Here is a 72,089-nt window from a genome sequence, read left to right on the forward strand (position 1 = left end):
ATTATTAGTAAGATACTTATAGATTATATAATAGAGGGTATTATTTATTATAGAATTATCTATAATAATAGCTCTAAGCTTTTATCTAATCCTATACTCCTTTAAAACTAAAAAAAGAGTATTTTATTATTTAGCTTTACTATAACTAAGTGCTGTATAAAGGGTAAAAAGAGTTTTTATTTGGTTTTCCTAGCTATTAATATAGTAGGCGCAGACTGTAAGAAGGAGGTAATTATTTAAGGACGTCTAGATATTAATAAAAAGATAAATACTTATTAACGCTAATTAAACTTATCTTTATATAATATCTTTCTATAACTAAAAGAAATAGGTAATTATTTAAGAAAATTTTATATACGTTATTATTATTAAATTAGATAATTTTAGGTTAAGAGCCTAATAGAAGATCCACGCCAACAGATAATTTCTTTTTTGCGGCTGAAAATTCTCAACTGACACCTTTATACTCTGGCGGGGTATAAGTAGAGGTCGCCGCCCGGCAAAAATTTCTCATCAAGATTTCAGTAATCATTCCTCGCATTGTTGTAAATATGAGTAACCAAGACGATGTCACGACCTTCTCCGGATTTGCGAGTTGGATGTCAATCCAGACACCAGCCACGGCAGCCCAGCGCAGTCTGATTCATGAGTTGCCTAGTGAAGACATCCCTCGAATTCCCGAATCATATCCGATTCATGAGCTGCCGGGTGAAGACGTAAATAGTTCCTATCCTCCAATACCATACCCAAAACCGCGTTATCCCGCCCCGAACCAAATACCTCCGCCAGGGCCGGATTCAGTTGTCGATTCAACCCTGTTCTCGCCCGATATCGATACAAAAGAGCCAGTTGTAATACCGGATTCTACTGTCACACTGGAATTAAGAGGCCTGCGAAAGCCAAATAACCCCAGTCTCTTCAAACTGGTCATCACGATGTCTTTATACAACACACTTTCTGAACTTTCGGATTTGATTACTCGACGAGGTAAGTCACTGAAAAAATGAGCTCCTATGGACTTGGGCCCTAGCTCTGTTCTATTAGAAGAGTACCTAAAGAAGGCTTTTGCAATTCTCTTTCATATGACCAGACAGAGGGCCAGATACTCTTTCAGTCGTCCCTTGGTCATCTGTCTAAGGTAGTAGATCTTGTTCTGACACATGAAAAAGGTTACCTTCCGCCAGTTGGGTTCCAATACAAAGAATTGTCCACTTCCTATTCTGCGAATGCGCTGCCAATTACAGTACCTGTAGCGGAATCGGAGGGGATACCTGAATGGCCTCTTCTTGTTGCGGATGGCCCATCATGCTACGACCCACAGAAAGGCCTTCGGATCAATCGAAAAGAGCCGTTCACCGCCTATCTATCACGACTACAAGTCCACGTTCAGTGCACTGACTCCCAATTAGTGATCAACGGTGGATTTCAGATAGGATTCTACAGAACCTTACGCGTCCCCGAGGATGGTAAGGTTCACAACCTGCCTGCTCAATTCGGCCTCTTCCATCTTCAGAATGTCGCCGCATACAGCGAAAAATTACACAAGTCCAACAACTCAAGCTTACTAGACATAGCAAAGAAGTCGGGCGTCTTCTTTCCAATGTACCAGCGAGAAGCTATGTGGATATCTTTCACACTGGCATCATGGTCTCCGATTCACGAATATGCCGTCCGAGTGTTCGTCGGTGGCATCAATGTCGTATCTGGCCGCAAGTGGGATCAGCCTGAATCCTCAGAGAAGACTCGCAAACAGGATTATGTAATCGTACCGCCACAAGAGCATCTGGATGGGATAGCTGTCAGCAGAGACACGGTGAGACAATTCATTGCAATGCCCATTGGCAGTGGCTATTCTATTGAGAAGCAAATGACTGGAAAGGAAGACGTTGGCGGATTACAGCTCGAGGTCATTCCCACAACGGCAAAACTGGTTATCCAATTCAATACTAGATGTGATGTGGGATACGAGTGGCTTCCAAACCCTTCTGTGGCAAGTGCGGCTTATTATAACCTTCAGTCTGGAATTGACATCTTCATTGTGCAAGATGGGAACGGAGATGTCGTTATGGGAGGTCACGTCCAAGAGCAAAGACGGGTTCTTCTTCGTGAGCTAATCGGGATTAGTCTCGATAAACAGATATACCCACTCGATGCGCTCTACAGAACGAAGCTGAAAATTACATTTAAATCACGATTTTCAAAACAAACGATGACCACTAGGGAATTCTCACCGTTTGACAAGGTCCAGAAAGTTCTCGATGTCATGAGCGAATCGGGCAAGGACAACTTTTCGCTCGACTTATCGTCCAGACCAAAGGTTTTGAATCCAAACTCTACTTTGATAGATGATGGCATTATTGGTTTCGAAGAGTCGATGTCCACGACCGTTACTCTCCCCGAACTTATAGCCGTGAAGTCCGATAGGAAAGCTAAGCCAGCAGCCCAGCAACCCATTGGCAACGTATATCGGCCCCCGAAAAACAGTTTTTCGATGTTCAGACGAAGAAAAGAGGCCTACCATCTTCCACAGTCTGCCGCTGCCGGAATGTATGGAGCACCATGTAGTGCGCCTGTACTGCAATCGTCTGGTAGCCCCCAAGCACCCCAGTACTCTTACGGGAGGCCACCCCCCCACCTACAACCGGTCGCATGTTATTCGCCGGTCGGTCTCCCAAACGCTTCTCTGTCTTACCCGCCACCTCCCACACAAAAATCGAGCGCACATTCTCCAATAGCTGTTCCGCCAGACGCTATAGCTCGATCACCCTCCACGCCGTCTCCAAAGCAGAAGCCATCTACCGAGGACGGCTGGACAATGGGCATCGCAGCCGGGGGCCGCCTGCGCCAGCAAATCCTACCAGACCGCGACATACACCGGTCTTCACGTTGGAACAAGTCAGCCATTGGCATGATCAGTGTGCAAGTGTTGAATTCAGTTGCATTCGAGGCCATTACAGGGATGGTGACGCCCCCGACACCTATTACTCTGCGAACATATCTCGAGGCAGGCATCCCATTCTTCAGCAGTTACAATGGCGGCCCAGCCGCACAAACGTCAGGCGCGGCAAACTTCCGGGTGATCAAGTCGGTCTCGGAGATGGACGCCTCACTAGGTGTGGACGAGGGCCTGTCCGTCGCGCATTCTCAGCGCGTTGCGTGTTCCAGCTGTAAGCAGAATCTTTGCGATTGTATATTGCGAACGTGCAACCATGCTTTCTGTTCGACGTGCGTGTATACTCGCATGAGTGAGTCTGCAAAGACGATTATCTGTTCCGAGTGCCACATTATTGCGTTGAGGGTAGTAGGGTTTTCGGCACCTATGGCGTTGCCAGGTGAGGAAGCAGTGGTAGCAAAGAAGGTGCCTGTTGTAATTCTGCCTGGTATTCAGGGGAAGTTTGGATTCATGGCTGAGCTGGCTGGATGATTACATAATTACAGCTAACTTATGATGACATGAAATATTTGCAAAATTGGTGCTAAACATTTGGCCTATTTTCTACATCTCTGCATTACAGTCAAACCTCCTTAGTACGATATGGGGTATATAACGATATCCTCTATATTACGATCTACAACCTTTAATTAAGCCTTTTTTGGTGTATTCTGTGTCCAGGTGCGCTGCCTCTTTGAGTTTAGCGGGGCCCCGACAACCGTTTTCGGGTATCGCTCTCTCGCTTAGTCGACCGCCGCTTTTAACGTCTATAAAATGCTTTATTACCTTTACCACCCTCTCTACCAGCTCTTTCTCTCTCGAATTCCGCTTCTGCCTTTATGATACCCCTGCTATAAGGCCCCACCTTCGGTGCCCCGCACCCGCTCCTTAACGCTGACCTTCTAATTACGACTAATACCGAGATACGCACCCTCTTAGCTAACTTCTAAATGTTTAACCGGCATTTCCGCTCCTAGGGCCTATATACTACCGTCGCACTAGATTTGGGGAGAGCGATATTATATATCCTCTAACCCTCTTTTTCTCCCTACCTTACTTCTTATTTATTCTCCTCTTTAGTATTATTTTTATAGCTATTTATATTCTTAGTCTTTACTTCTAATATCTATATAGCCCTATTTTGCCTATTTATTATTATCTTAGCTTTAATAGAAGATTATTTACCCTAGGGTTAAGATACTAACTTAAACCTTATATATTATACTAGAAATTGCTTTAGTACTAGCACTCTATTAATATTAGAGGCCAGTTTAACCCGAACGTATAATTATCTAATTAATAGTATAGAATAAGAGTTATAGGTAAGTAGAAGATAAGTTAAGGTAAAACGAGCTTTACGTAATAAAGGACAAATGCTTTCTAACCTCTTCTATTTAGAGACTAATTGCTAGTTCTTCTTTAGAGGAGAACTAGCTCCCTATATAATCCTTTTAAGACGCTAGTAAAACCCTTTACCCCTTATCTGTCTAATCGTGTCCTTTAGGACGTAGATAGAATATAGATAGAATATAGATAAAACCTTCTACTATTTTATCTAATATATACCTTCTAGGGGATTCTATTACAATTACCTCCCCTTTAAGGGTCTTAGTTCTCTAAGACTTTACCTCTACTAAGCTTTTATAGAGTTCCGGCTAAAACTACTAGGGAAATTTTTTAGTGGAAAGGTACTCTATAATACAGCTTATAGCCAGTTTTTTACTAGTATAAAACCTTACTTTGTCTTTAGTTCCTCCGCTCTTCTTCTACTATAGCTCTTTATAATACCTTTATAATAGAACTATAATAATAATAATAATAAAAATTAGATGGGATTTACCTTTTTTATTATAAGAGTTTGTTATAAGTTAATCTAGAGGTTGTCCTATATAACGCGTCTATTAGCCACTATCCCTATTTACCTAAAATAGGTTTTAATAATAATATTTTAATTTTAATTTTCTTCTAGTTTATAAGCTGTCGCCTCTTACGCGTCTTTTTATTAATAACACTATTTGTCTTATCTTTTAGTAGACTATTTTTACTATATCTTAGCTTTTAGCTTCCATATCTCTAGCTATTCTTTTATAATTACTCTATTCTCTTTTTATAATATACCTATAAGCAATAGGATCCCTATTTTATCTCTATTAATAATACTAACTTTCTATAACGTGTTTCACCAGTTAGTAAGCCACACTAGTTAGTTGATGAACTAGATCTGAGGATAAATAAATAAATATAAATCTATCGAATCTATCTACGACGAATATAGGCCTTTATATAGGCCTATACCTACGGAGTCATAAGTGGTTGCTTACGGACGTCGTCCAAAAAGGAACCAAAGGGAATCTGCTTATGTAAGCAGGCAACGAACGTGGAGGACTCTTCCAGCACCATCGTTACACCCCCTAGTACTCCACCAAAACAGAAGCAGATCCTTCCTAAATCAGTATTGAACTTAATAATATATAAAAGAAACACCTCGTAATCCTCTAAGTGTATTATAGGTCCTATTTAACCTCTCCCTAAGCTATAATCGATCACCCGTCTTAAGCTCTATATTGTTCTCATCCCCTATTTAAAAGTCGTTAGCGTGGGTTAGAATTATCAAATGGCGTACCCTCTGAGGTTTTGCCGACCTGTGTATGATTTCCTACTTAGGTTTAGTGTCTATATCACATTAAACAAGGCCTAGCTGCTTAACGAAGTTCTTAAACTAAGCCGTTGATAGTGGCTTTGTAAGACCGTCTGCCACCATGCTGCTTATAGGAACGTACTGTAGGTGAATTACGCCGCTTTAAACCTTGTCACAAATGTAGTACCAGTATAGCTCAAAGTGCTTAGTGCGCGCGTGGTAGTTATCACTTTTAGCAAGGCTAATGGCTGGTTAATTGTCGCTATATAAATGTATCGGTAGTAGATCCTTTTTAGTGTAGCCTAAGTTAGTAAGCAATTGACGGAGCCATAAGGCTTCCTTAGCCGCATACGTTATTGCTACGTACTCAGCCTCCGTAGTTAAGGTTATAAGAATTAACTACTTGCTTAATTTATGTGAAACTAGGCCACCTACTAGCTTATAGATATAGCCGGAAGTTAACTTCCTATCAACCGCATCTACGAACGCTACATCACTATAGCTATATAGCTGTAGGTCAGGTATATCACCTAGTAGGCTTCCGCTATACTCCCTATTGCAATTAGGGGTAGTATAGTCCGTAACTAATACCTCAGCAAAGGCTTTTGGAGGTAGTTATTGCCCTTAGGGGAAGCCGAACTCTATACCTAAGTCAATTATTCCTGCATAGTAGGCGAGTATCTACATTACGGCTTCTATATGTAGTTCGGCAGGGTTATATAGGAACTAACAGAGCTTTCCTACGGCCTAGGCTATATTAGGCCGAGTCCAATTATATAGATAAAGTAGAGAGCCTATTAGCGATTAATACCATTTTATTAGCTCCGGCGGAGCTTAATCCTCATATAGCTTAAAGTCTACCGTAGAGGGGTGAATTGGTATAAAGGCTGGTGCGTAATCGTCTATATAAAATATATATAGGATCTTCCTAATATAGGCGTCCTGTACTAGTCGAATTAAGCACGCCTATCGGTTCCTTATAATTTAAATACCTAGGTAGTACGCAATTAGGCCTAAGTCTCTTACTTTATACTTATTCCTAAGTGCTTCTTTAAGCAGTTCAATTGTCTATATATCTCGTCCAATTAAGATAAAATCATTAACGTAGATAATAATAATTTGGCCGCTTTGCTAGCTAATAAAGACGCATAAGTCAGCTGGAATTAGCATATATTTAAGGGTAATAAGGAAGCTCTTAAGCTCCTTATACTAAAGACGTAGCGCCTGCTTAAGACCGTAGAGAGCCTTAAGCAGTAGGCCTATAAGAGCAACGCCGTCCTTTTAATACTGGCGGTATCCTTCTGGCAGCTAAATATAGATGTTTTTACGGTCAAGCTTCCCATTAAGGAAGGCCATAATTACGTCCAAGTGTTCGCACTCTAGATCGTATGCAGTAATTAGGGCCATTAGTAGCTTAAATATACTAGGTTAAACAACGCCTGCGAACGTATCGCCATAGTCAATCCCTAGGCGCTACTTATTACCGCGTAATACCAGCCGTGCTTTCCATCTAAATAGGACGTTATTCTCATTAAATTTATACAAAAAGACCCATTTAATGGGTAAAGCCTTAGCTCCGGGTGGAAGTTCGACAATCTTAAATAAGTTATTAACTATTTAAGACTCCTATTCCTTATCCGCCGCAGCCTTCCACTCCCTCTCAAATATTAAATTTATGGCTTCCTTCCAGTTCCGTGGCTTTGGAGGTAGTCCTTTAGTTATCCTTATCTACTAAGGCTGTAATAGAGCACTTATAAATATATAGGCGAAGGATAGGGTAAGGTAGGTGGCCTTTATAGCCGGCTCCTTCCTTCCGGTTCTATAGAGTACGCTATAGTTAAGCCATAGCTTTAATCGCGTGCGCGTATTCACCATATCACATATATTAATCTTAACTTCTTCCTCCAAGTACTTAGTTAGAATCTATTCCAGATTCTCCTAGTAAATATCCCTTAGGGGAGTCGTTTCCTTATGGAGGTATCCTCCTAGATCAGGTAGCTCTTGCTGGTCAAGGCCTGCCTGTTTATCATTAGTAAGGGGAGGTCAATTAGGCTAGGGTGCGATATCGTAATCGTCAGAGGCACTTCCTAACTAAGAGTCACCCCCTAACTGCGAGGCCCGAGAGACCTAGTCTACCTCCTGCGGTAACTAAGAAGCCTCACTTCCTTCCTACAGTGACCGAGAAGCCTTACTTCTTTCCTGCGGTAACCGAGAGACCTCTAGTGCAGTGTCTTCGGTAGGAAGTTCCTTAAGTGGTATCTAGCAGATATTATTATCGCCACCTTCTTCCTCACTGATTAGTGTAGTAAGAAAGGTTCCTAATTCGTTAAAGGTGACGCTGCTTAATTAAACAACCCTATTTTTATAAAGTAGATAGACGCGATATATATATAAACCTTTATAGCCAACTAATTGTCCTTTCTAAGCTTTTGTAACAAACTTATTACCCTATTACCGCTAAGGGTCTTTTTTATTAATATAGACGTAGGCGGGACAGCCATAGATCTTCTAGTTAGCGTATGTAATTATAGAGTCGGTATTACCTAGGGCGTAAGCCATTGCTTAAGCGGGCGGAGCTTTATCCTTATTAACTAATATAGGTAATATATTAAGCCTATATATAGCTACCTTAGCAACTTTAGGCCAGAGCTTTAGTGGTAATTAAGTCTTAATTAACATCACCCTAACCCTTTCTTTGACTAGGTAGTTAGCCTTCTCTATTATTTTATTCTAGTGTATGGTATATAGGGTAGAGACCTTAGTAAGTATACCCTCGTCCTTAAAGAAATCAGTTAAGTCCTTACTAAACCACTTAGCAGCTCTATCTAATCGGAAGCAACCAATTATTATCCCTGTTTAAGTCTTAATTATATAGACGAACTGCTTTAAGGTAGAGGCCGCGGAGCCTCTATTTAATATATAGTAGATCCATTTAAAGCGTATTCGGTTATTAGTAAGTAGTACCTAGTACTTCTTACCGTAGAGACCTTCGTGTTTTAATGGCCCAACTACGTTAATATGCACCTTTTCAAATATGCAATTGCTGCGTCATTAAGGGCGTCTTAATATTTATTTCTTGGCCTTTCTAAGGTAACAGTCCTCGTAGTAAAATGGCTTATCCTTAATAACTATAATCCCCTTTATACTCCTAGTAAGGAGACGTATCTAGTTAGAAGAAAGGTGTTATAGTCTCTTATACCAAGTCTCTATAGTAGCTTTAGTAAGCACGCCTTTCTTATAGAGGCGCGATCGTGCGGTAGCTAGAGCTATTACAAAAGGAACCTCCACGGGGTTATCTACCAGTATAAATATATTAAGTCCGTTAATGCATAGGGTATAGGCTATTTCTACCCGATCTTTAATAAAGTTAATCATATTATAGAGACCATTAAAGAAGGCTCCCTTCCCTCGTAGAATGCTAAGCAAGACAATATTTATAAAGAAGTTAGGACAGTAATATACTTTAGTAAATGTAATTATATAGGTAGAGTGGTTAGTTTGGGTAACTATAAGCTCGACTAATCTAACGCCAATAGCCTTTATTAGGCCTCCTCCTGTCTGGATTTAAATAGGTTTAATTTCCTTATATTATACGAACCTCCTAATATCGTTACATATATAAATATTTAAGCAACTGTCGGCTATTTAGGAGTCCTTAATATTTGTTTCTAAAGCTATAGCTGCTGGCCCAATAACCTGTATAGCAAAGATTAATCTAGTTACCGAATTGGTAGCTTAAAATAGGCGATTGGATGTCCCCTTAGAGGCCTTATTTGTATTTAAGGCTGCTCTATTACCTAAGCGCTAAGGTCGCCTTTCTCTAGGTCTCCACCATTCGGGCCTTAAGTAGGCGTACTTCATCTAGCAGCCCTCCTCGCCACCTAGATAACCTTACTTACACCACCCATACCTATTTAAAGCATCCTTAGCAGAGCCTTAATTGCCTAATAAGGCACCGTAACTGGCTCCCCTACCTCCGCCGCGACTATTGCTATAACTATAACCGTTACCGCGTCCTTAACCGGACTACTTATTTGAACGTAAGTTACCTAGTGGCTTATTAACCGAGGTAAAGCTCTTAGGTAAGTCCTTCTGCCAGGCCTCGTCAGTGAGGTTAGTGATTAATTAGGGTAGTGAGATTATATAGCCGTCGCGAATCTTATTACGTTGGATTTAAGCCTATATAGGGAAGTGTTCGTTAACGGCGTTGATAAATTAATAGTTAATAATCTTGTTATCTAGGGCAAGCTTTACCTACTTAACTCCTTAAACCGCTTCTTAGTAATAGCTTAAGAAAGTAGTAACTGCTTAGTCTAATTAGAAGCGGAGCTTAACAAAAGTCTCCTATACGTTAGCCTTATAGATTAAGCCACAGGCCTTAAATGTCTGCTTAAGGTAATTAATATAGTCCTTTACCGTCTACTTATACTCTAAGGCAGTAAGAATCTTATTGTTAATTATACTAAGGATAACTAAATAAACTTTACCGTTGTCCTTATTGAACTATTTAAACTCCTTTTAGTACTCGTTGGAGAGTACTTTATTAGTTAAGCGGATTAAGTCATTAGTATCCGCAATAATTTAAGACCTCTTAAGGATCTTGTCTCGCTCCTCCTTACCGGCGTCCTTTGGTACTTAATCGATAGATATTGTAGGTTTTTCTTCCTAAAGCTTTGGGTAGAGTAGGGCCGTATCTTCTTAAATAATATGCAGAAGGCCCTTACCACGTAGGTACGTGCTGAGCTGTGTCCAATATTAATGCTAATTTAAACCATCTTTCTTAAGGCGTTGAATGCCTGGACAGTCTTTACCCATGGCGACGCGTAAATAAATAAATTTAACGCGTAAACAAAAGGATTTTTAACGCGTAAACTAACGATTTTAACGCGTAATTTTAATAATAAGGAATAACTTTATATGTAGGTGTAGTAACCCTTAATGCGGCCTATGGTAAGGCGTCAAATATAGAGCAGTAAGATATAACCTAGCATGGGTATAATAACCCTTTATGCAGCCTATAATAAGGTGTCAATCTTCTAACGTCGCAGCTTGGTAGCAATAAGTGCTTATAACCTAATAAACTAGATCTAAGGATAAATGAATAAATATAAATCTATCAAATCTATCTACGACGAATATAGGCCTTTATATAGGCCTATACCTATGGAGTTATAAGTAGTTGCTTACGGACGTCGTCCAAAAAGGAACTAAAGGGAATCTGCTTATATAAGCAGGCAACGAACGTAGAGGACTCTTCCAGCACCATCGTCATTAGTAAGCCACCCCACCAAAAAAAGACACGTCTTTAATTAAATCAATTATGGCATCATAACACAACATTTAGAAGCTTTAAAATGAAGGCAGAATGGCTCTTTCAATGCAGGCTATTTATAATTAGCAGGTTTTAAGCTACTAACAAGCCGGATATCTATATAACGTTAATTGATCGACTCTCTACCGACATGTTAACGGTATACTCCTCTAGGCGCTATCTAATGCTAAAAAAACGAAAGCTATAGCTATCTAAGGAGCAGTCACTTGTTTAGTGGATCCTAGAGCTTAACTAATACGGATTTCCCTTCTAGATTATTGTAACCGACTACCGATACTATACTGAGATATAAGATTACCGCTTGGAAGGCTCCAAGACAGCGTTAACGCCACCCTATATATTGATTGCAGATCAATATTACTTGCAGATCACTGTTCCCATTTTAGTTACCTATTACCATTTTATGTCTTATTACCTCCACCTTCTTCGTGTATATATAGAGGCTTTAGAGCTACATTCACAATCAAGTCGCTTATTCAATACCCACACACTGCAAAGCTTACAATTATTAATGTACGACAAATAGCAGACACATTACTCGCTACACGTGGCTAGAATCCTCCCCCTTAGCCAGTTAGCAAGAACTGGGTATTACGATTTATTAACGCTTAGCTAGAGCTTTAAATAAAGTGGAATCGTAAATTTTACTCGCAGCGCGCGAAATGCGAGGATCTAAAGATAATAGGCCCGTAGTTTAAGCTCGTAGAGGAGACGCGTTAGGCGTATAGCATACTTAATAAAGATACCTACAACTTTAACAAGACTGGATTTATAATGGGTATAGCTATAACTTTAAAGGTTGTTACTAGCTCTAATACTATAGGCTATATAATTACTGTTCAGCTAGGTAATTATAAGTAGGTAACAGCTATTAAAGCGGTTAACGCGACTAGGTGGTCCATACCACCCTTTATTATCCTAGTAGGAAAGCTCTACTAGGTAGGCTGGTATTAAGGCCTACCTACTAACTGGATACTTGCTATTAGTAATAACGGCTAGACTATAGATAAGCTAAGATATAAATGGATTTAGTATTTTAATAAGTGTACGCAGTCTTGTATAAAGGGAGTCTACTACCTTCTTATTCTTAATGGCCACTGTCACAGTACGTGCGGACTGTCAAGGTACGATGTACGAGGTGACTGTATATGATTGACAAACGATGTCGTGTGAGGATCTATGTAGGAGGTGAGGTGGTATATATACACGTCGCTCAGGGGTTAGGTCCGTGCTCGTGTTATAACAACACTAAATTATAATAACGTGTTAGGTCAGTGCCGTGATAGTATATCCCTCCCAATAAGGCGAGCTCCTGTGAGCTAAGTAACGGCAGTAAAAATACGGAAGTAAAAAAATAGACTATATATCCTCATCCTTTTAGTCCTTAAAGGTTCTCGTCCTTCTAGTCCTTAAAGGTCCTTGTCCTTATAGTCCTTAGACCCTCCTACCTATATCCCTACTATATTGCTCTCCGCTAGTACTTATCTTAAGTACTAAATAAAGCCGAAGGCGAAGGGGTAAAATAAAGGAGACGAAAAAAATTATAACCGCGGGGCGTATTGCGGATATTAACTCTTAAAAGGCTTAGGGTGCGGAGATTAAGGTTAAGACGTAGACTTAAAAGGCTTAGAGGTTACGGAGATTAAGGTTAAAGTATAGGCTTAAAAGGCTTGGGGTGCGGAGATCGAGGTTAAAACGTAGATTCTTATTACGGTAAACTTGTAGTATCTATGCGGATTTAAAGACGGAGATGGAGACAAGATCGTAACCTATAGTCTTATACTGTAATCAAGACACGAGGAATATAGCCTATAGGGTGTCTCCCTATAGCCGGCTTAGAAACTTAGGATGTGAAGTAGAAGTATGGCTAGATACGGAGACTTGGAGACTAAGAAGAGGAACTATAGCCCGTAGGGTATCTCTCTGCTGCTGGCCTAGGAAACTTAAAGACTAAGAAGAGAAACTATAGCCTGTAGGGTGTCTCCCTGCTACTAGCTTAGAAACTTAAAGAGGAGACTAGTTCAAATAGATTTAATATATAGAGATTGTTATAGAATAAGGGTAAAATTCCCGCCCGGGGTAGGGTTAAAGCTTTAGAACGTAGCTTTGGAACGGTGGAAATAAAGCCCTACCGGGGGCGTATAAGATGACACGATATACTGTCACAGTACGTGCGGACTGTCAAGGTACGATATACGAGGTGACTGTATATAATTGACAAACGATATCGTGTAAGGATCTATGTAGGAGGTGAGGTGGTATATATACACGTCGCTCAGGGGTCAGGTCCGTGCTCGTGTTATGACAACACTAAATCATAACAACGTGTCAGGTCAGTGCCGTGACAGCCACGGTAGCCACGTAACGCCTAAATTCGATTAATCCTGTACTGCTAATAAGATTATTATGCTTTATATGCCTACGTATACCTTATACCTTCTTTAGCCGCTTAATATAAGCTGCTATATTTCTCTTAAGTATGTATACGGAGAAGAGGTGCTTAGTCTTGCCTGTTAAGGAATCTACTATATTAATAAAGAAGAATTTCTATAGATATATAGAAAGGTACGGCTATCTGTCTTCTTAAATTAGAATATTAGAAGTGGATTTCTTGCTATAGGCCTATTACCGTACAATCCTTAACGCGTCTTATCGTCGCTTCTAATTCTAGAGATACCCTCTCCACTAGGTATAGCTAATGGCCTAGCACCTTAATGGACGTTAGAAACACTATATACTACTACTTAGCTAGAGTAGTAGGCAAGGCTTATATATAATCTCCTTTAGCGTTAGTTATAAAGCGCTAGTTAAGCAATTAATTAACTTATTAAAGGATAACGTATTTTACGAGCGAGCTAGTTAAACAGGCGAGCTGGTTAGTTTGCTAAGACCACGCATTAAAATATTTGACACTATAATGTCTCTACCTACGAATTTATAATCGACTTCTAAAGAAGCTTAAATATAGCTTGCTATCCAGGCTCTCGATACAAAGCAGATTTACGGCATTTAACGCGCTACACGCACTTTTAACGTCCCCCTCTCGAGCCTATAGACGCGACGCGCCGGAACTACCCCACGACGCGATACTAAGCCAAATTTAATAAAGCTTATAGTAACCGAAGAGGAGGCGATAAAACGGTATATACTTAAGCTGGATTTAAGAGGATTTGCCCCTTCGCTTAATGCTATTTAAGAGATGGCTAATAAACTATTAGCCGAGCGGTGGATGGACCTAGTGGGCATAAACTGGCTATATAGCTTTATTAAGCGTACCCTAGGGCTTAAAATAAGATATAGTTAGAAGCTAGACTACCAGCGTTATAAATAGGAAGAACTAATAATTATATAAGCCTGGTTTAACCTTATACGTAATATAAAAGCCAAGTATAGTATCTAGGATAAAGACTTATACAACTTTAACGAATCTGGCTTCTAGATAGGTATAATAACCTAGCAAAAAGTTATTATAGGCTTTAAAAAACGGCATCGACCAAAGGCTATATAACCAGGCAATTATAAGTAGGTTACGGTAATTTAGGGTATTAGCGCGTTAGGCTACGTGCTTCTATCCTTTATTATTTATAAAGGCAAAAACTACCTCTCTGTATGGTACTAGGAAGCTAATATACCATCTTAATAGGCATTTAGGGTCTCTAATAACGGCTAGACAATAAATAAGCTTAGTTTTAAGTGGTTAAAGCACTTTAATAGGCATATAAAGGAGCGTATTATTGGCGCGTATTATCTGCTGATTATTAATAGCCACGAGAGCTATAACTCGCTGCAATTTACCGAATATTGCGAGGAGAATAAGATAATTACTTTATGTATACTAGCACATTTATCGTATATCCTGTAGCTACTAGATATAGGTTGTTTCTTACCTTTAAAGATAGCGTACGGGCGCTAAGTTAAGAAGCTAATACGTAATTAGATTAACTATATTACTAAAATAGAGTTCTTACTAGCCTTTTAAGACGCGTTTAACGCCTCTATTACTAAGAGTAATATCTAAGGAAGCTTTTAAGGCGCTAGCCTAGTTCCTTTTAACCCAAATAAGGTAATATTAAAGCTTAACATTTAATTGCGCACGCCTACACCACCCACTACTAAAGACACCCTATAGCAGTTAAAAACCCCTAGTAACCACCTTAAATTTGGGTCGTAAATAGAGCTAATTAGCAATAAGTTGGGTAGCTTACCATCTTTATTAAAGAAAGGGTTTAATTAGCTTATTAAGGGCACCCTTTTAATAGCTTATTAGATAGTGTTACAGCGCGATTAAATTACTAAGCTTAAAGCAGCTAATAAGGCCGCAATCTAACGGAAATAGCGTAAAAGAAAGCGTATCTAGTAAGGAGGAGTCTTTACCTATAAGGCTAGATTGCAGCTAGTTACTAAAAACTCTCCTACCGCTGCCTTTAGTAGTAAGAAGAGTTGGAGTAAGGCTAGGGCAGATAGAGTTAAGCCAACTTAAAGGCGCTGTAGGAACTGCGGTGGGACTAGGCACAACGTTTAAACGTGCCAAAATATTAAAGAATCTACTGTAGAATTTAGTAGCGATAAGGAATCAGAGGTAGATTATAGTGAGGTGGAATAGTTTATTACATAGTTCGTTATATTTGGTGTGGTCTTGGCAAACTAACCAGCTCGCCTATTTGACTAGCTCGCCCGTGAAATACGTTATAAGATAATAATATATTTAGCTGCTCTACTTATAAAGGAGAATTTAAAGCTTTATATAGCAAATTAATGTTAAAATAGAAGTAACGGTAGCGCCGAAGGTATATTATATAGGGAGGAGCTTTATAGGCCTAAGAGGGCCAGCGCTTAATTAAGACGTTAGATAATGTACAGGTAGAGGAGACTTAGAGAGAGGCTACTTAGGTGCGCTAGCGCGCACTACTAATATACTTAAATTGCCATATATAAGGCCATAACAGGCGTTAATGTACTAGTAACTAGAGAAGCTATAGGCTAGATTTCAATTCATTTTATTTTATTATAGTGGAATAATCGTATAAAAACGTGTGTCGATTTTGGTGGGGTAGCTCACTAACTAGTGGAACACGTTAGTATTCTCTTATAATAGCTTATAGTTATACTGCGCGTCCCTAAACCGGCGGTAATATTATTTTAGTACTACCCTAAACCACCTCTGTTACTCCTACAGTAATTTCTCTAAAGTGCTACCGTTATTACGTTTACGTACTTATACTAAACCTATCCCACGCCTATAAAATACCTTACTCTAGCAAAAATAAATCTAAGTATTCCTATTACCGTAGTAGGAGAAAACCCTATATTCTGGTATTTTCCATTTTATCTTATTCTAAATTTTACTAATTATATTAAATCCCCACTATTTATATATATAAAACTTATAAGCTCTAGCGCGCTACTTAGAATCTCCACCTATATCTAAATAGTAATAAATAGGGATAGAAGATATCTTCCCTTACTTATAGGCTCTTTAATTTAATAAGGGTTTCCACTACTATAGAGATGTAATAGTCTTAGATATATAGTGTCTAAGAGCGTATATACAAGTAGCTTACCCTTATAAATAATAACATTTACACTTTTACGCGGGCCTTTCTAGCTAGGTAAGTTTCTCTAGTAATATATTTAGGAAGTGCGCTAATTTTTTTAGTTAACGGCTTTCTAATCCCTATTTAGATGCTAATTTAAAGCCTAAGGATAATACTAAGGATAATAACAAAAGTTAAGATAAATATTCTCCTTACTAGTTTCCCGCCTATGCTAGTTCTTCTAGTTCCTATTACTTTAGGAAGAATATTAATAAAAGTGCTAATGCTTTTAGGGATAAAAGTACTAATAATACCACCGATAATAACGTTAAGATAGAAGAGGAGGCTCCCGTTACTGCTACTAGTATTTAAGTTATTATCTAGTTCTTTCCTTTTTTTATTATAGAATAGCTTTATATAGTACTTCTTAGGTACCTTTAAAATGCCCTATTATTAGGAATTAACTTTATACTTTAGGGATACCTTTATTTTAAGCTTTAGTAATAATCTATATAAAAGTAGTGTACTACTATAATCCCTATATATAATAGACAGGTAATATTTCGATAGGTATTTTATAATTTCTTAAAATTTTTAATTCTTTATAGGCTGTCTTTTTGCTCCTTTTTATACCATTAACTTTACTATATATCTCCAGTGCTAGACCAAATACTTTCCTTTTATTTTTAAGGGATCTTTCTAAATCCCTAAGACCTCTTCTTATAGTACTACTACTTATTCTTAAACAGCGTCTTCTTTAGACAGTATCCCTAGTGGTTTTCCTATAGATCTCTATAGGCTTCCCCTTATAGGGTCCTAGGATCCCTATTATAATAGTAAAACATTTCTGTTCTTAATGCCTATACTTAACCTTATAGTTTTAATTTATAAGGTCTTCCCTATTATCTTATTTATGGCATATCTAGAACTATTACTAAATCTTTACCTTTAGTCCTTAGGAAGGTTTTAATTACCATATCGTATCCTAGCTAAAGGTGCTTTTTAGGTTCCTAACTATTATACACCTAAAAGTATCCTTCCTAATAGATTAAGAATTCGCGCTTCTTCTAATGCCATCTTTAGTCTAGAATATCTTTTACATTCTATTCTAGTTCCCTATTAATTTTACTAGGTAGGGGCGGTTTTATACTATCTCTTCTCTAATATAGCTTTAGTAAGGAAATATAAAATATAGGATATATTAGATATAATTTTAGCAATTCTAACTTATAAGCTTAATTTCCTTTAGTTTTCCTAACTATTTTAAAAAGTCTAAGCTACTAGTAATCCAGCTTCTTCTTAATACGTTTTATTTAGATATTTTTTATAAATAATAAGACTTTATCTCCTATTTTAAATTCTTTAGGCATATATTCTTTTATTATAGTACCTTTTTTATATAGCCTAGGCGTCTAGTAAGTGCTTTTTAAGTCCTTTTCTGCGAATTCTTATTTGCTTAACTCTCTTAGACATTACTAGTGCCTCCCTTTTAGGAATAATATCCTTAACGTTCTAGGGGTTATTTTTATACTGCTATAGATGCTTATATTATATATATACTGCGCTAAAGCTAACTGCAATATCTAATTATTCTATTAATAATTAATATAGTAGCGGAGGTAGTGTTCTAATAACGTATTTAGGCGCTCTATTAGCCCATCTATTTACAGGTAAAAGGCAGTATTTATTCTTTACTGTATTTTTAATAAGAGGTAAAATAAAGACTAAAATATACTGTTAAATATGGTACCTCTATTAGATATAATTCCCCTTAGCGTGCCGAATAAGAGCTACCATTTTAAAAATAGGTCTGCTAGTTCTGCTACTATAATTATTATTATAACGGCAAAGTACCTTAAAAACTTTATATATCTATTAATAATTAGTAGTAGTTCTTTAATTAACGTCTGATATGGATCCTATCTTGGCCCACGCAGACTACTCCGTTATAGGGGGGAAAACTTGTAATTTATATGAAGAAAACCCTGTAGTTAGGGAAGGAAAAACCCTATGAGCAGCCTTAGTAGGATAAAAAACCCTAATTTACTATATTTGCACGTAGCAGCGGCCCTACAGGCCTACTACACGTCCTCCTCCTTAGATGTTTTGAACTCCTTAGGAACCACTGCTTCCTTCTCTAGCTTATTAAAGCTAGGGTTTACTATGTCCCAGCTAGGCCTTACTAATCGATTGCTATGTCTTATTGTCTCTTTATATCCCATATCTTGCCTATCCCCTATATACTATCTCTTATATAGACCACTGCCATATATGCCTTGCCTCCCCCCCCCTAGAGCCATCAAAGGCGTAAGGGGGATTTATCCGTTCTAATTACCGTAATACTAATAAGCGAGCGGGATATTGTGTTATTTGGGTATCTTTTATGCCTAGGCCCCAGCTAGGCCCTCTTTAAAGGTTACCACTCCGTTAAAAGGAGATAGGGAAAACCGTAGGTCGCAATCCAAGCTGCTAGGTAGTATTTAGTAGTTAAAAACGGCGAGTAACTGTATACTCCGCGGGCGACTGCCCTAGGGGTTAGAAGGGGCCGTATATTTGCTTATTCGTTTGTTCGCTTATACGCTTGTTCGTCCGTTAATATAAGGTCATTAATGCTTTCTATTAGGGGCTAGGGGATGCTTTTAAAAGCTGTTTATCTACGTTAGATTATATAGGTGCTTAGTAGGAGAACTAGTGGCTGTGTTATAAAGGGGTACCGTTAGTAGTGGTTTTTAAGATCTCACCATCTTATATAAAAACTTTTTACTACGCCCTATGACGCATATAACTACTAGGTCCTACTTGCACGCGCTATATAACGTCTTTACGTTAGCTCTGGGTCTAAACTTTAAAGACCTAGGTTTGTAGCCGTCACTACGTATAGGTGCAGAATCCGTTTTCGCAGGTAGTTATATATTAGCTAGTAATATAGTAAAGTTCAACATACCTGCTTATTTAGGCCTCTACCCCAGTTTTCTAGTGCTTTGGTCCCAAACTATAAGTAGTTAGCTACTACTACTAATTGCGGGGAATTTTACTAGTTCTTTTGGATATTTTATAACGGTATTACCCAAGTACCAGTCTACCCCCTAGTAGTCTGTATAAGAGTTTCCTCCTAGAGTTGGTACGCTTTCGCACGGCTTAGGAGCCTTCTATAGCCTCTAGTTTTACGCCTTCTTTATTATTTCCGCTGGCGTAGGTATAAGCTACCGTTTCTAGGGGTTATAACTCCCATCTTTACGCCTACTGACGTAATCCTACGGAGGCGTCGTAGCTGCATCCTATAATATAGTTAGGTACACCTTCTACGGACGAGGCTGAGCTACTACCTCTCCCACCTAAGTAACTCCTGTTTGCTCCTTAAGCATATCTCACTAGTAAGCCGCCCTAGAGGCGAACGGTTCCGTCTATTAATATACCAACACACGCATCCGTTCTCTTAAGCCACGTAGTAGTCTCTTTAGCCAGGGTATAATCCTACCTGCCTATTAGGTGCACTAAAGGTTAGAGCCTAGTTAAGAGATAAGGTCCTTAAAGCCAGCAGTAGCTACTACATACTACGCCTTATAGGAAGCTAGTAGTAATATAGGGGCGTAATACCCTATATACTACTAGTTCCCGTTTCGCGTTACCTATAAGAGTCTCCTTATAATAGGCCAACTATGTCTTATAGGAGGGGGGCTGTAGAGACTAGGTCCCGTACCAGGTAACTTGCTCTCCCCCCTTCTACTAACTAAGCTTATATCCCCCCTTTTTATAAGCTGGCCTATGTCTCTAACTGTTAAGTCCTCGTCCAACTGGCCTGTATTTCCCCTATAGCCTCCCCTATATGTATATATTAGGTTACGTATACCACGCCTATTAAGACCCTCCTATAAGTCGCCTTATGCATATACGTATTAGGTTACGTGCACTACGCCTATTAAGACCCTCCTATAAGTCGCCTATAAGTCGACCGTGAGTTGACCGTAAGTTAACTATAAGTCGAACGCTATGGGGCCGTTAAAGCTGGCCTGTGTTTCCGCTGCCTAGAGCTTTGCCCGTGTTTTTACCTCGTTAAGCCATCTGGTCGCCGTCCGGTCGCCGTCGCGTTACCGTTATGTTGCCGGCGCGTTGCCGTCGTCCAGGTCGCGCGCACTACGCCTATTAAGACCCTCTTCTAAGTCACCTGGGTGTACTGGATACTAGATAGGCCCTTATAGAGGGGCCTTAATAAGTTCTCTAGGCAGGGCCTTAATAAGTTCTTTATGGTGGCCTTAGGGCCTTAACAAGTTTTGTATAAAGTATCTATAACGCGTTAACCTTAACAAGTTCTTATAAAAAGAGGTTCCCTACGCCCTCGCTATATCTTCTCGGTCTTAGAGCTAGTGTAAGCCTAAGGGTGTCCTATCGTACGCCTAGGGCGCGTTTATATTAACTGGTTAAATAAGGCCAGTTTCGGGCCTGGCTGTGAGCCAGGTAGTCGTACGTCGGGCGGTTTTCGTATCCCAGTTTCCCTTAATGGCCCCCCTAGATGGTATAGCAGAAGCCTTAAGCGGGGGCAGTAGGACTCCTGGTGTTATTGAGGGCGATATACGCGTCGCAGGCTTAATACCACAGAGTCGCAACACCAGCGCGCTGCGCGCGCTGCGACGGCTCTCCTCTATCGCCTCTGCACTTAGCTATTATAAGGAATGATTTCCCGATGATGTTTCCACCCGCGGCGACGTAGACGCGTGCAGTAGGGCTTCGCGGGCTCTATTAATAATTACTAAGATAGTATTAGCAACCTCTTTAGTTCTTATTTTAGTAGGGGGTAAGCCTATTATAAAGTCTATTGTTAATTTTAATATTAGTCCCTATAGAACAGGAAGTACTAATAACTCGCTATATAGGCGGTGTTTAGATATCTATACCCTTTAGTACATATTATATCTTAATATATAGTTCTTAACCTCTTTAGACATTCTATCCTAAAAGTATTTCCTTTAAACGGCCTTAAGGGTTCTATTAGCACCATAGTGACCCCTAAGAGGGTTATTATAAAAGACCTTTAAAGTTTCGTCTTAAACCGCTTAGTCCTTTAGGATATATATAGTACCCTTAAAGCGTAATAAACCCTTTTAGTCTTACTGCTATAGCTTCTTAATAACTTTAGCTAAGTTAGTCTCTACTATATTTTTCTACCTCTTCTTAAAAATAAAGGCGTTTCTCTATTATATTTAAAAAAGAAAATCTAAAAAGGTTTTATATAAATTACTTACTTCTATTTCGCCTGCCGCTATTATAGATATAAGGCGTAGCACGAGACGTTTTAAACTATTAGTGCTAGTAGATTTTTCTACCGTTATATAGTATGCTACGCTATAGATAAATATCTTACCTATCCCCCTTAGATCTAGACACTTAAGCTCGGACCCCCCGAACTCGGCGACCCAACCAAAATTAAACTACCAATTTGTCAACCTATTTTCTCCACAACGAATCGATTAATATGGACAAAAATAAGCAGAACTTATAAATGGCCATCGTAGATTTCAAATCTGGTGTTTATAAGTATGCGCGAAAAGCTATACTTGTATACGGTATTCCTTTATCAATTTTAAGCGACCAATTAAATGGCAGGCTATTATAACAATTTACATACCAATGCGAATAGCAATTAACTCCTATATAGTAGGCCTTCCTTACTAATTAGGTACTTAAATAGGATTTATAAAAAATATTTCCATTATATACGTAATTATGAAAAAATAATAGCTTAGGTCTTTGGTTAGGGTAGTAATACTAAGCCCCTTAGTAAAATATATATAATTAGCTACTTTAAATAAAATCTTTATATAAAATTTATATATACCTAATTAATAGAAGGTATATAAATTAATAGGGTATAACTAAAGTAAATTTAAAAGTCTTATAGCCTTTATAAAAGGGTGTAAAAACGGTTAATATATAGGCAAAAAAACACCTAAAATTTAGACAAATTTAGAGTTATATTAAGCATATATATAAATTTAATTACTATAGGATATATCTTCAAAAAAAAGTTATTTATAAAGTTATTTAATCATTATAAATAGGTATTTATTATAAAGACAATATTTACCCTTAGCGAAATAATTTATTTTAAAGGAATATACACTTAATTAATATAAGCATACTAAAGTAAAGTACTTTATTAAATGGCTAATTATATTATATTTAGGCTTATTATTACTATTATACTAAAAACTAAATTATTTAATAATAAAGCTTAATTATATTTCCTTAATAGCTAGATAGGCCATGATATAGTTAGATTTTTATTAAAATATAAAATATATAATATATGGCTTATTTTTAGTTACTTTATTTAATATTATAACCCTTAAATCTATTTTATTCCTCCTCTATTAAGTTAAGATATTTTTAGTCAATTATAAAGTATATATATCTTAACTATATAGGTCTAAGTATAAAGTATTATTTTATTAAGTATTACTATAATACCTAAAAGAAGGCCTTATAACAAAAATAATTAAATTTAGCTAGTATATCTTTAGTATTTACTTATAAAATCTATATAAAGGCTATAAATCTTTTTAGGTTAAAAATAGGGCTTTAATAATAGGATTAAGCTTTAAATAAGCTAATAGTAAGTAATTTAATATTATAACGACCCTAAAGAAGCCTTGTAATATAATTAAGTAGCTTAAGGCCTTTATAATAAGTATATACTTAATTAAAAGACTTAGTCACTTTTATAAAAAATAAGTTAACAATTTTAGAGAGTTATTATAAAGGCTATGTATATAGCCGCTTAAATATATAGCTTTTAATTGCAACTTAAAGACCTTAAAAGTCTAAAATTTTATAAATGGATAACAGTAGATCTAAATATAATATTAAAATATATAGATTTAATTAACTAAGCTATAGTGGAGGCAGAGGGAAAAAAGGCTAAATAAGGGTAAAGCAGCCAAAATTAAAGCTTTAAAATGCGCTAGATAGAAAGCCCGAAGTCGATATACTAAATAGCATATAAGAGCAAATAATCGATTTGATTTCGTTGAGTGTAAATAGCTTCCAAAGTGGGGTGGCCGATTTGGTGGGGTAAACGAGTTCGGGGGGTAACCGAGTTCTAGGGGTCCGAGCTTATAGCTAATACGCCGTTAAGTTAAAAGTGCCGCGATACCCCTAGCATATCCCGTAGAATTCTTACTAATTTTAGGGTATACTAACTTTATAACGTCTGCCTAGTCTATAACTATATCTTATGGCTCTATAATTATAGCGCTTTGCAGCTGTATTGCTAAGACCTCTATTTTACTACGAAATTTAGTAAATTTAAGAAAAGAGTCTTCTTTTTTTTAAGCAAATTTTATAATATAGGGATTATTTCCCCCATACTGTCTTAGATCCTCCTAGTCTTATAATCTAGATATCTTAATAACCTATTAGCGGGATTTATCTTTCCTAGGAGGTACATAATTTTAAAGTTATATTATAATAGTACCTCTACCCATCTAGCTTATTAACCGCTTAATACCTTTATAGTTATAAAGTATTTTAGGTTATTATAGCCTATAAGGACTTTAATAGGATAATTACTTTCTATATAATAATATCGCTAGTGCTTTATTACTATAACTATTATAAGCAGCTCCTAGTTATATATTATATAACGCTGTTTTATAGGGGTTATTTTCCTTAACTAAAACGCTATAGGATGCTATTCTCCGTCTTTTAGTTAAGATATAATTGCCTCTAGGGCAAAGCTGGATATATCTATTTTAAGGTATATATATAGCTCCTAGTAGAAGTATATTAGAATAGGCGCTAACGTAAATAAATTCTTTAACCGGTCTATAGCCTGCTTAGTAGCTTCCCTAAATATAAAGGGTCCTAACTTCTTGCTATTTTTAGATCCCTTTAATAGCTTAGTAATTAAGAATACTACTTACGTATAATAAATAATAAATAATTAGTAGAAGTTCGCCGTACCTAAGAAAACCTACACTTCTCTAAATATTATAGAGTAGGGCTATTCCTTAATAGCGTCCACCTAGCTTTTCTTTATTAATACTCTGTTAACGCTAATAATAAAGCCTAGAAAATTAATGCTAGTAGTATAGAATATATATTTCTTTAGGTTTATATAGAGCTTATATTCCCGTAGTCTTTTTAGTACTATTTATACGTAGTATATATATACTTTATAGTTATTAAAGTAGACTATAATGTTATTAAGGTAGACTATATATATTGTGTTTAATAGGCCTAAAAATACCTTATTAATATAGGCCTAAAATATCGCTAGTACATTAGTAAGCCTAAATAGTATTACCAGGTACTTAAAGTAGCCGTACTATATTTAGAACGCTATTTTCTACTTATTGCCGGCTTTAATCCGGATTTAATAGTATATATCTTTTAGATTTAATTTTATAAATATCTTTACGCCTAACAGTCTATTAATAAGCTCCCCTATTAAGGGTAGCGGGTAGTAATTCTTTATAGTAATCTTATTAAGCGCCTAGTAGTTAATATAGAGATATAGGGTCCTATTTTTCTTAGGTATAAATATAATTAATACCCCTACTAGGCTTATAGAAGGCTAAATCTATCCTCTTTAAAGATTGTTTACTATATATTAATATAATACCGCGAGCTTATTTTTTAATAGGTTATATAGTAGTTTAAAAGGAGATTACTTATCCCTTATATCTATCTTATACTTAACTAATATAGGGTTAGGTAAGGTTTATACGGCCTTTTTATTAGAAATATTCTCTAAGTCTATATATTTCTATAGGATCTTTAGTTCCTTAACTATATATAGCCAGATATCCAAAAATAAATGCCCCATATCTCTATTTTTAGTATTAAGAGTAGCATATATAGTATATACCTACCCTTCTTCTTATATATAGCTTAAGAAAGTCTTTTAATCTTTAACTATAATATAAAGTTAAGACTTCCGGTGTTAATATAAGGCTAAAGGCTAATTAATATCTAGATTAACTTGTTAAAGCTATAGATATCCTAAAACGAGGTTATACCCCTTAATTTCTATAGTATGTTACGGACCTTACATCAGCAGTAGTAGTATTACTGGAAAGAGACATAAATAGACTAGTGGTGGAAGCTCGGGAGGAGCTAGAACTAGTCGAGCTATAGAATAAGGGGTAGCCGAGTTACGTAGCTAGTTACGTTATAAGTTTGGAATATAGGAATGTAGAAATATGGGAATATGCAACGTACCGACGTACTAACATACCGACGTACTTAGTACATTTCTTAGGCGCAGTATTGTGTATTTAAAGGACTACAGTCCTTACCTAGATAGTTCTTTTTCCTTATAGTAAATCTTAGAATATAATTAGAGTTAATCTATTAGGCAACTACTCCACTAGTTATATTTACGTTATTAACTTCTTATTTACCTATATACCTAGCCTATTAATAAGTCTACCGTAGTTCCTACTATAAGGCTTTGTTATATATTTACTACCTAATTATAGTATTAATAAAGTTAAACAATATGCCACTAAAAGCAGCAGTTACAACGCCGTTAACGGCAGTAACCACTTTAAGAACTAGTGGGGACACTAGTATATAAGATACTAATTCACAGCTAGTTACGGTAGGTTAATTATAGGGAATGGTTAATTAATTATAGGATAATAATTAAGTACTTAGAGAACAAATTAATAGAATTAGAGTAGTAAAAATTAAGTTACTATTAATCGAACGATTCTTAGGGGAGAAATTAAAGCTTAAAGGATTTATTATATAAATGCACTTTAAAGTCTTATAGAAAGGAGTGAAGTTAGTAATACCTATAAACTAAGTAGCGTACGTAGGATTGTTCTTAACTGGAAGAGTACTTAAGTAGTTTAAACTATACCTTATAGAGGTACAATTAAATAGAATAATAACCACTAATTAGGAAGTATAATATATATTTTTTAGTTAGGGAGAATTTATAGAACGGCTAATATAGATATTTAGAGACTCTAAGGCGACAACTATAGTAAAAAGAAAGCTTTAAAATTTAACGCAACGAACCTTAATAATTAAGTATATAATATAGTTTTAAATACTTATAATATAGGTCGAGTAGAATAATAAGGCGCTTATAGTATAGTATAAACAAGGATTTAAGGTAAAAGTCTAGGATATAATAATTCTTATAGAAGATGCGACTATTATATAAGAATTAATTAACTAAGTAATTAAGATAGATAATAGGATCTATTAAAGGGAATAAGCTAAAAAAGGGTAAGATAGAGTTCTATAGTTATATAAGGCGTAAAGTACATAATAATAGAATTAAAGTTAAAAACTATAAAATGGTAGACTAGAGCTAATAGACCTAAGCGGTACTAAAGAATTTAGAAGATAGAATAAAAAACTATAAAAACCTAAAGGTTAAGGATTAAGTAATTATAGGACTAAGGAATAGAGGCTAAACTAAGGATCCTAGTAGAGGAAGATATTTAAGCGGACTTTATAATAGAATAAATGGTTTAAACAGGGAGCTTATATAAATTACGGAAAATAAGGTTATTTTGCTAAAGACTATAAAGATAATTAGAGGCACTATATGGTAAAGGAAACTAGACTAGTAGATAATATATATATATAGAGGAATAATAGTATACTACGAGGAATAAAAGAGTGTTTAATTAATAGTTTCGCGTTTTATTATAATAACGCATGCCAAATTTATAAAAACGCTAAGTATAGTATAAGCTATTAGCTATAGGAGCTAAAATTAATAAAGTTTAGAGGAATTAACAAACTATCTTATAGATCGGATATTAAGGACGATAAATTTAATATAGGCAAAATATTTAATAACAATAAGGAAATAAAGGTAGCTTACTAGGAGTATATAAACCTTAGAGATGTTATAATAGAGGTAAAGGATAATTCTATTATAGAATAGGGAATATTAATAAGAATTAAAACCCTACAAAATATAATGTTTATTACTTTATAAGATATAAGAGAAGTAGAACAGTAAACTACTTTAGTACTTAATAAAGGTAAAAGGCTATAGACTTAAGATTCTTAGAAAGAGATAAGAGATGCTTAAGATTCTTAAGATAAGATAAGATATGCTTAAAGACCTATAATAGACGAAAACCGTTAGAGTAGAGTAACAACTTAACCTTTCACCACACATGCAACCTTACCAAAAGGTAGCGCCGCACTTCAAAACTTACGCATACCCATCTTACCACCAAAAACAATCGATTTTCCAACTTTCAAGACCCAATTCCTACTGCTTAGCGAGCTATAGGTGGATTTAATTGTCGTTTCACCCCCTTTCCCCCAATAGAAAATTCTTCTTAGGGGTGGTCCTAGCTTGTAAGCGAGGCACGGACAGGAACACCAAAACTACTACTACTACNACCACCACNAATACNAGGGGTCTAGTATTACTACTACCTTTAAACCTAATCTCCCCAGAAATCCTCTAGTAGGATTAGTAAGGAAAAAGGGTACAAGGATAGTAAAAACTAGAAAACTCCCCCTACAAGATGCCAAGGCCTACTAGGCCTAAAAAGAAACCTCCTATAGAGACAAGTGACGACAACGAGTCTATAGGCGAAACCCCTATAGAAAGAAATGATAATAGATTTCTATTTTCATCTTCTTTTCTTTCTCCTCCCAGCTTATCTAAGAAGGGAGAGAAAAGAGAACATCCTCAAACTTCTCCTGAAAAAGAAAACCAAAAACCTGCAAAAAAGAAACCAATAACTACTACGGATGGCACACCTAGTACAACCTATACCTTTTCCTCCCCTTTCTCCAGAACAACACCTACAAAAAGCTCTAGAAGCCTAACCCAGGCATATAAAGGGCTAGAAAAGAAGAAGAAAAAGAACAAGTTAAACAGCTAGAGGAACTATACAAGGAGTATCCTAGCAGGAGAAAACCCCTTTATAAAAGGAAAAAGAAAAGAAAAGACAAAAGATGTCCTAAAAGGACTAGTCGAAGAAGTAAGAGCTCTCCGTAAGAGGTAGCCCTACTAAAGAAACCTACGCAGAGAGGCTAAAGAAGGACTCCCTACTTCGTCCTCTTCTACCCTTCCTCGTCACTACCATTTCCTATCCTTCTACTTCTACTAGAAGTAAGAAAAAGCAGCTACAGAAAGAAAGCTAGTCCTATTACAGACCAAAAGGACCACCTCTAGATACCTTCTCTATACGAAATAAAGTCAATCAACTATTTGCATCAAAACTGCAAGTAGAAAACCTGTTTTAGCATCTATAGCTAGAACTAAGGAAAACAAAAATATCCTCTTACGACTACGGAAGAGTATAATGCGGATTTCCTTAGTTAAATATAAGGAATCTGGCATAACTGCTTTACCTTTTAAAGAGAACAAAAACTAGAACCCATGGGTTCAAATTATAGCCCATGGGTTCCTACCACCTACCTTTCCTAGGAGAAGGAGCTCTAGCTTCTAAAAGAAGAAATTGAGACCTTTAATCCTATAAGGTTACAAGGACTACCTAGGATGGATCTTCATCTAGTGTAAAAAAGACACGATCCACAGACCAGATTTGGCTCTATAGTTTTTACTATAGAGAACGAGAAAAAAGACAAGAAATCCTTAAGCAAAAAGAGATATCAATTGCAGGGTACAGCTACTAAGGTAGTAAAATACCTCGAAGTCTCTCCTACTACACAGTGTAACGAACTGCCAAAAATTGGCCATATAGAGAGACAGGTGCTCTACTAGGCCTGCAGATACTGTGCAGCTGCACATTTATTCTAAAGACCATTCCTGTTCTACCTGTATAATAACAGGCAGGCCTTGCCAGCATACCACCCCTCTTTGCATTAATTGTAAAGAAAAACACTTTGCTAATAGTAAAGACTGCGAGACTCTTAAAGCTGCTAAACTAGTACGCGAAGAAGACCTTATGGAAGAATATAAAACAGATAGGATTCTAAAAGGGGGTAACTCCTACTAGGCTCTTAAAACGATATTAGAGGAGCAAAGGACAGAATTAAATTGCAAAAGGACAGGGACAGGGGTTAGGATTTCTTATAGTTTTTCTTACCATTTTCATTCCCTAGTAGTGTAGTTATCTTAGTATTTACTAGGAAACTAAACTCCTAATTTAGGGTTTATAAACTACTAGGACATAGTACTAGTACATATTAAGCTGCCTAGAAAGGATTTATGTATATAGAACTATAGCGCCATAGCCCAAGGCTGCATGCGCAGTATTGTACGTAGTATAATACATGGATAAAAAAAAAAAAAAAAAAAAAAAAAAGAGTAACAACTTAGTTTAAAAATAAACAAATAAGTATGGGAAGAAAGTTTCTATAAATATATATTTCTTAAAGTAAAATAAGCAAGATTTAAGACTCTTAAGATAAGATAAGAATACTACTAAAGCCTAGTTAGATTAAGGTAGGAGCTTAGCTTAAGAAAGAAGTAAGCTTGGGATTAAGAATCCTATAGGACTAAAACTTCTAGACGTAAATGGGGACTATTAAATAAACTAAAACTAGGAAATAAGAAAACTTTAAAGATTTACGCGTAAAACACGAACTAAAGAAAACTATAGAGGAATTTAGACAGAGAATCCTTATATAGTAAGAATAGAAACTAGACTAAAGATCTAGTATACTAGGTTATATAAGGGACAGAGCACCTATATAAAGAATTACTAATAGGCCTAAAATAGGTATATTAAAAGCTAAGTGGCTTACTAAACTAGAAGAAGAGGAAGATTTAGGAATTCTAACCAGATTTAAGGAATAATATACTAAGGGATGTTACGACATAATAATAAGAAGATACTTTCTTATAAGTAGGCTATATATACTTAAGGAGCTGTACTAAAAGTGGTATAGATAGCGACATAATAATAAGTAGAAAGACTTTTATATATAGTTAAACAAATAAGTTGTTTAAGATTACCTAATTATAGAAAAAGCAATAAGTTATATTAAGGGAGCCTTAATTATAATAGTAAAAGATCTAGAAAAATAATTAGAGGACTAGAAAAGTAAGAGACGTATCTTAGTACCTATAAATAAAATAGTAGTATTTAGATTAGTATAGTAGAGGTTTAAACTTAAGAATAAAAATAAGCTAAGAGTTAACCTAAAGCACCTAGCGTTTTATATATTGGTTATAAGGTAAGGATATAGATAGGAAGTCCAATAATAGAATAATAGGGTATATTGTATAGACAGACAAATCCTTAAGGGAAAAGGAGGAGTCTGTGTGCGAGGTAAGGAAGGGTTTTCCCTAGGCACGTGCAGAGCACATGCCTCACAGGTAAGTCACCCCTAGATTACCCTAGGGTCGCCTATACCTTGCGACTATATAACTATTTACTTAGGGTTTTACCTAATAATGCCCCCCCCTTTAAAAGGATTGTCCCCAATCCTTTATATACTTAAGCCTTAATAAAACCCTATAAAAACCTTAATAAGGAAAAAAAATTAAAGGGGAAAGAGTGTTTTAATTTTACATATAGAGAGATAGGTAGTATATATACGCGGCGCAAAGATATTGAGGAACTTTAACCGCCAGTTAAAGTTATTTAATTGGTCAGATTGCCTTACTAAAACTCCCCCGCATTTAACTAAGCCAATAGCGATTTTCTATTCCTAAGATAGAAAATCCTAATTAGTCTATTTAGGGCTTACCTAAATTTAGTAGACTATTAAAAATATTCCTAAAGCTTACTTATATAGGTAGGTCGCTAATAAGTTGCTAATACCTCGCAGGTAAGTTATAGGTTATTCGCATATAGCTAGACTTATAGGTAGTAAGGCGGTATACCTATTAAATTTACCGCTGACCCCATACTTTAGCCTTACGCTATACCAGTATAACGCTATATATACTTTGCGGGTAGGTTATAGGTTATTTATATATAGCTAGACTTATAGGCGGTAAGGCTATATACCCGTTAAATCCGCCACTAACCCCATACTTTAGCCTTACGCGCTATCTGTATAGTATATACGTAAAATAGTATATAAATTATTAGTATAGGTTACCACTAGTAGGTTACCAGTAGGTTATAAACCCCGGTTAAATAGACCGCGGTTATAAATAGGCCTATTCTCTAATAAATAAATAATTTACTAAGCTAGTATAGAGTAATAGACTAGGTCTAGGAAGGGTGCTTTCTAAATTAAGCTTTATTACTAGCGTACGCTATAGCCTTGCCTACGAGTTACCCTGTATATATACCGTAGTTACTACAATTATTACTTATTCTTTAATCCCTTGGGACGTCCTTTACTTCGCTTTAATATAGGTTATATCTTAGTAGCGGCGCTTACTTTTTGCCTACGCTTTAGCTACGAGGCTAGGGTATCCCACTTGCGGTACTCCTCTAGCAGTTATTAATAATTCTTAAGTTCTGTCTCGTATTTCCATTCGTTATACTTATTTAGCTAACTTAGCTATTTTATAAGGTACTGCGGTTATCTAGCATAATCCTAGTAGGCGATAATTGCTTCTACTTCCCAGCTACCTTTCTTAAGCTCTTCTAGTACTAGGGGTTAAAACCTAGGGCGTGACTTATAAGGCTCTAGTAAGGAGATATAAAAGACTAGGTGGAGCTGTGCCATAGCAGGTAAGAGCTCTAGCTTATATACTTACTGCCCTACGCGCTCTAGGATCTAAAATGGTCCTATAAACTTACTATTAAGCTTCTTATAGGGACGTTTCGTGCGGATATTCTTAGAAGAAAGTAGAACTCGTTTACTAACGGCGAAATGCTTAGCTAGATAGTGACGATTATAATATTTTACCTAAAGCTGTTAGGTGTACATTATTAACGCCGCCGCTGCCTTATATATAAGGCGTAGGCGTTATAGATACATTTCTATAAGTTTAACATTTGTTAACTTAGACCCCTCCATACCTTACTAGGCGTCTTAGACACCGTCCAGGACTCCGTTTAGGACGTTTGGCAGCTAGCTATAGGTAAGCTTAATAGGGGAATACTTCGTTATGGTATGGACCTTAGAGTTATAAGCAAAGGCTACTTCTTTAAGTAGGGAGGCCTAATTAGACTGTTCCCAGTTCGTAAATATACACAGGTATACCTTAAGCTCCTAGTTCTAGCATTCTATCTAATTATCTATCTGCGGGTAAAATACGGTACTGAGCTTACGCTAAACGCGGAGATAGTAGTATATAGTGCTTTAGTACTCGCTTATAAATACGCTACCCCTATTAAAAACAATATTATCTAAAGGCCCTATTTACGCAAAGACCCTAAATAAGAGTTTTACAAGTTATATAGCATTAATTATCTTATGCACTAAATAGTAGTGCACTAGCTTTATAAAACGGTCTATAAGGATAAGGATGGAGTTATACTCTACGCTATTAGGAGTCTTAAACTTAGGGAGATCCGTAATAAAGTTAAGTAAATAATACTACTAGGCTTGGGTAGGGACCTAGAGAGGCTGCAGCTTACTATAGGGTTTATAGCGGCGCGATTTATAGCGTTAGTAGGTATTATATTTATCCAGGTGTTTACGGAGATCTTTAGTAAGACCGTTCTAAGTATACTTCCGCGCGATTACCTTGTAGGTATAGTTAAATCTATAATAGCTATCTATAGGATCGTTATAATTCCGCTTAAGGATCTCCTATTATAATAGTATGCAATTTAGCACCTAGACCTTATTATTTTACCTTAGAAGTCCTTAATTATTAAGGGTGTGGTCCTTATTACTAGTAAGAATCTATCCCTAGGTTAACTAATCACATATAGAGCGTGTAAAGGCGTCCTTTTTTTATACTCTATAAATAAAATTAACTAGTAACTTAGGGGGGTGTTCTATAAACGCCGTTTTAGCTAAGGCAGCTACTACTACCTCTTACTATAGCATAAGACTCTGCGTAAAGTCGGTGCTAGTAAAGTAACGTATAATATATAGGTAACTCGCTAGGTTATTACGGGGGACCGTAGCCTAGGCTAAGGGGTATTCCCTAGGGTTAAGCGCCGTTAGGCCAGTTAAAGTAGTCTTAGAGAGAATAGTAGGACGCTTTAGTCCGCCGGCGCTAAGTTTATAAGGGTCGCTTATATATTATACATATACTACTTACTAGTGTAGTATAATAGCACTAGGGCCGCCCATAAGGCCTATAACCCGCAACTTTTGCTGTAATATAGGCAGTATAGCATTAAGGACTATCCTCTTACTACTATCTTTAAAGCCTTTGGTATAATCCGGGCGCTAGAATAATATATTAGCGGGATTTACTTTACCTGGATTATATTTAATCTTAAAATTAAACTTAGCCAGTTCCTTAGCGTACCGGGCCTGGCGAGTAGATAAGCTCTTAGTGGTTATAAAGTACCTAAGATTATTATAATCGTAGAGTACGCGCGTCGCATACGCAGCGTGTTTAAGGTAGTGGCGCCACGTCTTAAAGCATTCTACTATAGCGAGTAGTTCTTTATTATGCGTATTATACCGCACTTCTAGGCTAGTAAACTTCTAACTATAATAAGCAATCGGGTGCTAGTGGAGTTAATCTCCCTACCTAAAAGGCTGTAGAAGTATACCGCTATAGGTATAATTAAAAGCGTTAATAATCACCATTAGGGGTAGATTAGGGTTAAAGTGGCGAAGTAGCGGAGCCTATATAAACGCAGCGCGTAGCTTATAAAACGCTTACTAAGCGTTATCACGCCAGAACCAAGGTTAATACCATTTAGTAGGCCCTTTCTTACGCTTCCACTTCTTCTTCTTCTCCCTATCTAACGTTAGGTTATAATGCGCCCGTGTAAGATATATATATAGGGGGTATATAGTATCCAAGTAGTTCCAGATAAATCGCCTATAAAAGTTAGCAAAGCTAAGAAAGACCTAGATGTCCCTATAGGACTTAGGCTTAAGCCATTCCTTAATAGCTTTTACGTACTTAGGGTCCATTACAATACTATTAGGTATAATAATAAAGCCTAAAAACTTAACGTTCTTAGTATAAAAGATATATTTTAATAGTTTAGCGTATAGGCCCTAAGCGCGGAGCTGTCGCAGTACCTACTTAACATACTTAACGTACTTATCCTCGTTATTTAAGTAGATAAGAATATTATCTAGGTAAACTATACAGATAGTATCCACTAGGGTCCTTAGAGCTTTTAAATATAGCTCTAAAAAGTTATAGGGGTGTTAGTAAGACTAAAGGGCATTACTAAGTACTTAAAGTAACCGTAGCGTGTCTTAAATGCGGTCTTTTATTCGTCTCCCTTTTTAATATAAATCCTATAGTACGCGTTATGAAGATCCAGCTTTATAAATATCTTTGTATAGCTAAGCCTATTAAAGAGTTCGCCAACCAGTAGTAGGGGATACCGATTTTTAATCGTGATCTTATTTAGGCGTCTATAGTCGACGTATAGCCGCATTATACCTTCTGCTTTTAGTATAAAGAGAATAGGCGCTCCAGTAGGCGACTTACTAGGCTTAATCCAGCCCTTCTTAAAAGCACTATCTAGGTACTCTTATAAGATCTATAACTCTTTCTGCGAGAGGTTATAAAGGAGCATTTATAGTAGCGTCTTGCCTTCTTCTAAGTCGATCGCATAGTCGTACTTAAAGTTCTGCGGTAGTATACTTGCTAGCTTATTAAAGAAGACATTAATCTCTTCTTTATATACATCTAGCAAGCCGGAGTCTATAGAGGTTAAGGTAACTATTACGTAGTAATGTGCTTCTGGGAGCTAGTAAAGAAATAGGTGCGGCCGACATACGTTTCGCAGGTATATTTATACTAAAAGTGCATATAGATCTACTACAGTATACTCGATAGTTTTAGGGTTTTAATTACCTTCCCCCTAAGTACAGGTGATCTGCTCTAGCACTAGAGGGTCTCTATAGATACTCGCTGCTAATAGTAGGTCCTCTATTATGTTTATAACTAGTGTCTCTACATCTAGAGGGTCTATATAGGTACTCTCTGCCAGTAACAACAGGTCCTCTATTATATTTACGACCGGTATAAAGAAGAAATCTTCTAGCCATAGCAAATAGACTATTTTACTAGTCTTAATGTCTGCTAGGAGCGCATTAAGGGTAACTATTTAAAGGCGTCTAGGGTCTAAAGTACCCTAGATAAATTGTCTAGAATAAAAGCTAATTAATAAATCTGCTTCCGCGAGCCAATCCCATCTAAGGACTATATTATAACCATTAAATAAGCCACCCTAAAAGGTCTGGGGGCTGATAGTATAAGGGGTACCCTAGGAGTCGCTAGTGGTAACTGTCAGATTATAAGTATCCTAGATTGTTATCTAGTTACTATTAAGGAAACGTGCAATAGGTTTACGTAAATATAGCGCGTAGCTTATAGGCAGGTTAAACCTATAGACGACGTCTTAATTAATAAGGTTAATTTAGCACCTATTATTATATAAGCAACGTAGGCGGACTTTACCCTAGGGTGTATCCATCACAATATATACTATAATGCGTTTCTTCTCTCCCTCTATATTAGGCCCTAGTTATAGTTAAGAGAGATATACTATTAGGGCTTTAGGTTTTCCAAAGGCCGAGCTAACTTCTCTTTATTGGCCTACTTCTAGTATTCCTTACGGTGGCCGCCTATGGTCCTTTAACTCGCGTACGTAGCACTAGCGTCTAGGGGGTCCCCTAGGCCGTCCAGCTTTTAGGTGGTTTCCCTAGGAGTTTGCTTAAAGTGCCGCCCTTTTTAAGTTCTGTTCCCTAAACCTAATTTTATAAAGCCTACGCTGCGACCGCGTTTTAAACGCAATAATTTACTACTGCCACTTACGCAATCTTTCGCAAGCTTTATAGTATTAAGCAATTACTCTACACAGCGGATTTCATTAAAAAGGTCTTTAGTGGTTCTTACCTATTAGGCGAAGTTCTGTCGGAAAAGCTCTACTTATAGGTAGGCTAGGAGATATAAGAACCAAAAGTCTACCTATTACTTAGGATTAATAAAAGGGGTATATAAAAAGAGGTCCTCTAAGCTACGTATATAGGCTAGGAAGACGTTAAACCTCTAATTCTCCTTTATAATAGCCGTATAGTACATTATAATATTATTAAAGCGTCTTACTATAAGGTTCCTAATCTAGTCCCGTTATAGGACCCCCCCTTTTAGCTAAAGGTCTAAATAATTTAATTTTAGTTAAGACTTATAACTTACCGCGTGTTATGTTTTCGCGTTAGGTAGTAATATAGGGTTTTACCGGTTCTAATCGTTAAGTAGGCTAATTAGGATTTTCCATACCCGGTATAGAAAATCACTATTGGCTTAGTTAAGGCGGTAAGCCAAACTAACATCTTTATAGTAGGTTTTGGCAAGGCGAATCTAACCAATTAGATAACTTTAACCGCCGGTTAAAGTTCCTTAATATTTTACTTATTATATAACCGTATCACGAACGTTATAATACATTTTAAGTTCTTTTTAATTTTAAGCTTCCTGCTATTATATTTCGTGTATTTATATTAGGTAGTAGTCGTTTGCCTTTATATTATGTCCATCTAGCTAAAGTAGGCCGCGAAGGATAGTCCTTATAGAATTCTTTTACTAAAAAAGGCGCGTTGGCCTTAATCTGGTTATAGGTTTCCTAGGTTTATATTTTATATCCTTCCTATTTAATAAAAAGTTTAAATTATTTAGATCGTGTTTTCTATTATATATTATTAATTAAGTTAATAAAGTAAGAACCGTTACCGTTGTTAACAATTATAGGAGGTAGCGGTGGCACTTCGCAAGTTATAGGTTTACCCTTTAAGGGTTATAGTAAGTTTACGTAAAATGTTAAATATATTTTTATTTTAGTTGGCAGTTTAAGCTTATAAGCGTATAGGCTTAGTTTTTTTTTTAAATTAGTATAGGCCCATAAACTTCCAGTCTAGTTTCTTTAAGGGTTATTAAGTCTTTAGGTTTTATATATTTAGGTAAACTATATTACCTTCCTTAAAGTCCTACGCGGGAGCTTATCCTTTATTTATATGCTATTCCTATACTATTTAAGCGTACACTAATTTACTTCGTAATAGTTCCGTTAACTGCTTTATTTAATTAGCAAAGTTATACGCGTTAATTAGTTAAATCCTCTTAATTATAGGTCCTGTTATATTAATTTCGGGTTATAGTTTAAATCTAAGTTAAGGGTCTTGTCCGTAGGTTGCGTAAAACGGCGTTACACCTATTAATTTATTTCTCGTATTATTTGCAGTAAACTTAGCTAAAGGTAGCCACTTTTCCCAGTTATTTTGTAGGTAGGAGCAGTATATTTATAGGTATTATTTTATAATCGCGTTCGCAATTTTAGTTTAACTATCTATCTCTAGATAAAATATAGTTAAGAGTTATGTTTATATACTTAATTACTTATATAGGGCTTACTAAAAGTCTAAAATAAACTGGCTTTTATAGTCGGATATTATTAAATTAGGAAGTCCGTATAGCTTAAAGACGTACTTAATAAAATATTTAGCTACTAATATTGTATTAATTAAGTCTATAGGAATTATATATCGTATTTTTATAAAATGGTTAACAACTACTATAATATTCGTAAACCTATTACTATTAGGCAGGTTAACTATAAAGTTAATTAAGATATCTTGCTATCTTTATATTGGAATTAGCAACGGTTAAAGTACTCCTTACTTCTTTATATAAGAGGTTTTCCTATATACGTATATTTCGTATACTTAAACGTATTTTCGTATATAGTCGCGCATTATAGGCTAGTAATATACTTATTAGATAATCTTATAGGTCTTTATATAGCCGGGATGCCCTACTATAGGGGAATTATATATAAATTTAAGTATCTTAAATTATAAGGGTTCGGAATTTAGGACTACTATCTTCTATTAATAGTACAACCAATTATTACGGATTTCGCATTTAGTGTGTGTAATATCCTTATATTACCGTTTTCCTATTTAAATTGCTTTTCTTATATCTGCTATCTAGGGGTCGTTCTTATATTTGTGCTCTATTAATTTATTAATTTCTATATCCCACTTATTAATTTCTAACTTATTCCTATTAAGCTCCGCGTTTAAAAATATAGGGCGTAGTTTCTTAAAGCGTTTAGGGGGCAGTAGGATTTATAATTAATTTATAATTTGTTTGTTAGAGGCGTTTATAGATAAGTTTTATAATTATTATATTAATAAGTTAGGCTTCTAATTAAGTTTACTAGGTTAGTACATAATCTTAAAGTCGAATTATAAGAGGTATTCGGCCTAACGAATTTAGCGTTATATTAATTGCTTTATAGTTATAAAGTACTATAGGTTTTTATAGTCCGTTAATACGCGTATTAAAAATAACAATCCTTTAAGTTTTAGACGCCATTGTTTAAAGTATCTAACGATTATAAGTAGTTCTTTATTATATATCTTATAGTTTAATTTAGTAGAGGTAAGTTTCTAGAAGAGAAAGGCTACTAGGCGCAGCTCGTCGTTTTTATTATATTGCGATAATACTCCTCCTAGTGTATAATTAGACAAGTCTATTTTAACGATATATTTAAGGTCCAGATTAAAGTAGGCGAGAATTAGAGCAGTTATAAAATAATATTTTAGGTTATTAAAAGCTTATTTATATTTAGTAGTCCATTTAAATCTTATATTCTTCCTTATTAAGTTTATTAATAGCTAAATAATTTTTAAGAAGTAATTAATAAATTAATAATAGAAATTTGCAAATCCTAGAAATCCTTAAATGTCTTATATATTATTAGGACTTTCCTAGTTTACAATTGCAGCAATTTTCTTAGGGTTTATTTTAATTCCGTTATTGTAACGTGGCCCGCCTCCACGTCGCCATACGGCCAAAAAGACTAAGAGTGCTTGCGAACTTGTCGCAAGCGCGGCGGGACCTAATATATATACTCTTACAATTGCCCTCTCCTCTGCGCGCTCGTCCCCGAGCGCTCGCAGGGATTCCTCTATACGCCCGTTTAGGCCTCCACAGGGATCAAACGCCAAGAGTATCACCATATTAGTTAGTCCCTAGTAACGTAAGCAATCGGAATCTCCACCAACGCCTTATCGCACGAATGCGCGTTAGACTATACTAGAGCGAAGTAACCAATAGGGATCGAATCCATGATACCTGGCCCCAGTAAATTCGCAAGCACAATTGTAACGTGGCCCGCCTCCACGTCGCCATACGGCCAAAAAGACTGAGAGTGCTTACGAACTTGTCGTAAGCGCGGCGGGACCTAATATATATACTCTTACAGTTATAGGATATAATTAGGCCTAAGTACGTAACTTTAGACGCATAGAACTTGTATTTCTTAATATCGCATTATAAGCCCGCGTCTTATAAGCGTTTAAGGACTATTTAGATATACTTTTAATGCTTAAAAAGTAAAGATAAATAGATTAAGATATTATTAATATACGCGGTAATAAATATATTAAAGAATTCGTAAAGTGTATTATTAATATATTACTAAAACTTACTTAGGCCGTTCTTTACACTAAATAGCATTACTAGGTATTTAAAAAGTCCCTATTATATATAAAAAGCTATATATTTCTTATCTCCTTTATAAATATAGATTTAATTAAAGGCAGCGACTACGTTAAGCTTTATAAAGTATTATGCTTTTACTAAGTAGTTAAGCATTTCTTAAAGCAGGGGAATTAGATATTAGTTTTAAATTGTAATTATATTTAGGGCTTAATAATTAATACAAAACCTTAAGCCTCCTTTAGGTTTCTTAACAAATAGTATAGGTAAGGCGAATAGTAATTAACTAGGGCGAATAAATCCTTTCTCTAGGTGCTCTTTAAGGTATTATTATATTATAAGCAGCTCTTCTCGCGATATACCGTATAATAGGCCAAACTTTAGCATTATACTAGGTTTAAGTTCTATCTTAAAATCGTGCTCATCCTAATACGGGGGTAGTTGGTCTGCGAATTATTTTTTAAACGTATTAATTAGATTATGATATTCTTTAGGTATAAGAGGTTAGGGGTTAATATATTGCTTTAGTTCTAACGCCTTCTTAATATTTTTTAGTATTATAGTAAAGATCTTATAATCTCGTTTTCTTACTAATAAATAAAAGGATGCGGCTTATATTATATAAATTTTAAGGGGTTTTAATATATTATCTTTACATTCTTTACCGCGATTAGCAGTTATAACTTTATTATATTGGTTTAAGGTTTATAATAAGGGCAATTTATATTATATTAAATTTAAATAGTTATGTGCATATTTATAGGGTAAGTAGTATTTTAAGTAATAACTTTAGCAGTAGGTTATACGGAATTTTAGTATTTCTTTAACCTAGCCAATTAAAAGGTTATATTATTTTAGCTATTTATATCCAAGTATTACCTTATAATGCTTTAAGGGTGTTATAAATAGGGAAATATATTTAAGGTATTTGCCTATTTATATCTTTATAAGAGCGTAGTACATTAGTTCGCCGTATATTAAAGGCTTACTATTAAAGGCTTATAGGCCCTAGGGCTTACTAAGTTTCTTTAAATTTAAGCGTTAAGTTTTCGCGTAGTTTATATTAATAAAGCCTATACTAGTAGCTCCGCTGTCTATAAGGATTCGTACTTTCTTCCATTTTTTAAGTATTTAAATTTTGCTAAGTATATTAAGGGAGTTGTGTTATATATTAGTGCTAAAAGAGCCTAAATACTTATGCTCTTCCACTTCTTATCCTAAGGCGCAACTTAGCCCTAGGATAATTTGTTTTCTAAATTAACTAAAGGCGAGATGCTTTATAGCGACTGGGTATAATTTATAAAATAGGTATAATTTAAGGATTGGGAGGAACTACGGCGGACCTTTTTAAAAGGGTAAGTTTAATAGTTCCTTTAAATATATCCCTTTTTACCGCATCTAAAGCATTCTCCATTTACGGCTTAAGTTCTTCATTTATTAGTTCCTAAGGATATATAGGATTAGGTAGTATTAAGGTCTATAGGGTTATATATAGGGCTTTTAGGTCTTAGAGACGGATTCCGCTTTAGGGTATATACTAGTTTTATAGAGTTTTAAACGCGAGGTATAGTTAGTTTTAGGGAATAAGTCTGTTTGTTATATTAAAGGTCTTTATTAATTTGTTAACACATTATAGCAAATTTGGGTAAGTCCTTTGGCAGTTCTCTACCTACTAATTATACTCTAATTTTATCTAAAATAGCTTAATGGAGAGCAGCAACTCTAACGGCTTTATTCTAATCTAGTTTACTAATAAGGCCTAAAAATTCCGAAAAGAAGCTGGTAAAGTCTCGGTTCCGTTATTATAGGTTTTTAAGTTTAGTAACAGCTAGGTATTCGCGGCTAGTATTATTATATATTCGTTCTAATAGAGAGATAAAGGTGCCATTATAGAAGAATAGGTCCATAGTTTATGTAGCGTCTTTACTTAAATAAGATATTCTATAGCTAATCTTACTAGCTTTAGTAGGGTATTAGTTATAGTTTATTAAAAGTTTAAGATAGAGCTTAGTTATAAAGGGACGTAGGTTATTTTAATTTCCATTAAATATTAGAGGGTTAGGGAGCTTTTTAGATTTCGTAGTAGGTACTGGGTTTATTATAGGTATAGGTTAAGCTACTATTACTAGTTTAGGGTTTATATTTAACAGGCCGGGTTTATATATAATTATTTTATTTTTATTTATAGGTGTTACTATTAGGGTCTCTAACGTAAGTACTTTAAGGTTACAGAGTTCTTCGCGGATTGCTCCCATTAATTACTAGTGCTAAGATTCTAATATCGCTTACTATTGGGCCAAAGTATCTATAAAGGACTGTTATATTATAGTTAACTGTTCCCTAACTAGGACTATAATACTCATAGTTAACGCAGTAGGTTCGAGTTCGTTTACTATTTTAATAGTAGTTGTTTTAACGCAACATAATATAAGGGTGTAAAGAGACTTTAGGGAAGATTTAAAGGAATAATATAAATTCTATCTAAATCTAAGGGTATATAGCTCTCGCTAAGAACAAGACGTTGTGTAAAGAAGAGAAGGGAATAATAAGAGAATTATATAATTAAATAGTTAGGGGCTTAGTGGTCGATATGTGCGCATATACGCACGCGGTCTTTAACGGACTTCGGTAGAATTTAATTAGTCTGGCAGAATTTGGTCAAAGCGTCGGAATTTATCTATTAAGTGTTTTACCGAGACATTCCTACTATAACTGGGCTAGTCCCGTTACAGTTACTCGCAGTTATAGTCAGCGTTATTAACCTTAAATTGGTTCTTAACTACAGCAATCTATCGGTTAAAATGCTATTAAGTAGTACCGCTAATATTGGGTGGTAACTTCTTAACTAAGGCATTAAGATTTATTTGGCGTATACGTTTGCTATATAACTTATACTCTTTATTAAAAAGTCAACGGGAGGGCTTTATTAAATTAATAATACTCCGCAAGTTAGCTATTTTCTTAGCCAGCTTATCTAGCTCCTTTATATTAGTAGTATTTAGTAGGACGCTAGTAACCTTACTAAGCTCTTTTTAAGCCCAGGTATATAAGTTAAACTAGTCTCCAGCATTTATAGATGTCTAATCATTTTAAGGTTCGGAAGGTGGCTTAAATTCTACTAGCATACTTCTAGCGGTTTCGTCTGCACTAGATCCTAAGGCGTTTGGCAGTTATATTACTAGCGTATTACCATTAGGTGTAGGCGTCGGTTTTCTTTTTAGAGGTATTATAGAAAAATTGAACCGGCTATCCTCTTAAGGGGATTGGTAAAGATTTAAATATAAGGTAAAAATGTAGATAGGGAGTCTAATAATAGAACAATAGGGTATATTGTATAGACAGACGAATCCTTAAGGGAAAAGGAGGAGTCTGTATGCGAGGTAAGGAAGGGTTTTCCCTAGGCACGTGCTCTGCACGTGCCTTATAGGCGAGTTACCCCTAGGTCGCCCCAGGGTCGCCTATACCTTGCAGCTATATAACTATCTACTTAGGGTTTCACCTAATATTGGTATAGATTGTATATATAGATAATATATATAACATATACAAGAATCCAAAGGAAAAGAATTAGAAGTACCCTATAAGAATATATTAGGCGCTAGAGGAGCGATAGTATAAAAATGCTAAGTATATACACGGCTGGCATTTAATAGAAGTTTAGGAGTTAGGAGACTTAATATTTTAACCAGAAAGATTCCTTACGGAAGAATACTTAGATAGATAATAATAGTAGGAGTGCCCAAAAAATATATATCTATAGTATATTAAGGATAAAAAGCGAACTAGGTATTAGCTAAAAAGTAAGCTAAGTATAATAGGATTAAGCAGCTAATAGTTAGGAAAAGGCGAGGCCTACAGAACTAGAGAGAACCAATAGTAGAGCCTTAGACCTTTAAAGGAATTTAAAAACAGCACCTAAATTTATAAGTTAATTGGTAAGATTAAAAGTTTAAAGCACTAATAGATAGTGGCGTAATAAGAAATTATATCTTACTAGTAGTAGTAAAACGGATGGGGTTACCGCATAGATAAAAGGAGTATCTTTACCTGCTAGTAATAATTTTAGGAGATCCGATAGCCTATAGAGGAGGCATTATTAATCTTAAAATAGGACCTATATAAATAACTATTAAAGGAAGATAAATTAAGATATCTTTTAATATCCTACTATTAGGAAAAAATAAGGCAGTATTAGAAATGCCTTAATTATAGGAATATAATCTAAGAATTAATTAGGTTATAGGTTAGGTTAATATTAGGGATACTAATAACGTAAAATGCGATAATAAACTAAGTTAGTATAGTACTAAGTCGGAGTAATATATAAAGAGACTAAGTAAGGCTTAAGTTATATACTAAAGAGATACTATAAGTATAGTAAGAAACTATACTTACTAAAAAGTAAAAAGCTATTAGAATATATAGTATAGAACTATAAAATAGAGTTGGAACTAGAAATAAGTTTAAGCTTCTTTTTAATTTATAAACTTACCGAAGAGAAAGGTAGAGTACTTAAGGAGTTTGTTTAAGAAAATCTATAAAAGGGATATATTAGACCATTATAGTTATTAGTAGGTTATCTAGTACTATTTATACTAAAGAAAAATGGAAAGCTTAGACTATGTATTAACTATAGGCAGTTAAATAGCATTACTAAAAAGGATAGGTATCCTTTACTCTTAATTAGTGAAATTTAGGACCGGATAGGTAATGCGTAAATCTTTATAAAGATAGATCTAAGATAGGCATACTATTAGATTAGGATTAAGGAAGGCGATAAATAGAAGGCAGCCTTTAGGTTAAAGGAAGGACTATATAAACTATTGGTTATATAATTTGGATTTATAAACGCACTAGTAACGTTTTAGAAGTAAATTAACAATATATTAGGAGAACACCTTAATAAGTTTATTATAGCGTACCTTAACGATATTATTATCTACTTAATAACTAAGGAAGAATATAGAGAACACGTTAAATAGGTTTTAAAGAGACTATAAGAAGAATAGATACTAGTAGTAATTAAGAAATATAAGATCTTTATAAGGAAGATAGATTTTGTTAGATTTATTATTAAACTAGGTTATATTAGTATAGACCTAAAGAAAATTTAAGCTATAGTAAGTTAGTAAAAACTAGAGAATGTAATATAATTAAGATTATTTCTAGGGTTTTATAACTACTATAGAAGGTTTATAATATAGTAGTTAAGAATATTAAACCCTTTACTAGGCTTATAAAGAAAGAGGAACTATAGGTATAGAACGAGGAATAAAGGAAGTTATTTAAGGAATTTAAGGAATTGTTTACCTAGGAACTAATCCTTAAAATCTATTAACTAAGGTTAGAAACGGTTGTAGAGATAGATATATTAGACTTTATATTAGGAGTATATTTACTATAAAAGTATAGGAACGTATAGTATTTAGTGGCATATTATAGTTAAAAGATAATACTACTAGAGTTAAACTCTAACATCTATAATAAGGAGTTATTAGGTATAGTTATAGTACTTAAGGAATAGAGAGTGTTTTTATAAGGCACGGAGAAACTATTTATAGTTAAAATAGATTATAAGAACCTAACGGGGTTTCCAATAATAAAAGAACTTAACTAAAGATAGGTTAGATAGGTAGAGATACTTATAAAATACTATTTTAAGATTTAGTATATTAAGGGCATTAACAATGTAATAGCTAACGCGCTAAGTAGAAAGGCTAAACTATAGAATAATAAGAAACAATTAGGGATAATACTAAGAAAAGACTCTAAAAGGAGTATATTATTTATAGAATCTAAAGACTAGTAAGAAGAGTTACTAAAGAATACCTAGATTACTAAAAGAATAAGCCGATAAGGTATAAGCCGTATAGAGAGCTACAGCCTATTAAAATGCTAGAAAGACTATAGGAAGTTATATTATAAGACTTTATTATAAAGTTACTAAAGTTAAGAGATCCTATTACCAGATAAGAATATAATATAATCTTAGTAATAGTAAATAAAGTAACTAAATAGGGCTACTTTATAGTATATATAGAAGAAATCTTAGCAGAAAATATCGCTAGAATCTATATTAAGGATGTATTTATAAGATATAGAGCACTAAGTAAAATTATATTAGATAGAGATTTAAGATTTATAGCAGAATTTTAGGAGGTATTTTTAGCGGAATAAGGGGTTTGCGTAGTAATATTAATAGTATATTATCCGCAGATAGATGGACAGACAGAAAGATTAAACTAGATACTAGAGTAGTATTTAAAGCATTATATTAATTATACATAAAATAATTAGGTATTGCTATTACTAGTTATATAGTTCGCATATAACGTAACACTATAGAAAGCTATAGAGATATTACCATTTTAAGCAAATTATAGGCATAAGCCTAGAATATTATTATTACTATAATAAGTAAAGAAAATAAGTGGTATAGTTAAGTAAAGGATAAACACTCTAATAAATCCTTATAAGGACCTCTATTTTATAGTAAAAGTAGTATTAAAAAATATAAAAAAGTACTATAATACTAAGAGATCTAAGGGACTAGATCTTAAGGAGGGGGATAAAGTATAGCTATTATATAAAATTTTCACGAGTTAACGACTAAGTAAGAAGTTAGATTATGTTAGACTAGGACTATTTAAAATCGTAGTTAAAATTTTAGAAGTTACGTATAGACTTAACTTACCAATAAAGATAAAAATTTACCCTATACAGTATATCGCGATACTAAAGCTGGCGTATAAAGACGCAGAGCTACTAGTTTATAAAGTAGACACGTATAAAGGATAAGAGGAAAACAAATAGTAAGTTTTAAAGATTATTAGTTATAAGGATATTAATAATAAAATATAGTATAAGGTAAAGTAGGTAGGCTATAATAAGACTACCTAGGAGCCACTATAGAACTTAAAAAATGCTATAGAAAAGGTATAGGAGTATTAAAAGAAAATAGGTTAGGTAATATTAAAAAGGAGCTAAAGACGAAAGAATTAGTTAAAGGTAATAGACGAGCCGGATTATTTAAGGGATCTACTACTAGCGTATAAGCTATTTCCGCCTCTTCTTAATTAAAATCCTTTTTAGCCTCCTTAGCCTTAAGCCTAGAGAGACCTTACTTTACTAGACGAAGTTCTTTTAAACGAACCTTTTTATAACCCTTTTTAAGATAGAGCAACCGAGTATAAGTAGCCAGTTAGGCCTTAAACACTTTTTACTCTTTAGCACAAATCTGCTCCCTATTATCTTAAAGTTTCTAAATATTAGCTAGGGCAGTAAAGAGTTAGTCTTTTAATATCTTAGCAGCGGATTAGATCTAAGACCCTATAGCAAATTAGATAAGGTATAAGATAATTATAAAAATTATAAAACGCGTTAGAGACGGACCGAACATTATAAGACGACCTTATATTCACTCGCGTATACTTAGTACAGAAAGAAGGTTAGTAACTAGACGGAGCCGCGATTATAATATATACTAACTTCTTCTTTATATAACGAGAATAGGATGGTATAACTTTACTAAGCGACAATATAGTAGTTACTAGCTAATTATAACGGTTAGACGCAGAAGATCTAATAGAAGGTATTAGGAATAATAAAGGTTATTAAATTAAAGATGGGAATGCTATACCTTTAATAGACAACTTAAAGATAAAAGATATCTTTAAGGATAAAGATAAAGAGGAGGGGGATAGTATTACGGACCTTATATTAGCAGTAGTAGCACTACTAAAAAAAGACATAAATAAACTAGTGGTGGAAGTTTAGGAGGAGCTAGAATTAGTTAAGCTATGGGATAAAGGGTAGCTAAGTTATATAGCTAGTTACGTTATAAGTTTGGAATATAGGAGTGTGGGAACGTAGGAACATGCGACGTACCAACGTACTAATATACCGACGTACTTAGTACATTTCTTAGGCGCAGTATTATATATTTAAAGGACTATAGTCCCTACCTAAATAGTTCTCTTTCCTTATAGTAAATCTTAGAATATAATTAGAGTTAATTTATTAGGTAACTACTCTACTAGTTATATTTACGTTGTTAACTTCTTGTTTACCTACATACCTAGCCCATTAATAAGTCTACCGTAGTTCTTACTACAAGGCTTCGTTATATAGTATAGAAGCGCATCTCCTACGTGTCCTATTAACTATTATAGTCCTAACTAGCTATAGGAAAAGTCTACTCCCTATAATATAGAATCTAGTAGCCTCTAATGCTTTAAATAGTGCGCACCTATAAGCCGCTAAGGTCTAAATCTAATTCTTTTACTAGTAATTAAGAGATAAACCCTATAGTTACGCTACTGTCTATAAGGCAGTCTTACATTACCTATTTATTATTAACTTAAAGGGAGACAGGAATAACTATACGGTAGCTTACTCCCTCCTTCTCTTACTAGCCTAGTATAAAGGAGTAAAGATCTACTAGGTTCTCTCTTTTCCTAATTAAGCTAACTCTTACTTCTTTTATTAGTAGAAGCGCTTTATATAGCCCTTTTTACTATAGTTATAATAGACGTATAACTTATTTAGATTGGGTTTCTGCCTATTATTATTCTAGGGTTAACTAGCGTTACTCTAGGGCTGCGAAGCCTACTTATATTATTCTTCTATAGAGCAGTTAGGTTAGAATCTGCCCCTATTCTTAAAGCTAAGTCTAGTCCTATACTCTTTATTATTAGTAATTTATTCCTTTTACTTGCCTAAATAGTCTCTTTTAGCATTTTTAATTTAAGTAGCTTTAGAGATAAGCTTTTCTTAAGAGGTAGGAATTTTACCCTTCTCTTATATAGCCTGTTAAATCTTAAGTTATAACTTAGTAAGTAGCTAGTAAAGTTATATAGCGTTATCCTATATGTTTAAGTAGGGTATATTATCTTTTAGCTCTTCTAAGTAGTTTATAAACTAGACTACACTCTAGCCTTCTTGCTATTTAGTATTATGGTATTACTAGTTATAATCCATCCCTTAATTAGTAGGGTTTTAGACCTAATCAACTAACTAGGACTTAAGTTCGCTAAATTTAAAAGGTGTAATAAGTTTCTTTTTATAGCGTGTTTATAAACTCTTAATAGTGCTATATAGGAAGGTAGAAGTAATTAGTATCTAATTATACTCGTTAAAGTAACGTTTTGGGTTTAGCTAAAACCTAGTTTTATATTAATAGATAAAACAATTATAGTTCCGGAGACTATTACTATTATACTTATTAGGTTCCTTTATACGGAATTTAGGGGTTTCTAATATTATAGTATAGTATGGTATTACCCCTTTAAGTCCGCTTTGTGTTTAGGGTGTCTATACTTCTTCTAATTATCCTTATAATTATTCTTAGTAATTTTAATATACTTATCTTAATTATATCTCTAACTCCTTTATTTTTTATAGGGTCTTATATAGTAACCGCTTTAATAACCCCCTAGCGGTAATTATTTTTAAAGGTCTTATAAGGTTAAATAGACTAGCCGTGGCTTCCTACGTCAGGAAAAAATTTACTAGCATTTTTGCAGCATTTGGCGGCATTTGGCGGCCAAATGCGCATTTCGCGCATTGCAACGTGTAGCGTATGGTATCGACTAAGGAGCGGCACACTGCCGCATTTAATAGAAACTAATAACACGGTATAGCTAATTGCGTATTTGCAGCCACCTAGGTAAGTAGTGCCTTTATTCTATTAAGCTTTTTTTATACTTAATGCGCAATTAACGTATAATGTCCTTTTTGCGTATTTTGTATATCTTACTTACTTTAAGTAATGGATAAGCGTTGCTCTTCCCGCGCGGTTATTATTAAGTGCTTATCCCACGCACTTAATAGTATTTGCTTAGTCTGTACGGTTAGTAGTATTTACCTATTCTATATAATTGGTATACTTTACTTAGTCTATGCGGTTAGTACCCTTTACTTATTTTATATAGTTAGTATTCTCTACTTATTCTACGCGCCTGGTATATACTATATAAAGAATATATTTTAACCTAATAGTAGTATAATATAACCTTAATACGCCTAATAACGCCCTTTAGTTAACCTGCTATTTTAAGTTTAATATTTATATTAGTTCTGCCGTAATAGTACTACCGTACTACTAAACCCCTAATTATCTTTATTCTCGCTATTATTTTCCCTATTAATTTTGCTACCTTCTCTACTCTTATCCTCTTTGTTAGCAAATTCTAGTATTATTAGTCTATTTCCATTCCGTAAACGGGCCTTTATATCCTCTAGTATAGCACTATCCGTAATATTTATAACCTTAGACTTACCGGCAAAAGTATACCGTAAGATACGGTAATTAATTCCTGTTTCTTGTTTATTATTACCTTAAATTTATTTAAGGCGCGCTTAGATAGCGTTAATGTTAATGTTATAGTAATATAGTATTAAAATCGTCTTATTAGTATACTATAAAAAGGAGACCTTATATGTGGTTTTGGGGCTTATTCTTAGCGATAAATGCGCTAGGCTACCGTTGTCCTATTATATTATCTTTATTAGCCTATATATAATAATTAAAATGGTGGGATATTATAACATAGGAAACGGCGGTAAAGTATTATAGTATATAGCGAGTATCACGATATAACGTTGCGATGCGATTAATATAATATTGTGTTTATACTTATAGTATGCGGTTATTAAGTAAACCCGTTATTATACTTAGGATCTAGTTCTTTTAGATCTTTTATAGTATCCTTAAAAGGATTGTTAATTACCTACTAAGTCTATAGTATCTTGTCTCTAGTTACGTTCTATATCTTATTAACTTATTATAGAAGTAGCCTGCATAGCCTTTTATTATATTTAGGTTAGTAGCTCTTTTAAGTATTCTATAGTCGCTCCCAACTATCTATAATACACTTTAGTAAGTATAGTAAGAGACTTTTTATGGTTTTACCTGTAACTATAGCGTTGGCTTTAAACTTATAAATAACTTATATTCTACTTCTATAGTCCTTAAGCGCATATTAAATTGCTACGTATATAAGCTATATTGTATTAGCTATAATAGGTAAGAAAAGGTTAGTACTATTTTTATTAAGGGTAAGTAACCTTAGCCTAGTATTAAAGAATACGCGCTTAATATAGCGTGCGATAATCGGCGCCCTAAATCTTATCTCTCTATCCTAGCCTTGGTTAGTTAGGTATAGTAAAAGATAGAGTATTAACTAGGCCACTAAGCGTAAAGCGGTTATCCTTAAGTAGTTCCTTTACTTCCTTTACTATAGTCTTAGTATCTTATTTAAGGTAGTTATAGCTCCTAATAATAGTATTGCGTACTATTTTTATTATAATATACTAAAATATACTAAGCTAGTTATATAGCTAGAAAATTAGTTAATATAGTGCTACTAAATCTAAGGACTGCGAACTTTGTATGCTGTTAGCCCTAGTAGTATATTTAATGCTTTATTTATTAGGCCTTTATAACAGTCTATAATAGTAATTACCTCTTTCTATATCTGCTTTATTAGTATATTTAGACCGCTTATATTTATTTCCGGCTAAGGAAAGAGATAGAGCTCTTTAGGTATAGAGCCTATTATTACTTATACGATAAGACGTATCTAAGCGATATTATATATCTTTATATTAACTAGGCTAAGTAGCTGCTTTATACGTTGTCCGAAGTTATCCTATAGCGGTTATTTATCTAAGTAATATATGCGTTTCTTTTAAGTGTGGGTGTTAGATATCTTAGGGTTGCTTAGGGTTTATAGGCTTTTATCTAATAAGAACGGGACTATTTATTAGGATAACATTATCGAAATTAACAATAATAAGTTATACTATAGTATATAATAATATTAATAATAGCCTTACCTTTTAATAGAGATAATTACGGTATAGAGCTTAATATTATCCCCTTTAAGATCTAGATTATCTTAGGAGCTACTACTTAACTTATAGCGTCTTTGTTTACTTTTCTATGGGATAGGTAAAGGATAAGTATATTAGTCTAGTAGAACTGTTTAGATTTTATATATACCTTACTTTCCTAAAAAACGCTAGATGGTTTAAAGTCTTATACTTAATATACTTTAAACGATAACCTGTTTAACTTTTATGGTATAAATTAGGTTTTTCTTGCCAAGTATAGATAGAAAAGAGCCTTAACTAACTTATAATAATAAGTTGGGAGGGTAGCCTAACTGTTTATTAAGCTTTATAATAGGGTAATTAAATTACCTTACTATAGCGTAGGGTCCTACTTTATATAATATTTTTTCTATACCGTATAGAAGCCTAGTTCCTTGCGATATTTACCTACTTTTAAGGTAGAGGGTATGGTATATAGGATATAAAGGGTAGCTAGCGCGTAGAGGGTAATATATAGTGGTATTATGTTCTAGTTTATTATAGTCGCGGTAATTTACCTTTTTATTATAATCTGGCGCCGCTAGTTATAACTTACCGCTATTTTAGCTAAGTTATATTTATTTACTGCCTAGTGCGAGCCTGTTTCCTTATATATATATTAACCTATACCCTATTTATTTACTTAAAGTCTTTATTATATATAGTATTATATATATCCTAATCGCTATAGTTGTTTATAAAGAAATAGTCTATAACGTTAATATCCGTTAGTATAAGTAAAATAGGCCTTGCGATATAGTTAATATCGTATATCTAGAGGGTATTTAGCGTGCGTTTTATCCTACTATTAGATAGCTTTATACTTTATACTCTAAGTATTCTAGTTTTTATATTAATCTTACTACTATTATAAACTTAAAGGGTCTTTACTAACGTACTAGCGTATTTTAGGTATTTACCCTTACTATCTAATTACTTAATATCCTGGATTGTAAGTAACAGATAAAGCCTTCCTACTTTATTACTATAGAGGCTGTTATTTACCTACTTATATTCTTACACTATTATAGTATTATAGTAGGGGGCTTTAGTATTAGCCTATTGTGGGAGGGTACGACCACTCTCAGATAGGAAAGTCACAGTGCTGTCTATCTGTCGGTCGGTCGGTCGGTTGGTCGGTCGGTTAGTTGGTCAGTCAGTCGTAATCAATCAGTAGGAAAGCAGTCAGTAAGAAGAAAGGAAAGAATGTATTCCCGGTTGGTCGTGATCGTGAGAAGGAGAGAAGCCGAAGGCTCAATATATACAGGAAAATGCCAAGGCACTAAGTAGTGGCCCATTTTACCCCACCATATACCTCCCCTACTAAGAACGTTGTCCCCTAACATTCTATACTATAGAAGAATAGCCAAACAAAAGAATAGCAAAAGCAGAATAGAAAAAGGAAAGCGCATCCCTAAGAGAACGCAGATAACCTCGTCCTCAGCCCTCCTATAGAACTGTTCTATGGCGTCCTTCTGTTACCTATAGCTAAGATCTAATCCAGCAACTAGGATAGTAGTAAACTAGAAATAATAACGGTAGCAGTAACGGCAGTAACGGTAGCGGTAATGGTAGTAGCAATAATAATAAAAGTAGACAGTCAGCGCGGTAAAATAAAATAGAATAGTTGGCGGTAGAACAGTCGGCAGAAGAACTCGCTAACAGTTAGTAAGCAGTAGGACATCCGGCAGCAGAACTTTTGGTAGCAGAAATCTTAGTAGCGGTAGACGGTTAATGGCAGTCAGTTAGTAGCAGTCGGTTGATACAGTAGTAGCAGTAGTAGTAGCAGCAGTGACAGAACGGTTAATAACAAAACGGTCGGTAGCAGTTGGTCAGAGGCAGCTAGTCAGGCGGCGGCGGGGCGATTAAAACGGTAGGGTTTGGCGGTTAGGAGAGCCACAGTAGAATAGCCAAAACAGCATTAGGCCTAGAACAGGTCGGTCGGAACAGTTAGACAATATAGCAGATCCGGCAGATCTAGCAGCGGTATAGATCTAGCGCAGTAAGATAGAACAGTAGAGACGGAACAGTCGGCATAGCAATAGCAGTAGTAGCAGCGGTAGAACAGCTGGTTAGCAGCAGTAGAACGGATCGGTTAGAATAGTAGTATAAAACGGTATAACAGACCTAGCAAATCCGGCAGTAAATAGACCTAGCAGCGGTATAGATCTAGGACGGTAGAGACAGCAGTTAGTTAAGACAGTAAGGACAAAATAGCTGGACGGAATAGTGGTAGCAGCAGCGGCGACGGTAGGCCAGTCGATTAAACTGGCAGAGACTACGGCCCGACTGGGTGGTTCGGCTAGTCGTTTAATATTAGGACTCTACATCTAGCTCTGCATCGGTCTATATCGTATACAGCTCTCAATTAAGGCTCTATCAGTGGCTTTGCATCAGGTCCTACATTATTAGGCTTTATATCCGCATTATTCTGCATCTAGCTATATATTAGGCTGCGCATCAGGCTATGCATCAGTAGCTCTACATTATATACTCTGCGTCCATATTCGCACCCATAGTTCTAGAACGTTAACTAGCAATGCTTCCGATAATCTACTAACTATATACTAATTTCCTATACAGGCCTAGTCTCTACGTACGTGTCTGCGTGCGTACCTTTATGCCTACTTTAATAGCTAGACGAAGACTACCTAATTAGTTGGCGACGACGTGCTACAACTAATCGGTCGGTGGTTCAATTAAGGTAGAAAGTCGGCCCGGTCGAAGGCCCTAATTATCCTAATTTAAATATGGAGACGGCGTTCAGCTGATCCAGACTTAATAAGGCCCTAGCTTAACTCAAAATATCTTCTACTGCATATACGACTAGGGCTTTACATTTATAGACAGTTAATCAAAGCTTCCGTATAGACGTCCGATCGGTTAAGGTTCCGCATCTACCGTTTAATCAAGGCTTCGCATCTATAGGCGTCCAGTTAAGCTGCCGTACTATTATCCAATTAGGGCTCTGCACCTATATACTCCATATCCGTAGGGTCCATATAAGACTTTGTGTAAAGCTCCGTATCTATATCTACAGGAAAGATCGTTCTAGTTAACCAATCCGTAGGCGTTAAGACGTGCAGCAATTAATTGATAAGGGGGGGGACAGCTAAGGGAAGAAGCTCTCGCAAAGGCTCTAAGACGTTAATTAGCTATGCTTCTAACGTTCTTCCGGCCGTATACTAGTTTCCTAATTAGGCCTAGTGTCCGCATGCCTACGTGCCTACGTGCCTGCGGTAATGCATCTTTGACTGCCGATCCAAGACGTCTAACGGCGACAGTAACTAATTCAATTTGACTGTAATAACGTACAATCGATTATACAGGCGGCGTTCGGCTAATCAGGATTTGACTAAAGCTCTAGCTTAACTTAAGGTGTCTTCTACTACACATATAACCTAGGCTCTGCATCCGTAGGCTTTACATCTACAAACAACCGATTAAGACTCTGGCTATGCAGTCGTTCAGTTAAAGCTCTGCATCTATGCAATTGATTAAGGCTCCACATCATATAATTAAGGCTCTTAGCATCCTCTAGACATCCAATCTAGAGACCTATCTTAAGACTTCCTCCTTTACAAGCACTAACGGTAGCTTCCTCTAAACTACTATAATAGGCCTGGCGCTTTTATAGGACGTCCTTAATAGCTACTTTCTTCCTTTTCTAAACTGTCCTTACTCTTAGCTTCTTTAGTGCATCCTTAGGCTTTTACGGCTGCTTCTTTATTCCTACTGCTAGCAGTACGCTCGCGTATCCTTAATCTTCCTCCGGCTTAAGAACCTTCTTAGGATTATCTTCTACTTCTAGTCTCTTTATTATTATCCTACTAACTCCACGCTTTATCTAAGTCCATCTAGTGGCAGCTTCTTAGTTGCTATAACTACCTCTATCGCATATCTCTTGCCCTTATGTCCACAATATAGTCCTTTATTAAGACGACCTCTAAGGAAAAGCGCTAGCTCCTATACGTCCAATTCCTATTTCCCTTATAATCCTCAACAAGGTCCTTTACTAGCTTAGTTAGATATAGCTTTATCCTGTCTTCAGTCGCATAATAGCTTAGGCTTAATGTGGTCAGCTATGCCCTGTATACAATCTCTCACAGAGCATCTTTATTAGTGCCTTTTCGTATACTGCTTTACGGTTCCGCGGTACTTGTTTCTAATATTATGCTACTATTCTTATATAGGTCCCTTCCTTGCTGCGGTATCTATCCTTATCTTACAGCTGGCGCAGTACTAAATTCGGGTAGCAGTAGCAGAGCTATGATTAGCTGTCATTTAAATAAGGAACAAAGTCGGCCCGGTCGAAGGCTCTAATTTAACAACATTCGACTAATTCGATTCAGTGACGGCGACGTGCTAATATTAAGGCTCTGGCTTAATTCGGTTCTTTGGCTAGCTATAAGTCTGCATCTATATACGGCTAATCGTGGCTTCTATACAGTCGTTTAATCAATGCTCTATATACAGCTCTGCGTCTGGCTCTGCATTATACAATCGGCTCTATATCTATACAATCAATTAAGGCTCTTAGTGCTGTTCTCGTCGTGTAGCTAGTGCATTATCAAATTCCAGGGGCGGTGTAGAGTTCTACCGGTTCTACTGATGAATGGACTAATTAGGATTTTCCGTACCGGGCATAGAAAATCGCTATTAGCTTAGCGATAGGCGGTAAGCTGAGCTGACATCTTTACAGCAGGTTATCACGACTAACGCGTCTTAACGCGTTGTAATTAAGAAAATAAATAAGAAAAGGAGCTTTAGGAAATACTATAACTAAGCAGACAAAATAGAAATCTTTTATACGGTCGTCACCTACGTCCCCTCCCCCACCTTAGAACTTAACTGTCCCCTAATCAAACATCCTACACCTACGGCGGAGCCTACTTTAGAGCTTACTGCGGAGCCTAGTTATACAGTCGTCTCTAAGGTCGCGGCTAAGGGTCAGACGATCCGTCCATAGGTACTACTTAATAATAGTCTTCCCTAGCTTCAGCTGCCTTATCCATAGGCCATAACCTAATCTTAATATAATCTCCTAGTCTTACATTATTCTCCTACGGCTTCACAGCTGTCCTAGTTGCACGGCTATCTTTAAGGGTTAGGCGATTCTAATAATAGTCCCCCCAGTTTATACTTTTCTCATCACTAATCTTTAGCGCTGCTCTATTATAGAAGGCCCGCTACTACATCTATTCTTTCTTTGGTCTATCTAGGTCTGCTCCTTAATACATACGGAGCCAGTTCTTAATACCTTTTAATTATCCTTTATTGCCGAGCCACGGGAGTTTAGGTCTAGGTCAATTGTATATCCCGGCTACCAGTCTTCCTCAATCAGACAGATATACAAGTCCTTGCTAAATAAGATCCTTTAAGCCTTAACATTCGTGCTTAATGAAACGGTAACTCCCTCTATATCTAAAACAGGTCCGTCAGCCTTATCCTCGCGTACCCCATACGTCCCATTACAGTAGTCTAAAGGTAGTAGAACCTTACGGATATCGGAAGTCCTACGGATATTGAGAGTCTTACGGAGGTTAGGTGCTATTCTGCCAGTCTTTATATCCTGGTGCCAGGCCATATCCTTATACTAGGCTTTAAACTATAGCTTAATTCGTAGTAGGCGACTGCTGCTACATTAGGGCTCCTCCGTATACACCTAGTCTAACTAGGTTAAGAAGTCTTCCTTCTCTATTACGGTTAACCTTATCCCTTTAAACCGGCTGCTAATTGCGGAATTGTTTAACCAGCTAACGAAGGCTCTGCTCCTCAGGGTCCATTTTTAATAGATAATCTGCGCCCTTATATAAACTAAGTCTATTCTTTACGGCTTTTTGCAGCTAATAGAAGTTAAAGGACTTTCGTCTATCTAGGTTAGCTCCCGTTTTAGCTATAGTATATCTTTAATATTTAAGCGGAAGTCCTTTTATAAACCAGTATCCTCGCTAACCGTTATCCAAATTGCCAGCTTCAGTAGCCTTTTAAGAGATTAATACAAACTATCTACAGTACTCGCGTATACTATTTGGCGGATTGTCCCTATATTACTATACATAGGCTTCTAAGAATTCTACCGTTTCCATTTATCAAAATTAGTTACTTCCTCAGTATTCTGCCCTAAGCTTTCTTATAAGCTCCGTCCAGTTACCAGCTATAAATTTAGGCAAGCTTCGGATCTACATCCCTATCTAGTAATCGCAGTACTCCAGAAGGCCCTAGTACTTCTCCTTACTCATTATATAGTATCGGACGTATAGCCGTTCGTACTGCTCAATAAACTGTAATATGTCCTGCCCTATAAAGTACAGAGTTCCAACAGTTCCTGGGGCTGGCATAGGCTGGACCATAACATAGACCTTATCTTAAGTCATCAACCGCTAGTTACGTGCATCTAGCGCTTCCTCAGGAGCTTGTAGGCGGTCCTCGCGGTTCTTATCCTTCGTCTACAGAGGGTTAGTCCTAGGTGTCGCGGGTAAATACTATAGTAGGTCTACTTACATTGCCGCCTAAGGTAATAGTATCCTAGATGGCTGTCCTAGTGTTAGTTTATACTCAGCAAAAGAAGTATAGGCTTCGGTTCCTTCTAGCTGCTTCTTAACGCCTAGAGGTCGGTCTTCCTGGGAGAGCATAGAATCGCCATCTTCTACTACTACCAGGTCTTGATACGTCCGTCTATTTTAGCCTGCCGTTACTCCGCGCAGTAGGGTACTACTAAGCCTTACGCTTCCGCCTACATCTACTTCTTTATAGAACGCCTTTAGAGCTGCCGCAGATACAATCTAGATAACTTAAAAGAAGATAAAGCTAAGCCAGAATAGGAAGCTTTCAAGGGCAGATCTGATCTCGTATACTTACAACCTTACTTAGTATTCTCTCTTCTATTCCTAAAGGGCAGCGCTAACTTCCTTCGCCGCCAGATACCTTAGATCTCGTTAGCCCTTAGCTACCTATTATCTCTATATCTTTAATAAAGCTCTGGCCATACTCGTGCGCGCGCAGGTGGTAAGATATCGGGTAACTCCGACTGCCGGTTAACGTCGTCTAATTAGCTCGCTGGTTTGCTTAATGTCCTTTATATAACTTTCCAAGACCTTTACCACCCCTTTTTACCTTTCTTTAGCCTATACGTTAAGTCTAGCTGTCCTATTCTGTCTTTTCCAGGACTGCCTAGTTCCCCTTATTATCCGATACTATAATTCTCTGCTTCTGCTATCTCGTCTATCTAGCTAGCGGTTCTTCTGCAGCTAGCTGTTCTTCTATAGCTATAGTATATTCCTACGTACCTCCTATATATATAGTTGTGTATAAAATGCCAGACTTCTAATCCAAAGAGCTTGCCATCGTCCCCACATGGAATGCTATAAAATATATAGGAGGGTACAACCACTCTTAGATAAGAAAGTCACAGTGCTATCTATCTGTCGGTTGGTCGGTCAGTTGGTTAGTCGGTCAGTCGGTCAGTTAGTCGTAATTAATTAGTAGGAAAGCAGTTAGTAAGAAGAAAGGAAAGAATATATTCCCGGTTAGTCGTGATCATAAGAAGGAGAGAAGCCGAAGGCTCGATATATATAGGAAAATGCCAAGGCACTAAGTAGTGGCCCATTTTACCCCACCACACTATAATAGGGTATATTAAGTAAACACCTTATTAAGCTTATTAGTATTAGTGGCGTTCTTTTTAAAGTAAATATAGTATATAACGCTGTAATAGATACTTAGGGGTATCTTTAATACCTAATCGTTATTAGCCTCTAGTTAGTTAACGTCCTAGTCTATTTACCGGATTCCGTTAATTTACTTATAATATTCCCTTATAAAGGGGGCCAGTTTAGATATAAAGTTAGTAATCTCTATCCGGCGCTATACCTCCTTAACTATACGCTAGATAGATATGTTAATTTTCTAGTCTTAAAGTGTCTAAGCTATATAGTTGTCGATGTTTTATATATATAAGTAATGTGTGTATATATTAACTATAGGACCTAGTTATATTATCTATATTACGCTTATTAGGTCTACTATATCGATTATATTAGTTAATATTTATAGCTTAAGTTTGTTCTAAAGTATTATGTTAAGATATATAGTATTATATTGTAGCATCTGCTCTTTATAGTTATTCCATTTATTAGTCCTGCGGTAAAATGCCTTCTATAGCTTATATACTTACTCTAAATACTTTATATTTATGCCTCTAATTACTCCTAATCGCTAGATACTCTCTAGATAGTAGGTAATAGTATATAGCTTAGGAATATTAAAGTATAGTAATCCTACCTTACTTAGCCGAAATGGAAGGAATATATCCTTTATCTTATCTATTTTATAAATAGCTACTACTAGGTACTAGATGGTTAATTCGTTATATAATATATATTAAGATAGTATAGTAAAGTCTATAAACGCCCGGATAAATAGTATAGCGCCTTTATTTGTTTTAGTAAGGGTGCTATAGTAGGGACCAATTGTTATAATAGAGATTTATATATCTTTCCTATTTATTAGCTAATATTTACCTAGCTATCCTACACTATTATATTAGTAAATCGCTCCACCTATGCAAAGTAGGTGGTAATAAGTGTATTAATATTTAATATCTCCTAGCCGTAATTATCTATGCGCGGGATATTAAGGCCCTAATATTTTCTGGCCTATATTTCGCTTTGTATAAGCCCCTTAATCTAGTATATAAGGTGTTTACTAGTAAGGCCTTTAAGCACCTAGTGTAGGAAATTAGGCGCCATTATCTTGTAGATATTAGATAGATTATAGCCCTATATAAAGTTATAGAACGGCCAAATATAATCTAAGTTATCCTTTTTATTAGTATTGCAACCTTCCTACTATATTTATATTTAGTCTTTTATTAATTAATATATATAGAACGGCTACGGTCACTAGATGGCAGTTATTAGATTATACCGTTTATTTGTATATATATAATAAATCGAATATTTGCGGCTACTCTTAATACCTTTAAATATAACCTATTCTTTATAATTAGCTATAAATATAGCTAGAAGTGGAAAGCAGTATTAATCCTAGCCATCCGCGTATAGGAGACGTACTTCTTCTTTACTAGCTTTCTCTAATGTTATAGGCATTATTAGCAACCATATAAGTAGTAGGGTTATTACTAAAGTATACGTTTAAGGATAGCCGCGAGGGTCTTATATTGCACCGCTAGTTATATTATTTAGTTACTAGGTATATAGACCGGGAGGTATATAAGTAGTAATAGGGCTAGTTAATTTACGGATTATTAAACGCGCAGTTTAATATTTCTAATTAAAATATAGAGCGGCTATGCTTTCTTGCCGCCGGCGTATTATGTTAGTTAGGTCTTGTTATTAGCTAATATAATTAGTACTATAGTTATACCGAGCGGTAGCTGCTCTTACGTCTTTTACTACTAGTCTGCCGTATTAAGCTTATTATATATTCTTGTTCCTACTAATAAGTACTACCTTATTAGTAAGAAAGTTATATCTCCTTAAAAAGGGCTATAACTAATAAGGAGGAATATAATCTTTAGAGTATTTCGGTGACGTACTAGTAGCTACTAGTCCCCTATAGTTATAATTATTTTAATCTACTGTGGTTGCTTACTCTTGGATTACATCCGTTTTAAAAGTAGTTTTACTTTAATATCTTTAGCACTCTAGTAAGAAAAATGGTTGGTAAATATTCCCTAAAGCCTAATATTATTAAACTACTCGTTAATAGCGCGGTTAAAAGTCCTGTGGCTTACCTACTATAAGACCTATATGTATTTTACCTTACTACTAAATAGATAAAACGGGGGAAGTGTTTTATCTGGTATACTGCTAGTACGTTTAATACGCGGTATAATATCGCATGCTACCGTAGTATTGTCCGCAGTTTATAGATTTCCTTAGTTCCGTCTTAAAGGCTTTCCCATAGCATAGCTAGTAGCCTCTTTAAATATTTTAGTTTAAAAGACGTCCGTAGATATTCTAGTTAAAGTTTACTAATTGGTCTTAACTATTACTAGGTTATATACTCTATTAAATATTGCGAAATTATTATTATAGTATATATCCGCAGCCCTATTATTTAGCTTATTAGTAATATTATCGCCTAGAGCTTATACGGGTGGCTACTTATTATCTTACTCCGATTTAGCCTTATAATTAGTTATTTAATGCCCTTCTAAGGTTTAATAGCATAGTGTATTGTCGTCTATATATTATATAAGTGACTACTTATTATTTTACTCTAGCTTAGCCCTATAATGGGCTATCTAATACTCCTCTGAGATTTAATAGCGTAAGGGTGTATTATTATTTATCTCTTTAATATTAACGGTCTTATATCTATCCTTCTTTCGTTTCTATTTTCTTAGATAATATTATTTATAACGGGTTAAACCGCCTATACTTTTTAGTTTAGTTCTATACTTTTTATATTACCGCTAGATAAAGCTTATTTATAAATTGCCGCATTAAGCTATAACTTATTATAGTTTAGTTAAAAGGGGGCCGAAAATAATATCTATATAAAACCGTATATTTAAGGTAGTATTTATAGCTTATGCTATATTATAAGCGAACGCGCTAGATGGCGTAACCTAATGTATTTTACGCTAGTTTGCGCTAGATTGCGTTACGTTAGGCTAGGGGGCTCTACTTATTACCAACGTCGCGCCGCCTCTTTATTATACTAAGTATAGGATTTTAAATACTACTATTCCCTATTTAGGATACTAGACTATCTTTTACGATGGGACGTAATATATAATAGCGGTATGCCGCAAATACGGCGTAGTATAACTCTGTAAGCGCTATAGACCCGTAAAAAGATATATAGCTTATTACTGGCTTAGGTATTACTATAGAGAGACTTAATACTATTAAGCGGACTTTTAAGTAGGTTATTATTAAGGACGGCATTCTATATATTTTATTTTGCGGATAACTAAATAATTTACTACATAAGTAGGTGATCCAGAAAGTTATTTATTAGGTAGTAGAATGCGAGAAGGTACCAGTGCTATAGGTATATAAGGCTATACAGAATATACTAGCCCGCGTATAGTTAAATATATATAAAAAGATAAAGGTGTTAGGGCGGCCTAGTATTAACTATATAGTAGATATGGAAAAGGGGTATATAGCTGCTATAAACTTATAGAGCTTGTCCCCGCTTAGCTATATATAGAACTGCGGCTATAATCTTAAATAACTCGTTATACTACTTTATAGGCGGTAACTAGATAGTATAAACTTAGTCCTAAGTATAGACGTGGCCTTAAGTCTAGTGTCGCTGCCTAATGCGCCTTAAGGCCTACGTATAGTCAAATATTAGCTACTAGTTAAGATATTTTTAGAGGCTGGGGTGGATTGTAATAAGGAGTAGATATAGGCCGCCTATATAGAGACTATGCCTATCCGAAACGATAGGGCCTTAAGGGCTGCTCTATTAAGGGTAGTTTATTATAGGGTGGGCTAGGCTATATTTACGGCTATCTATAGAGATGGTATGTAGGTATCCGTTATAATTATAATATATCGCTAATATTTATCTAGCTCTATTACTAGCGCAATACGCTTTACTAGGCGGGCTAGAAGGTATTAATTAATTACGGTTAATCTAATCTATGTGGAGATAGTAACTTTAGTTAAGTTTGCCTTATAGTAAGACCTTTTATCGCACTAGGAAGCCCTGAGATTATTACCTATATATATAATTTTAGGTTATCTAGGCGTAGTATAGTAAATTGCCTTTACTATAGGCTCTTCTATTAGGGGCAATTATATAGATATTATATTTGTTTTATATTTTGCTAGCTAGTAGCTAGTAGGGTAGAATAAGTATTATCCTAAGGACCTATAGCCTTAGCGATAAGTTTTTTAAGATATGGTAAGGGTGTGCTAATGCTAGGAATAGTATAGCCTAGGTTAGGGAACTGCCTAATATAAGTAGGAGAGGGAGTTAAGTTGCGTTGCCTTGATAATAGCTATGGCAAGAAAAGGATTAGATACTATTTGGGGTTATTATAGTTTAGTAAAAATAAAGGCGGCCCATACTATACGGAGAGTAATTAATAATAGTTATGGTTGTTGGTGAGATATCTAGACTATAATCTAACTGGTTAAGTACTTAAAATCTAGATTATAGATTAGTATTAATTAACCGCTAGCCTATAAGGGATAGAAATTAGGATTACTAGACTTTATAAATTAGGCTATCTTTACTGTAATGCGCTTATCTATTTTGGAGATTATAATTGTTAAGAGTTTATCCTATTTGGCTGTGATATATAATGTTATAATATGCCATATTTTATCTAGTGCTATAGTAAAATTATAAATGCTAAAGGCCTGTAGCTACTACTACTCTTAACTTCTATCTAGTGTCCCTATTTAAGGGTTTTGCTGCTAGTAAAGTCTATAATATTTGTTTTTACCACCCTCCTTATATTTTAACGCCACTAACATCCTCTCTATTATTGTTATTCTTGCTGTTGTTACTAGTACCGTCCTAGCCGTTATTATTAGCGCCCTCTTTATTAGCCTTGTTCCACGCTTTAGTATAATTACTAGTACTACTAATATTTGCTACACCCGCGAAGTTAGGGATAGTAATATTAAAGTTAACGTCTATGCTGTATAAAATGGGCGTGTAATTGGCTGTACGCTGGCGGTAGATATATTATATGGTTTTATTAACGTTAAATAGGGCGATAAGTTACTAAAAGTGCTCTTTCTACTTAGGATTCTTAAGGTTAATAAATACCTTATTGTTCTTATACTACTTCTTAATTTTATAGTATGCGGTATTTATAAAGGTTTTATTGCCGGTATAATAATTATAGACTACTTAGGGACTACCAATAATAATAAGGCCCACTTATAGTCTAGTAATTATAAAAAGGTTCCTTGCCGTGTTTTAGATAAAATTTAGTGGACTAGTAACTATTATATTGTATACTAATAACTCTACCTAGCTGTCTTGGATGCCGTTAATAGTAAAGACCTTAATCTCACTAACTACTGGCGTAAATTCCCGCCACTTGCTGCTATCTTGCTAGGCATAGTACTATTCTTTAAGCGTATATAGCGCTGCGGAGTAGATAGTAAGTTGGGCTATATATAGAACGGTAAGGCTAACCTCTAATAGCTTAAATCTAAAGTTTATTAGCGCTATGGCTACCTAGAATACGCGTTAAGCGTGGACTAGGTTATACGTTAATTAGCTAAACTTGTTTACCTATATAGTACTATTAATAACAAGGAAGGCGATAGGGTAGTCATAGCGTAGTATATCCTTAAAAAAGCTCGCCGCTAGCTTTAACTGCTTTTAGTCCTTAACTATTAGGCTTATCTAAAGCTAGCTATATAGTAGGATGGTATTTATAAAATATGTAATGTCTTTAACGAATTAATATTATAGTAAAAACTATACTATATCCGCACTAGCCGCGAGGAGATATATATAGAGAGAGATGGATTTTTAATAGTAGAACGGATTATTGAAATCGGGACTAAGGATTAGTTTTGGTTAGTATATATTACTAAGGAGAACCTAAGGCATAGGGTTGCTAGCCTGGATTTATAGACCTCCTTAAATTAAATATGGTCTGCTCTAGGCGAATTTAGTAAAACTGCCTAGCTTAGATACCTTTTTGGCCTTATTATGGAAAACTGTATATATGGCGCTAATGGAATATATACGGGTTTGTAAGACCATATTAGGTATTATAAGAATAATATTAGCCTTCTTAGCCAGGTCTGTAATAACTATATTAGCCGCGAGTGTTAATCCTATTTTATTGTTTTGCGTTATATTATTACTAAGCGTAAATTAGTATAAGTATTAGCGGAATTTGGCGTATTTAGTTGTATTAGGGTCTGTAATAGGATATAGGTTTCTATTACTATTTAGGACACCTATAAGGCGTAATAACTACTAACCTTTAGATAAATCTATAACCTATAACCGCTTATTAAAGCTAGTGGTATTACTAGCCTTAAACGTACGGTAGAGTAGGAATACTATATTTAGTATAGATGCGTCCTTATTAATTATAGCATAGTTATCCTATTTCTTAAAATACTTAAAATAAGTATTAATGCCTGCCGCTGTTTACTATATAATAGTATCCTATATATAGACCTTAGTTTCCGTTAAGCGTATATAGCGGTAAAGAACGATAGGAAATTTAGCGGGATGGCCTTGCGTAATTAGTGCCTTATAGTCCTCTATAAGTGTATTATTAATTATTTTAGCTAGTATATCTAGTTGGCGATTAAGCGGTAATAAGACCTAGGTTTTAGTAGGATCCTACTAGGGCGACCTAAGTTAATACTGGTATTATACTAAAATAGTTAGGAAGGTAAATTTCCCAATACTATTAGGGCCTTAGATTAGTAAAATACCGCCTATTATATATTTAAGCGTAGTATAGGCACCCGTTTACTCTTTGTTAAGTAGCGGCAAGACGGCCTTAAGGGCATTATTAACCGAGTTCTTCCTATACTTAGTGATATTATAGTTAAAGTAATTAATACGCAGGAGATCTGTGAAGTTGTTAGATAGCGTAATTTGGCGCTTAATATAGAAACTACCGCCTCCTTACTATAGGTGGCGTAGAGTATTAATCTTTTAGGAGATTTTAACCTTAGGGACACGCTTGGTTATAAGATATTTAATACCCTATGCCGTAATTAGGGCCTTACTTAGGTTATTAACTATTATAAAGTTGTTATTGCTTAGGATATACTCTAAAGCAAATATAGGGTTTAGTATAAACTTATAATCTACCTATAGTTAAAAGATAAAAGTATAGTAGTTATAGCCGGAGCTAAAGGGAGTGGTATTAATAATAACTCCTTTTTAGCTAGCTTAGCTATTTACGTCTTTACCTAGGAATAAGATATTAATAATAGAGTTGGTGCGAAGGGTAAGACTATTAATTATCTAGATGGTAGTATAGTAGACTTAGTCTGCGCTACCTAAGAAGGTAATAAGGCGAATAATAGTGGGTACTTAGGGGTTCTGGTTAACGACCTTAAGGCTTGTGATTACGGTATAGAACTAGACTATAAAATACTTAAGAACGCTATTAAACTAATACCTTACGGGGATTTTATATAATGGTTAGTCCTTTACTAAGAGCTATATACTAAGCTAGATATTTATATTATAGTTCTTCCACTAGTAACCTAAAGGATTATTAACGCTTTGTTATTGTAGGCTTATATTTAGGCTTATAATATAACTACTAAGCTATTTAGTGTCTAGTGTAAAGAAGTGGATAATAACTATAGGACTATTTAATAGTATATCCTAAGCTTTGTGGATTTATGGCGTAAATAGGCTAAAGTCCCTATTAATAAAGAAGTACTTATTAAGTAACGTGCGTATACCTAGTGTAAGTTTATTAGAGGCGATAACGAACCTAATATAGTAAAGTTATAGGGTTATAGCATCTTATGGGAGAATATAAGTAAGATGCTTAAGCGTGGTTAGATGTAACAGTTATTAAGTAACTAGAGAAGTAGTATTAGTAGTGCTAACCTTAATATTGCCGGTAATATTAGCCTCTGTAAATTAAATAGACGCCATCTTATATAAACGGTAAGTAGGTATTTTACTGGTTTTATAAGATACCTAGAACGTAATACTATATGCTATAATATACTCTTTAATAATTTGCGTAATAAACTAAACTATAAGGTAGTTGTTATTTAGAAGCTAGAGTATATCTAAAGGTTTAGTTATTATAAAATTACTATCCTCTATATAGATGTTTAGATTATTTACTAGGCTATCTATTACTAGATAGAAGCCAGTTATATTAAAAGGTTTAGGTAATAGAGAGGTAGCAGCTATACTTAAAGCGGTAGCACTTAGTGTATCTATCTTGCCTAGAGTAGTTGCGGCGTCTATTACCCGAATTAAAGTAGGTTTACTTATATAATTATTAATATTATGCCCTATAACTCTATAGTTCTTATATACCTAACTATAGAAGATGGTTTAATGGTTTAAGGAGTTATAGTTTAGGTAAGTCCGCTTCTTCTTATCTAATAATTAGGGATAGTCTTACTTTCTATAGCCTATAGTACTATATTAGTTATACGTTATATAAAAATAGTTACTTTTAAGATAACTAGCTTCCTTATAATTATTATATATAGGGTTAAGGTAGTTAGCTTTAAGATAACTGGCCTTACTATAGCCGCGATAAAGTTAAGAAGCTTTCTTAAGAGGATAATTGGCGCGTATATGGCCGGTAGATAGATAGAGATAGTATTTTAAAGCGTTATTAGCTGAGAGGTATAAACTACTAAGCTTTAGAAGAAGAGGCTCGTTAAGTATAGGGCCCTTATTATTGCCCTACGAGACACTAAAGCCTACGGCCGCTATAGTTAAAGTAATCTTAAAAACTATAACGTTCTTAGTAAACTTTTTGTAGTTATAGACGTAGTTAATGTTATAAGTTATAAAATAATTAGTAGGTAGGTCTATTTTAGTAGTAGGTAGTATTAAGCGGTAGTTTATATAAATATATTAGTAAATATAGATTCTCTATTATATAGCTAAGGTTAAAGATAAGATAGCTGACTTACTATATTATAAGGCTTTATAGCCTAGATAGATTTATAAAGATACCGGTTATAAAGGTAGATGCTAGTAGGGTAGGAGTAAGGGAGGGTAGTTAGTAGAGTTAGGTTAACTAGTAAAGGTAAGAAAATAAGGCGCGCCTTAATAAAATTGTATAAGTAAGGCTTTAGCGGTAAAGTATATAGTTATATACTCTATAGGTTAAACGCGTATAAGGGCAAATCTATAGTAATAAGACTAACCTATAGAGGAAGACTGGTATAGTATAAGTTACGGGGACTACCCTACTTTGCCTATCTCTTAATATAGGCTAGGTAATAGTCTAGTATTATTAAGCTCTTATAGTTTATAATATAAGTATATAGATATATAGAAGGGTAAGAAAAAAGAGAAGTAAGTAGTAAAGTAAAAGTACTTTACTATAGGCAGGCTAATTATATTATAGGTAAATGGAAACTTAAATACCGTAATCTGTTAAAAATGTCACTAATAAGTATAGTTTACCGCTACTGAAAAGTATAAGTCTTTTCCTTCCTTAATTGGTAAGAGAAAAGGTATTATTAGTTAAATAATCCCTTACTAGAGTACTAGATAAGGAGCGGGATATTATAAAACTATATATAGTTTTAAATAGATTTAAAATAAAGATATTAAATATAAGAGACTCTAACGTAATAAATACTATAGTAGAACACTAACCTCTTATATAACACTAAATAGATAAATAGTAAGATAAGTTAATATTGCTAAGCGGCTAAATACTAGGTATATATAATATGTCTACTATTCTAAAATACCCTAAAATGCCCTAATATACCGCAAAATGCTGTAAAATGCTATTAATTATATAAACTTATAATATAAGATATAAAACCTCCTACTACCTTTTATAGTAGATATACGTTTAAATAAGTACTAGATATTTAGGTATAGATGTAAAAGTATCCTATATATTAGATAATTATTATTCCAAATAAACTTACCTAATAGGCCCTTAAGTGCTACCTAGTAGTGTAATAATAATACTAATAATTATGAAGTAAGTGTAATATATCGCCGTTTATTAGAAGTACTACCTATTATATATTAAGCACTTTATAGTAATAGAGTTTGCATATATAGACGCTAGCTAGCCCTTTAACTCTAATAGTGCGTATATCTACTAACTTTATATAATAATAAGAAATATAGTAACGCCTATAATAAGTATAATAATAATAATTCATTGCTTAACATCCGATTTGGATCCCTATTGGGCCCACGCGGACTACTCCTTATTTACATATAGGGAGAAAACTCTATTTAAGAAAAATGAGAAAACCCCGTAATTTATCTCCCCGCCTTTTGGGACTCGCCTGCTTAGCGCCTATAAGTCGCCTATAGTGCTCTACTACCTTACTATTTAACCTCCTTAGGAACCACTGCTGCCGTAATAAGCCTATAGACGCGCTAGTATTATAAACTATTACTCTACTACTATAGAGTTACTAGGGGGCACCTACTACTCGCCCCCTTGCCTTTTATTACCATTTCCCTTGCAACCCGGAACTAATTTAGTATATTTTAACTAATAAGCCACTGGGTAACCGCCTTAAGGCCTTTTTATATTAAGAGTAGTGTATTATAGTTCTTTGTGCTAGCTGCTAAGAGTATTATTTCTTAATTGGTGTGTAGGGGGCATAGTAGTATTACGTGTTTTAGTGTCTGTCTTAGCCAGCTATATTCGCATTTTAGGCTACCTACTAGAATACCTACCCAGTAAAGCCAATCTTTTAGTTCTATTATTCCTGTTCTTAAGAGTGTTGCTATTATGTTTTTTGCCTTTATTAGGCCTTCTTAGAGCCCTTAGGTATTTACCCCCTATGGCGTTAACTATGCTATAGCTTGGGTTTGTCTTACCTAAGTTAGCCTCTATACCTTTAACTTCTATTTACCTCTCTAGCGTTAGTCTAACTAGTATTATATTGCGGTAGATGGTTTCCTGGCATTCTTACGTGTTTTACTTTAGCTCCTTTCTCTGTCTTACTGTTGTCTTTGCTAACCTCTTACACGTCTCCCTTTCTCCTCTATATAGGCCTAGGCCCTAAAGCGGCATTATTCTTCTTCTGCTTTCTTTACCTGTTTCTCTAATATCTTTTTCCTACTTTAGAATTGTTGGTTTATTCTCCTATAGGGCACCCTAAGGTCCCTCTATAGTTTACTTAGGCGTATCTTAATGTACTTTATAATATTAGAGTTACGTTTATTTTGTGTCCTTTATATTATAGTGGCTTTAATATATAACTGTAGGGGGGGAATATTGAATTCCTTTTTAAGTAGTGCTATAGCCGTTTGCTTGTACCCGCCTATAATACTCTAAAGGTAGGCTGTCTGGACCTTTTAAAGTGGTTTAAGGAGTAATTTAGGGGGGCCCTTCTTAGTTTCTTTAATGGCCTAAATACTGGATCTATATGTTATGGTTGGCTGGATAACTGCTATATATAGTAGGCGTAACCTCTAAAAGTATGGACCCTATATAGAGTTGACAATCCTAGATAAAGTAATGAACTGTGCTTAGCCTTTATGGGCTGCTTGTGCCGTATATATGCTCTACCGGAGCTTGCTGTCTACCTATACTCCTAATACCCTTAGGCCCTAAACTGGTTAACCTCTAAAGCCTTAGATGCGAATTATATGCTAAAGATCTGTAGATTGGTTGCGTTTTCTTATAAAATAGATTAGCTAGTATTTCTCTAGTAAGAATTGGACTCTATAATATTTTGCCTATTCTATATAAGTATTATAAGCTTTCTCTAGTGTTTTATAATTCTTTGCGGCTGTTAGCCCGTATATAATTAGGTTTATGTCGTTAATAAAGCCTATCCCCTAGGTCGCCCCTTCTTTAAAGGAGTTAAGCAGGTTACTTATAAAGAAAAGGAAGAGTATAGGCGAGAGGGGTAATCCTTATAGTATTTCTGTTATAACTGCAATAGGGGGGCTCTAGTATCCGCTAAAGACCAGTAATATTTCTTTCTAGCCTATAAACCCTTGGATAAATTATATAATCTATTTTAGGAAGCCCTTTGCCCTAAGGATATATAGGAGACGCTCGTAGGGTATATTGTTATAGGCACTACTAATGTTTAGGCTAAGTATTAATACTATAAAGTCCTTTTGTATCGCCCATGTAGATTTAATAGTGGCAGTAAGTAGCGTAAGTGCTAATAGTGTTGAGCGGTTCTTTTTTGCCCCTATTTAGTTTTATGGTAGTAGGGCGTGTTCTTTTGCTATATCTGCTATATATTCCGCTATTACCCTTTCTAAGATCTTGCTAAGGGTATTTTCTAAGGCAATAGGGCGGTAGCTTCCTAGGATTAAGTAATCTACTTTACCTTCTTTTTATAGGATAACTGTTGTTATAGATCTTCTAAGTTATAGGTAGTAGCCTATAGTAAAGTATGCTTTAGCTATATCTACAAGCTAAGGTGCTATAAGTGGCCTATATGTTTTTAGGGCCTTATTTAGAATCCTATCTGGTCCTAGTGCTATATTGTTTAAAAGGCAGCTAATGGTTCTAGCCATTTCCTCTGTTATTATATCGCTGTTGACCCATAGGCGAGTTACCAGTGTTTCGCCCGTAATATCACTAAGGTCTACTAGAGCTAGTTAGGGGAAGAACCTTTCTATAAGGATCTTTACCTTCTTATTATTGTTATTTATAGCCTATAATTCTTCTGCTC

The 72,089-nt window shown here is 35.1% G+C and overlaps 3 protein-coding genes across 3 annotated transcripts; all 3 read left to right on the forward strand.

Annotated features, from left to right (window-relative positions):
- Positions 1-561: 561 nt before the first annotated feature.
- Positions 562-3,540, forward strand: K441DRAFT_105597 (uncharacterized protein). Its single transcript, XM_067639926.1, has 2 exons — positions 562-987; positions 1,170-3,540. Exons 1-2 carry the CDS (start codon positions 600-602, stop codon positions 3,422-3,424), a joined length of 2,643 nt encoding a protein of 880 aa, XP_067510086.1. The 5' UTR covers positions 562-599; the 3' UTR covers positions 3,425-3,540.
- A 25,437-nt stretch (positions 3,541-28,977) lies between these two features.
- K441DRAFT_719718 (uncharacterized protein) lies at positions 28,978-29,330 on the forward strand (the record flags this gene model as incomplete). Its single annotated transcript, XM_067654028.1, has 1 exon — positions 28,978-29,330. A coding segment is annotated over one exon (174 nt), but the record flags the coding sequence as incomplete, so codon positions are not given.
- K441DRAFT_719720 (uncharacterized protein) lies at positions 29,186-29,386 on the forward strand (the record flags this gene model as incomplete). The annotated part of the gene is made up of 1 exon (XM_067654029.1): positions 29,186-29,386. A coding segment is annotated over one exon (201 nt), but the record flags the coding sequence as incomplete, so codon positions are not given.
- Positions 29,387-72,089: the final 42,703 nt, after the last annotated feature.

This window comes from Cenococcum geophilum (assembly GCF_001692895.1).
Source record: "Cenococcum geophilum 1.58 unplaced genomic scaffold K441scaffold_2, whole genome shotgun sequence".
In the NCBI taxonomy this organism is placed as follows: domain Eukaryota; kingdom Fungi; phylum Ascomycota; class Dothideomycetes; order Gloniales; family Gloniaceae; genus Cenococcum; species Cenococcum geophilum.

Excerpts from the sequence above, each read along its gene's own strand:
- K441DRAFT_105597 (XM_067639926.1), top strand. The coding sequence starts at position 600 with ATGTCAATCCAGACACCAGCCACGGCAGCCCAGCGCAGTCTGATTCAT. Across the intron at positions 988-1,169 it reads GGATTTGATTACTCGACGAG|GTTACCTTCCGCCAGTTGGG; the intron begins GTAAGTCACTGA and ends CACATGAAAAAG.